This window comes from Netta rufina (genome assembly GCF_964035555.1).
Source record: "Netta rufina genome assembly, chromosome: 9".
NCBI classification, from domain to species: Eukaryota; Metazoa; Chordata; class Aves; order Anseriformes; family Anatidae; genus Netta; species Netta rufina.
In genome coordinates, this window is record NC_140132.1 from 5233559 (window position 1) to 5294506 (window position 60948).

A 60948-nucleotide genomic window follows, 5' to 3' on the forward strand; every position below is an offset into this window, starting at 1 on the left:
ATGATGTTAAGCAGTTGGGCGAGAGCTCTGACACAGTATTCTCTGTTCATCCATGAGCGAAAATGGATGCTATAAGGTCATCCCTGCTAAGAATATGATCATCACACAAATGTTGTTTTTTAAATTCGGCACTACTCAGCTCAGAAATGGACCCACATTTGCAGAAATTAAGTATTTTGGAAAGAAAAAAGGAGGACATTTTCAAATGAAAATAGCAAAAATTAGCTCGTTTGTAAATGGCAGCAACTGTTGTACTAAGAGCCTAAGAAACGTCCACCTCAGCTAGCACTGCCTGTGAAGAAAACGTTCCTAGACAGCCTCGCCTGCGGGTGCCAGGACGTTGTCTCAGTCAAGTTCCCCTCGCCGTGGCTGAGGCCAAGCTCCTCGCCACCTTCCTCATCTGCCTGCTGGCATTTTGCACAGGAGCAGGGGCTCTCCGCAGCCGTCCTGGTGGACACCAGGCCCCAGGAAACTCCACCTCAAGCACCAACAACTGCACAGCAGCGCTCAGGGGGCTGCCGCTGCTCAGGCTCATGCCAGGAGGTGTTTTTTTCATCCTGAAGAGTCCAAACTCCTGAGGGAAGAAATGTGGTTTACGACATACTTGTCCTGTTTCTTCAAGGCTGGACTCTGCTGTGCATGAAAAATTTTTTTTGGAAAACAGGCTCAGAAAGGATGACTTAACAAGTAAGTGTTGTACTCTGCCAGACCAATGGATTGCCTGCTTCTTCGGGATTGACGGTAGCGCCTTTTGGGTACTACTAGTGGAAATTCCCTCTTATGCTGTGTCGGCTGAGGAGCCTGGGGCTGTCAGTGTGGTAAGATTCACGTGTGTTTTTCCAGGACGAGACTTCTGTCTTGTCACGCTGTCACGCTCCACATGAGAAAAGCGAAACCCCAGCGATAGGTGTGGGGCCAACACCCCAGCCCCTCAGCACCCTCTGTGTTGGTGTTTGAGGGGGGGCTCGGGCACAGGGCACCAGCACAGCAGCGTGCGAGGGAAGGGTCTGAAACCCCCCCCCCCTCCTCGTGGCTGCCAGGAGGGGGCACGGCGGTGCCACGGGACCACCTTTGGGACCCCCTTCCCCTCGCTGGGCACCACAAGGGACAAGAGCCGCCTCCACAGCCCCTTCCCCTTCTCCCCCCAGCAAAAGGGGCTGCGGGGAGGGGCAGCAGAGGCGCCGCGGCCCAGCGGGGCGGAGCGGGGCCGGGGGCCGGGCGGGGCGGGCGGGCGGGGCGGGCCGCGGGCCCTATAAACGCCGGGCGCCGCCGCCGCCGCTCTGGCCGAGCGCTGCTGGGAGGGGGCGGCCGCGGGCTGGGAGCTGCGAGGGGAGGTGAGAGCCGGGGGGCGAGGAGGAGGAGGAAGGAGGGGGCTGCGCCGGGGGGGAGCGGGGCGCTGTGCGGGCTGCCCGGGGGCTGGCTGCTGTTTTTCCCGGTACCCGCTGCCCCGAGTTGCGCGGTGTGTGTGTGTGTGTGTGTTGGGGGGGGTTGTTGTTATTTTAATTCCTCTGGGAGCAAAGAGTTTTCGGGCTTTTTTTCCTTGCTGGGTGTGCAAGAAGCGAGCCGAGCCCGGCTTGGGGCGCCGGGAGCCGCTCCGAGCGCCTCCAGCAGCGGCTGCATCCCTGCTCCATCCTCCTCCTCCTCCTCCTCCTCCTCCTCCTCCTCCTCCTCCTCCCACCCAGGGCGCCCGGAGCCCGGCAGAGGAGCGTGGGACGAGGCTGTGCAGCCGCTGCGGTTTGGGGGCAGGGGGATGTAGGTTTTGTTTTTTTTTTTTTTGTCCGAGCAGGCTTTAGCCAGCGCCGGCGGCTCCCGATGGGTGCTGAGCCTGCCCGGGGCTGCCTTGGTGCTGCCCCAAATGTCCTCGCTTCTGGGGGGGGTTTGCGGGGACTTTTTGTGGCTTGTGTGAATGCTGTCGTGTGCCTCGGCTCGCTGTCCTCACGCAGAAAAGCAGCCCCTGGCGACACCAGCGCGCCGGGCAGCAATGTGCAAGGAAAGTGCCAGGTTTCCCTTCTGAAACTCGGCAGCACCTACCTGTGGAGCAGGGGCCTCAGACAATGGTTTCTTTTCCCCGTTCCCGTGCCTGCACGTCGGTCTGAAACGTGGCTTAGTTTTCGTGGTTTTAATTGCATTCTTGGGCAACTTCCTGAAAGAGAAACCTGGTAGGCTGACTCTTGTGCGCTGCACTGAAAAATGACTTCCTCCTCTGCCTTGACTTTCTCTTGTGCAAGCATTCAGTTACGTCTCACCCCCTGGTCTTCCCAGGGATTCATTAGCAACCAATTTGCACAGACTGTTCGTAAGCCGCATGTAGGTGTAGCAGCCGCCCCGCTGTGTGCTTCGGAGCAGGGGAGAAGCTGCAGAGACGCAGGAGCGATGTGAAAAGCACTGCCGAGCCATCAGTGAGTCCCCAAAACGTGTGAGGGGAGCACTGCTGTGAGCAGAGAGGCAGGATGAGTGAGCAGAGGAGTTCAAATATGTGCAAGATGTGCTAGCTTGGAGTCCTGGTGCGTTGTGGTGTGTAAACCCGTGAGAGCAGCAGCTGTTTGGCACAGGAGTAAACTTTGTGTAATGACTGCTGGTCCGCTGGGCCTTTAAAACTGTGGGCACGCTGTATGCCGGGTGATCTGGCCACACGTTTTGCCTGTGTGGTGAAGATGCTGAAAAGGTGCTTCTCTGGAAGCTGCTCTCGCTTGTGCTACCTGTGTCTGGGCGTTACAAAAACTCCTTCAGAGGGTGGGGATGTGACCATCGTTACAGAGCAGTCTGTGTGTAGCTCTGGGTACCTCATGTAGGAGGTGGTATAAATTCATGTTGGTACCCCAAAAAAAAAATCAGGAATCTGCGGTGAATTTTGTCTAAAGGTGCACACAGAAGTGCTGAAGCTTCTGTTTGGTGTTGTCAGTGACAACAGGGAAACTAGCACGTCTTTGAGGCATGCAGAGACTTTCAGTGTGGGTCTCCGTTGTCAGTTCCCTTCCTAAAGCTCAGCAAGCACGCTGTTAGGCAGAAAACAGGTCAAGTAGCGAAGCCAGTGTGTTGTACGAGGCACTTCTAGACTGTATCAGAGTGTGTGCATATAGATGCATCAAAATACCTACCTCTCCTTACTGCTAGGAATTAAAATGGAGATGTATGTAAATTGCATACCTCTGCAGTAAGGGAACAGTCCAGAGGGAGCTGAAGCTACATTTCTGCTGCTTCAGAGGTGGTGTGTGCGGTGTCTGCTCAGCTTGTGCAGCCGGTCACGGCTTTTGATCCTTGCTAGGCAACTGCAGCGCTCGTGATTGAAGAAGCTGAGGCTTGCTGGAAGCTCTTCCTTGGAACCTCAGGTCAGGGTTGCCTGGACAGCTTGAATTGCTTAATCGCAAGAAGCATGCCTTTATGCCATTAGTTAGGGGGAAATCCAGCCTAATCGACAAAAGACTTCCAGTTAGTTGGCCTGTTAACTGGCTTCTGTTACTCTTCAGTGCCAAAGATTTTATACGTGGGAAGACAGGAAAAAGATTCATTAATCATCACTAATCTGTAAAGTGTTACTGGATACAGTCATCCTTGTGTGCCTCTGGGCATCCTCCCTGTCACCCGTGGCACTCTTACAGATCATGCTTTACAGCAAAGGTTTGCCAGCCTGGAAATACAGTGTCATTCAGAGTACCTCTGTTAATCATAAGCAACTTGTGAGTAAGTGGAGTGATTTAAGAACTGCCTGTTCTTTTTAGCTTTGGAGAGCAGGTAGCATGGCATGGCCTGTCCCCTACAATGAACTGTAAGGTTAACACTCTAAATTAGAGAGTTATGAAAATAAAGTTAACTTAAAGTGAATGGCTGGTGGGTGGCATGAAAATAGGAGAAAGCTGAATGTGTGCAACCAGGTACGTGTTCAGGTGAGCCCCCTCTGTGATGGCTAAAATGATGGGGTGGGAGGAGGCAAAGATGAAAATAAAGGTGATCACATCCTGCAGCTACACGGGTGTTTAGGCTGGTGTGCTATGGAAAGAAGCTGTCCTGTGCTCTGCTTCTTCATGTCTTAGTACCATCATGGTTCACAGCTCAGCTGCATGGATCCTTGTGCCAGCACACAGGGGAGGTGCTGCTGAAGTAGGAGCCAGTGACCGTGGACAGGAAGAGGATGGGACAAATCTAGTGATAATTCTAGTTTCAACCATAGTTTCTTGAGTTGTTTATTAAGGCCTTAAGATACTTAGATGCTACGTGGAATACTTTATCCTTTAGCGCCTCTTCGTGAGCAGTGTCTGCAGAAACACAAGTCTTGGTCCTGTTTTACTGTAATTGTTGTGGTCCAGCGTTCACCTTTCATAGCCAGAAAGATGCTTTTGCTTATAGTTTTGGAATGAAACTGGGAGGTAACTCCTGGTGTCTGGTAACTATGCCACACAGTGGTTTAAATATGAAAAGATACTCATCTTGTGAGGTGATCTCCTGAAGGTGGAGATCTCAGTCCTGCTGACCGTGCTCCACAGTGTGATGTAAACCATGTGCGGCTTCCTGTTCTCTTCTTCCCGGGCTTTAGAAACAGCAGCCGAAGGTTTAACTTCTTACTATCTTGTGATCATGAGAGCATCTATGGAGGGCATCAAGATCCATCACCAGCAAGTGCTGAACTGAAGACCCCAGCGCAAGGCTGTGCGTGTGCAGTGGCCGCAGCACACAGGTACAAGCTGTCTGCCTGGGAGATACCTGGCAGTGGCAGACTGTCAGCTGGGCTTGTGAGTTATACAAGAGTCTACAGAAGCGTTCCTGGGATTTGTTGGTACATCTTAACCTCTTAGGTAGGCTGATGTGCAGGTAATAAGAACTTATGTTCATCAGCTATGTAGCTTTGACCAAGCTTTTTCTTCTTAAATGATTTTCTTATTTAACAGCTTGAACTTCTAGCACCTATTGCTGCAGAATGGCACCTTGTGCCATTTATTGATGGTTCTTGCTGGTCCTGAGACAGCCGTGTCATCTGATATGAACTGCAAGCTTCAGCTGGCCAAAGGTTGTGTTTTCGTATTTTTCCTCTGTTTTTTTTAGTAGGAGGGATTTTTTTCATTGGCTCTGACATGTTAAAGGTACAAAACCAGGAGCAGAACTAACTTTAGCTTTATATCTTCCATTCAGCTTCCTAAAGGATGTGAAGTAAGGAGCATCTATGTACAAGCTGGTGGCTTTGTCTTCTAGCTACATGTCTCCGTCTTACTGTAGACCTTCATGCTGGAGAAGTAGTTTGCATTGCTTTCTCAGCAGCGAAGCAAGCTCGAGGCCTCCAGCTGCTCTGGCAGCTCAGCTTAAGAGGCTGCTTGTCCTAGCTAATTGCCTACTTCCTCTGCTGAGGTTTGTCATCTGCGTTACAGAAATAGCGATGGGCTGCGTGGAGGCTTCTCAGCTAGCGCAGCTCACAGCCCAGCCTACGAGCTCCAATCTGAACTGAATCAGATGGCTTAATATACTAGGTCATGATCTCTTCTTGCAAGACTCTTGTACATAGTTCATATTCAGTTCTTTTTTTTTTTTCCTATGGAAATTCAGGTCTTGCCTTCCCAGAAACCTGTGGTAAGCCAGTGGGATTAATCAGGAATGAGGTCAGATTAATGAAAAGAGCATGTTTTCTCAAACATAAGTCTTCTGAATAGCTTTTAATTCTCTTATTAACTGGTTAACGTCAGTCTTCTCGCAGATGACTGCGGAGGGCACAGCCGGGGCTCCCAGCACAATGTCTCATTCCTGACTCCCTACTAGATGGGACTGCTGCCTCCCTGCAGCACCAGTGCTTTCTGGCATTTGTAGTTGGCTGGTTTCCCTTCTAAAGCTTGTGGGAGGGAGGGAAGATGAATATAAGTAAACCTATGTGCTGCAAAAAAAAAAAAAAGGTAAATATCCCTAAGGTAACTAAGGCTATGATAACTTTAAGCTAGCTTTGGAAGGTCTGAGAAATGGCGAATAGAAACTTGTATCTGATGCTTCCATGAGCTTAAGTCTGAGTCAGTGAAGCTGTCCTAGATTTAAGAAGTCGAGCTGGTTTTAATCTTGAATTTTAAGAGCTTTTATCCTTGGTTAAATTACATCTTTAGAATTATACTTATCTAGTATTTCAGTTTGGAACAGGGTATCTAAATTAACTTGGAAATAGGAAGTTCATGAACATTGTACAATATGATTAATAAATAAAAGGCTAGTCTCCTATCGCCGTGTTGCAACAGCAAGCACTGTAAATGGTTAGAACAGCGTTCCTGATCTCTCAGTGTTCTGCTGGAAGTCTCATGGCAGTGTTCCCTAGACACAAATGCCTCGCTTTTGAGGTCTTGGATATCGGCCTGTGTAAGTACAAGATCTTTTAAAAGTTCTCATGATGAATAGTGAACGCTGGAGTTGTTCCAATTTACTTTTATGGTGAAATAAGTCTATCAAATACAAATGTGTAAGTTCATAAAACTGCTAAGAGTTATTGCCATTCCTCCTCCTCTTGTAGGAGGAAAAAAATAGGTAGAAACTTTAATATTAATAAATACCTGTTTTTTTTTCTTTTTCTTTTAAAGACCAATTGAAAAGACAGGCTTTCAGTCTTCCACCATTTGGGCATCTTTATTGTGCTCATGCTTCATCTAGATGTCACGTGGCTGATAGATCCTGCCATATCTATTAATTTTTAATGTATTTTCTTAATAAGTTGTGTTGTAAAGCTAGACTGAACTGTAGGTTGTTGGGATGATAGGAACTGGGCTTGGTAGCATGCTTTTTTAATTGGAAAAATATTTCTTAGAATCATAGAATCATAGAATCATAGAATATCCTGAGTTGGAAGGGACCCTTAAGGATCATCAAGTCCAACTCTTGACACCGCACAGGTCTACCCAAAAGTTCAGACCATGTGACTAAGTGCACAGTCCAATCTCTTCTTAAATTCAGCCAGGCTCGGTGCAGTGACCACTTCCCTGGGGAGCCTGTTCCAGTGTGCAACCACCCTCTCTGTGAAGAACCCCCTCCTGACGTCCAGCCTAAATTTCCCCTGCCTCAGCTTAACCCCGTTCCCGCGGGTCCTGTCACTAGTGTTAATGGAGAAAAGGTCTCCTGCCTCTCCACACCCCCTTACGAGGAAGTTGTAGACTGTGATGAGGTCTCCCCTCAGTCTCCTCTTCTCCAGGCTGAACAGGCCCAGTGACCTCAGCCGTTCCTCGTACGTCTTCCCCTCCAGGCCTTTCACCATCTTCGTAGCCCTCCTCTGGACACTTTCCAACAGTTTCATGTCCTTTTTATACTGTGGTGCCCAGAACTGCACACAGTACTCGAGGTGAGGCCGCACCAGCGCAGAGTAGAGCGGGACAATCACCTCCCTTGACCTACTAGCGATGCCGTGCTTGATGCACCCCAGGACACGGTTGGCCCTCCTGGCTGCCAGGGCACACTGCTGGCTCATATTCAACTTGCTGTCTACCACGACCCCCAGATCCCTCTCTTCTAGGCTGCTCTCCAGCGTCTCATCGCCCAGTCTGTACATGCAGCCAGGGTTTCCCCGTTCCAGGTGCAGGACCCGGCACTTGCTCTTATTGAACTTCATGCGGTTGGTGATCGCCCAGCTCTCCAACCTGTCCAGATCCCTGTGTAAGGCCTTTACGCCCTCATTTGAGTCCACAACTCCTCCAAGTTTGGTGTCATCAGCAAACTTGCTCAAAATACCCTCTATTCCTACATCCAGATCGTTTATAAAAATATTGAAAAGTACCGGCCCTAAAATGGAGCCTTGAGGGACCCCACTGGTGACCGCCCGCCAGCCTGACGCAGCCCCATTTACCATAACCCTTTGGGCCCTGCCCGTTAGCCAATTGCTCACCCATCGTATGATGTTTTTATTTAGCTGTATGGTGGACATTTTGTCCAGTAGGATCCTATGGGAAACCGTGTCAAAAGCCTTGCTGAAGTCCAAAAAAATCACATCAGCTGGTTTCCCTTGGTCCACCATACGGGTGATCTTATCATAAAAGGAAATCAGGTTAGTTAGGCAGGACCTACCCTTCACAAACCCATGCTGGCTGGGACCAATGACTGCTCTGTCCCCTGACAGAAGAAAAAATATTTCTTCTGTAAACTAAACCTAAAACATGTAGAATCTGAAGGCAACTTCTTGTTTATTCTGGTATATAACAACTTTCGAGCCACGTCAAAGCTCTAATGAAATTTTAGTGCAGCACAGGGCTTGTCGCTGGCCAGCAGGAGAAAATTGTCCTGGGGGTGGGGGGAAGGAACAACTTTCCTTTTGCTCTGCAGGTGTGTGGAGGCGTGAGAGTCCTGATGTCAGAGGAGCCCTGTAGCAAGTGGAAATGAGTAAGGGTACTTGTTTCCCTTTCATGCTCTTCAAGGAGGAAAAGGAGGTCAAATACTCTAGCAGAGGTAGGGGTTAACATCAAGGTGGTGGTGAAGAAACAGAGTTGGTAACACCAGCCATTGTCAGTCCCACACCTTGAGGAGTTATTTCATAAATCTGTACTTACACAGCCCATTATCAAAAAGTTAATATCCTGTACCTCATTACTGGGAACTTACAGTCCCGTAGGCTTGTCTTTGGTTCTTAATGAGCTTGTGCTTGCATAGCAAGTCTTATTAATGCACAGTGGAAGTGGGGGCTGTGGTTCCACAAAGCTTTTTCTTCTACAGAAACTCAAAGGGGAACCTGGGTTTTGAACTTGTTGCTAAGTTTCAGGCAAATACTTCATCACTGAGCCATCAGTCCCCCTACAGGGGTAAATCCAGAGCAGTATGGTGCAGTCTCCTGGCCTTGTTGTGAAACAGTGTGTTGCATCTTCTTTGGAAAACGGGTTCTGCAGCATTAGTCGTGATGGGCTGGCTGTCCCATGCTGTTTCTTTATGGTAAAATAACCGTGTTGCATAAAGAACTGAAGATCAATAAAATAACTTCTTTAATAAAGGGATGCCAGTAAATTAAAAACATAATTCTCCTTAATCCTACTGATACTGTTAGAGGTCGTGGAGATGCTTCTTTAAGCACAGGAGTAAGTAACGCATACAAACCCTTAACAGGGGTGCTGAGTCTCCCATAATGAGTGCTGCTGAAGTCTGACACTGGTGGTAGCACTGCAAGTTCCCCCGATCACCTCTGTAAGCCGCCTGCTGCGTGGCACGAGCGAAGGGTTTGCTTCGTGAAGCGGAGTGTAAGCTGGCTCTTTCAGTTGTGCATGGGATGGAAGTAAAAGCAACTCCTCCGTGAATGCCTACTTGTGTGCTCGAAGTCGTGCAGTGTAGCTGTAGGCTGGTTCCAGCTGAACGGTGAAAACTAAAGCTATGTCTGTTCAGTTGTACTGCGCCACGCGAAGTGTGGGCTTTGTAAGCCTCTGTGATGGAAATGCTGTCAGAAAATGAGCCTGGCTTATGGACTGCTGGAGACATCAGCTCCGGGCCTGCAGAAAGCCTGAAGTAAAGTCTGTCCTCTGTGCTGAACTGAAACTCCCAACAAGTGGTGGTCAGGGTTCTTCGTAAAGAGCCATTAAAATCTTTCTGTGCATGTGGGAACTCTGCTTGGACAAAGAGATGGTTCCTATCTGGGGCCAGCCAGTTTTACAAGTTGGAGCTCCACTGGGAAATTCCCCCTTGGCAGGGGAGGCTGGTTGGATAAAGCTGGGAGGGAGCCATTCCAGATGGAGACAGGCCATCTTGAAACAAACACAAGCAGATGAATGAACTGGGAGAATTAGAAATCGCAGAGAAAGGATTAAGCTTGGAAGAGGAGAGCCTCAGATCCAGTGCTGCACTCTGTGCCTTTGTGCAAGGCTGACTGTGGTGCCGGGAGTCAGACCAGCATCTTAACGTGCAAAATGTCTGCTGAAACAAAAACCCTTCCAGCTTATCTGTGTGCAAAGCATGTTTGTCATGGTTTTGGCATTAATTTACTCCTCTTCAGAGCAATGCAAGTACTAAACTGTTGAAAAATGTTTAAAACTTGACCATCCTTTCAGTATAATGCTCTTCATGTATTAAACCTTTCAGGTATTGAGTAACAGAAATCTGTTTTGTTGTGTTACTCCTCCGTGTGACCTGGCATGCTGATACACTCTGTGTTTTCATACATTAAGTAGCACTGGAAAGAGCTCAGACAAAAGGAGAGAGCCAGCACTGAGGAATATCAGGAAACCTGGAGGAAGGCAACATCTCAGAGCTCTGGCTTGGCTCGTCTGTTGTGCTCCATGGAGCACACACCACCGCTCCTGAACCTGGGCTTGCCCACATTCAGGATGTGGGTCCTGCTGCTCGGAGTCCAAAAGCACGTAGGGAAGTAGCTGAAGGCTTTGGAATATAAGAGGCTTAGGCAGAGGAGTTGCAAACTTCTGTGAGGGGGAGAGGAAAAGCTCACCAGCAGGCTTGAGTTTCTTAGCATGTTGCCAAGAGTGCATCTTCTGAAAAAACAAGATCCAGCATGTGACCTTCCCACTGCAACCAGAGAGGTCTCATTGCTTTAGAGAAACAATTGCTGTGTGCTCAGCCAGCTCTTTAAAAGGCTGTTAACAAGTTTGGTTAAGTATTTATTCAGTCCTGCTGTAGAGAGTTGGTTAAATGCCTCAAGTGAAGCACTTTCTTTGAGCTTACATGTCAGCTGAAATAAGACTTTTTAAATTAGTAGCACAGATGGCACTGACAAGGAGACATCTCAGACTGAGATGCCCCCAAATCTTTGGCCCAGGCAGAATTTCTCTGGGCACCCAGGGGCTCGCTCTGAGCTATTTGGGACTTAATAAGTGAGACCTGCAATGTTGCAAGACTGCTGTTTGGGTTTACTTTACCTTTAGCTGTGCTTGCTGCTGAAGCCCAGTGTCTAAATGTCCTTGTGCCTGATGAGTCTTTAAAGAAATGGCAGAAAAGGGATCCTTGTGGGTGCTACCTTATTGCTGCTGAAGAGATGGTTCAAAGTGAATGCTTTGAGCTGTCTCGTAGGATTCTAACACACTGTTGTACTTAGTGCAGTAGGTATAGATATGTGGAAATCTGAGAAAGTGAATTAAGAAATAATGCACTTAAAATGTTCTTCAGGCTCTTTGGGGTAGGACTTCTCCAGCTCAGGACTTGAGCTAAAAAATTCCAGATTTAAAACTTATTTTTCCCCCTCTAACTTTGAACCAAACTAACTTCTCCTGTTCTTATTGGGAAAGAGTGCAACAGCCCAGTCTGGCTCTGAAGGTGAAGTCCTCCATAGCCTAATCCCTTTCCTGTGGGAGGATCTCCATGCTCGGTAGCCTTTCACGCCTGGGGCTGACGACAGCTCCTCCCAGCTCCATCAGATGTTTTCCTGTACCCAGCTCACACAGCCGGTGTTAATGTGCCTCTGCTTTTGTACCAAGCGTTCTGCAGGTGCAGGCTGGAGGCGCGGTGTCCTCTTTGACGTAAATGCTTCCATAATAACTTCAGCCAAAAACGTAAGCCATACAGTATGTGGGTGATCTGAGTCGTTGAGCATAGTGAGAGCCGAGTGCGCTGCCCGGTGTGTGTGAGGGTTGGTGTTGGTAACACCGGCTGGAGGCCGAGGTCATTTGGAGATTGGTAGCCTGGAGACACTTCATCTGTCATGAAATAATACAAAGCTACCAGTGCAAGTGGGACGCGTCGTGGTGTTCCTCTTCCTTCCTGAGAGCTGTCTACCTGACCGGGCCATTCGGCTAAAACCATGCAGCATCTTCAGCCAGGCTTTGCGGTCAGATGCAGGCAGCAATGCCCAGTTCAGCGTGGTGGGTGGGAGTCGGGGTGGTGCTGTGCTGCTCCGTAAGGCAGAAGGGATGATGAAGGTCTTGGTGAGCTTGCCACAGACTGAGGATCTCTCATACAGCTCGGTGCATGACGCAGTCATTTGCTTTGTTTGAAAACCTGAGCATCAGGGTTAAGAACCGGATCTGCATGAGGAATGAAATGTATTATTCTCTAGGATACGTTTTGTTGGGGCACTGTCAATATTTCTGTTGGCTTCCATTTACAAGCGTAACCAGTGGGATGCTTTCCTTCCTTTAAGTGCCCAATCTAAAAATTGGGTGGACTGCCTTGAAGAGGGATTTTTGTTGTAGTCCAGCATCTTTCACAAGCTCACATTCATGTCAGTGAACATGTCTGTACACTCTGCTAGTTTTGTTTAAAAGTAAAATATACATTTACAAGGCTCACAGACAAAGAAATGACTACCTTAAATTTCTGTTTGTCTTTCTGAAGCCTCAGGTTCAAATTTAACTATTGTTGAGTTTTTAGCTTCAGTTATGAAAGCTTGTTGAAAGCTTGTTGGTATTCTGTGTAGCAGGTCAACTGTTTTCCATCCTACACATCCTACATCCTTTTTAGATTATTTTTTTCCTCCTTGCACTGTGATTAAGCTGTTTCTTTCAGGATATGCAAATGCACTTCTTGTTACTGAACTGCATAAAAGTTGACTATACTGCAATCCACGCTAGGAGCATTAATATATGAATGCTGCTTCTGCTCCAAGATGAAATTATCTCCTCAGCTAGCTCTTTGGGTTACGCAGTGGGCATGGCAGGTCCAAACATGGACTGCTCAGTAACTGTCTCTGAAAAGTGGTTTTACTTTTTCCCTGTGCTCAGAATACTGCAGACCTTGCTTTCATTTATTTAGTAGGTGTCTGCTGGAGATTGTGCTCTGAAATAGAGACCAGCCCTTCCCAATGGCATAGCGGGAGGGAGAGGTTGGGCAAGCGTGGTGGTTTCTGGGGAAACCAGGCGCAGGAGGCCATCGCTTTCTCACTTGGAAGAATAAAAATCAGAATCCTGCAGCAGTGGCCTTGGGAGCAGAGTCATGTTACTCTGACAAGGCTCCCCACGTGTCACGGGGAAATGCACGGCTGCTGGGAGCTGTCACCAGAGAAATAAAAAAAATAGCTATGGGACTCAATACATTGTGGTAGCTTAAAGGGAAAGGAAAAATATCTGCCTTCAATTAGGCTTGTGCAGATACAGCACATAAGTGATGATAAATCACAGCTTTCTTAGTTTCATAGATGTGTCACCCTGCTCTCTCCCCCATAATACGCTCTGGGCATTGTAAGGTGCCACAGGTAGGTGTGCTCCCAAGGGCCAGCTCCCTCCTGGTTTGCCAGCTGGATCAGGTGGAGCTGCTGCTATCAAAGGCAAGCTCAAAAGCTTGGATTGTGTGCTCTGTGCAGTGCTGGGGCTCCATCGCTGCGAGGGACAGGCGGCATTGCACCAGCATTAACTGTTTGCTTGGTTGTGAGTACATCTACTAAGAAGCTCTAGTATCGTTGTCTTGTTTGCTTTTGCCAACGTCCTACATAAAGGTAGAAGTCTGACTAATACTGGAATCAATTTTTTTTTTTTTGTATTTACCACTTGGGCTTCCTGGTAGGTTTTGGTGGCTTGCTGGCCGTCTCTTTTCTGTCTTCTGAGTGGCAAGCTCAGAGGTGATGCTTCCTGCAAGGCAGCTCTGCCTGGGAGAGGGAGGCAGCCTCCTCTCTAAAAGCGAAACTGGAGATTTCACATGGTTTGTATATATTCGTATCCAAGAACTCTATGAAGAATATCTTTTACCATTAGAAAGGAAAGTACAGAGTCGTTTTCCTTGTCAAGCTGCCAGTGCTGCCCATGATGGGTTCCTACAGCAGCCAGCCGTGAGGCTCAGGACACACCTGGGAGGTGACCCATGGGCTTTCTTCCTGCACGTCTGATCCGTCACCTTTAGCTCAGTTGTTGCAATAGGGTCAAGGCCAGCTGAGTTTTCAGAGTAGGTTTGTGTGCTGCCAGGTGGTGCTGGTATGGAAGGAACCTTCCTTTGGAAGGAACTGCTCTTCAGGAACTCCAGAAGTGCTCGGGGGATAGAGGAGGATTAAAAAAGTCTGCTAGGGAAGGCTGTTTAATAGCAGGCAGGCTGTTGACCTGTACAGGACAGCCTTTTCACTTCTGACATAACCCGGATCAGTTGACAGGTGCCCTGCTAACAGTGATACATCCAATTTATTGCTAGTTGGGCTGGGGGAGAGATGTTGTGTCTCTGCTCCTTCGTGGTCAGCGTTCGGTTCAGTGCTGCAACAGCAAGCTGGAGGAGGCTCGTTGCACCTCCTGAAATGGCAAAGAAAGTGGAAATGCTGCGTTTGTTGCTTCCAAGTCTTAGCACAGTCAAAGTACGTGCTATTAAAAGATGATTAAACGAATCTATAGAAACACCAGCTGGCTTTCTGGTAACCAAGTGCTCCAGCGTGGTCTGAACTCGCAGCGTAGGTAGGCTGTGTGATGGCAGAGCTCCTCGGTGCCTCGTGCCCTTCCTTGCGAGTGGGAGGCAGGCTGCTGAGGCGCTGTCAGCTGAGATGCTCGCTGCTCAACACCGAGTCCCCACTGGCCTCCAGCTCCGGGGTGGTTTAAGCCAGAAGAGTGAGCGTGTACTGGTGATCAGAAGGCTCAAGTGGAGGAGAGGCCTATTTTTAGGTGTTGCCTGTGGTATGCAAATGGCTCGTTAATCAGCTGTGTGCTTTCTGCAGCCTGTTCAGCCCTCTGTGAGCTGGGCTGCTCGTTGACTCATCGGTGTGTCTGCAAGGCTAACACCAAAGTGCTCAGCTGAGGAACCGGCTCCCTTCTTGGGCTGAAAATGGAAGCCCGTACTGGAACGGTGAAACTTTAAAGTCTTTGAAATGTGGCTCAGCTCCTGAAGGATGAGTGGGAGGGCCTGACTTCATGGAAAAGGTTATTGCATGGCTATTCCTTTAAGTGCCTGCTTGCCCTAACAAAAAGGGGATTGAATACACGTCCACGAGGAGGAAATAGAGCCTAGTAGGTAAATATTACACAGTGTTCAGGATTTGGGCTTGGTTCTCTAATCAGCTGCTGAGAGGTCCTGAACAAATTGTTGCTGCTGCTTGTGCCCCAGTTTCTATGGTGTCGTGGGGGTAACAGTGCTGACCTGTGCTAAGCCTCGGGATCTGTGGGTGAAGAATGGCCCCACTCTGAATACAAACTTCCTTCTGCCCCCACGAGCTGCTTGATTTTCTTATGCAGATAAGTAAAGGCTAAAATCCAAACTGAACCCCGCGTTTTACAGTCTACGTCTTCCTCCTGTTACCCGTCATGAAAAATGCCAATTATGCAGCTAACTTTTGTTATTCTAGGCAGGTGTAAATTCCCACAACAGAAGGCCTGTTTGCATATGTACACGTGCCGCTTCTGTTAACTGCAGAAAATGATCTATGAAATGTTCTAGTGCGGTGTATCTCCACGGGCGAGGACCATACCACACTCCTCAGCACTAACTTATCCTCAGGCTCAGTTTATCTGCAATGCAGAGCTGACAGAGTTTGGTAGGGGGGCGGCAGCGGGTGTGAGAGGATGAAAAATGATGTACCCACAAAAGCTGACTTAACTTTTCCCCTCTTGTTTTCTTACAGGTTATTCCACACCAGAAATCATGAACTGGCACTTCCCACTTCTCTTTCTTCTCGGGACTTTAATATCCGTGTGTTCCCAGTTCAGCTTTTATCCTCTGGAGGAACTTAGCTCCGATGTTGGAATCCAGGTCTTCAATCAGATAGTGAAAGCCAAGCCTCAGGACAATGTGGTAGTTTCTCCTCATGGGATTGCATCTGTTCTGGGGGTGTTGCAGCTGGGTGCTGATGGCAAGACAAAGAAGCAGCTGACAACAATGATGAGATACAGTGTAAATGGTCAGTGATTCCTAAGGTTCTTTGGGTGTGGTTTGTGTTGTGGTGTTGGTTGTGTGTGTTGGAATCATGCTGTTTTGAGGCAGTTGTAAAAGTCTGGGAGATTGCATCATAAACATATTAACTTTGTTACTGAAGCAAGAAGTGGACATGTTTGAAGTTAATTGGCAACTCAAGTATGGACATCTACATATTCTTGAACTGGCTCATTAGCAGCTTTGTTAATGATTTCTTGGCCCTGGCCAGAACTGCCCTCGTACTTGCAAAGTGGTCTCCCAGAACCCTGTAAATGGAGGTCCAGCGCCAGCCCTGTGCAGGAAAGCTGCACTACCCTGTTCAGGCTGTATTAAACAACCCTGAATCTATGACTTCTGAGACAACAGGGCAATAGATGACTTCACTGTGGTGTTAAAACCAATGCAAATTCTAACCATACAATTGATACTTTGACTTTATTCTTCAGCTTTGTTCACTCATGTTTCTGCTGTCAGGATCCCTAAGTCTGTGGTTCTTGTAGTGCCTTCTTGAAACAGATGTTTCTGCTTGCCTGTTCCTGACACTGCATGCATGCGTGTTTATATTCCTCTGCCAATCTCTGCCCCTCTAGGGGGTGTAGGCTGAAGGTTCTTGCTGCTTTACTTTGCATGCTGAGTATTTTTGTGAGTATTTGCCAGCAAGACTTAACATCTTAGTGCCGGCACTCTGCCTTCCTTCCAGGCATAGGAAGTACTCCAAAAGGTAAGTGCGTTTTTAAATCTTGAGCAGCATTGTTATATAACATGTCTTGTCTTCATTTGCTTTGCTGTTTTGGTTTAAAGTACAGCAAATTGATTTGTCAGTTTAAGATCTAAATGTTTTAGAGTTCCAATCATGGGATAACCAACTTTAGGAACATTTGAATGCTCAAATTTTATGAGTACTTACAAAAATTTTGAAGCATTATATCAACTGGTTTTATTTGGCTTGCACACTTCCTAATTCTTTCTGAGACAGAGGTTCTCAAACTTCTCCGAAGGTAGCCAGTACCTTGCTACAGAGGCTTGTTATGGGATGCTACCTGTCTCTTTGCACAGACTTCCTCTGCTCTTGTTCAAGATTGCCTTGCAGTCTTACAGTCCTTGGGCAAATATGGCAACTGCTTTGGAAAGGTAATAGTTGGAAAGTATTTAATTTATCTTTAGCTGTCTTTTAATGCAATTTAGCAGCTGGAAGCAAGGAGGAGAGCCAGCATCATGAGACCAGCCAGCTCTCCCCGGACCACCACCAAGTGCTCCGTGGACCACCAGTGGTCCACAGAATACAGTTTGAGAACCTCTGTTATGGTATGTTCTCCAAAAGAATTTGCCCATAATATTGGAGAGTGAACATATACAACTTCACACAAACGGTACTGCTAAAGCATTCATGATATAAACAGCAAAGCCATCTGAGGCTTTTTCTTATACGCAGCTAAGAGAATAACCCGACTAATTCGCTCCCTTCGTAGCTCTTCTCTGAAGTTTGTCTACATAGGGAAGTAGTCTGGAATTGTTCCTGCCTAAATTCTATTGGGAAACACAAGGAGCCCGTTAATAACTGCCATAAAAACAGCCACCCAAGGATCCTATCCAACATGAAGGCTGATCGTTATGTTTCTTGGCTGGCAATAGCTTCCCTGCGTAGACAAGCGCTTACTCATAAGCTATAACATCAGGGAGAACTGGGTATGATGAACATGACAGTTCTTCCGTGCTGCCATATGCATCCTCTCACACGCAGTGATAGAGATAGCAAGCACTCCGTATGAGCTGCACTAAGATCCTAAAGGTCTTGACTGTAAGCACTGGAACCTACGCTGCTTTTCTTTTTTCTTTAAAGGCAAGCTCCTGTGTTGAGGGATTAACACTTGCTTGTAGCAAATTTAGTTTCCTTAAAGACTATGTCCTTTGAACCCCGTATAGAAATTTTGTCATCTTCCTTTATTCTCTAGTAAATGGAGAGGGAGAATGGTGAGAAAACAACGCTTTTTGCTCTGAGGTTTAAAACTACCTGCATAATTCTGTAATCATGTTGGCTCTGAATGATCAGACTGAGTTGTCAGCTTCTTCCGTCACTGTCACATAGCTGACAGGTTATATGGGTTTATATACCGTGCCTTACATTTTAGAGTAGTCTCTTCTGTGGAAGAGCAGGTGGTAATTCCACGCTGAGACTTGAATCCCAATATTTATCCTCAGCATCGTCAATAGCATTCTGTGCAGACCACTAGGTGGGGAGCAGACATCACAGTGAAAATAATGTATGTGCTGGAAAATGGTAGTCTCTTCCAGATGAGAGATCAGATACGGGTATTTTGGAAGCCCCCTCAGAATGTCTGCTTTGGTCTTTACACCAGCACTTAGTCTGAGATTTTGTGTCGTTAATAGTTGCATGTAAGGTAACTGTTTGTTTGTCATTTTATTCTAAATTAAACTTGCTGTTCTTTCCGACTAGGAGTTGGTAAAGCGTTAAAGAAGATAAACAGGCTCATAGTCTCAAAAAAGAATAAAGACATTGTTACAATTGCTAATGCAGTATTTGCAAAGAGTGGCTTTAAAATGGAAGTGCCTTTTGTTACAAGGAACAAAGAGGTGTTTCAGTGCAGCGTCAAGAGCGTGGACTTCGAGGACCCAAATGCAGCGTGTGATTCCATCAACCAGTGGGTGAAAAATGAAACAAGGGGTGAGTATCAGCGAGTGTGTTCAGTGCGTGAGCATGGCATCTCAGACCTCTCAGCTGTGGTTGGAAATACTGGAGAAAGATTAGGGAGGGAGAAAAAGCTTTGCCTTGTAGTTGAATACTGTCCTTAAGCTGTCGTGTGTAATGCTTTGAGCCTGTGGGCTGGTCATCTGCAGTCCCACTACTCTAGCAGATGTGTCTGCCTAGTGGCCTCTACAGGGGTGGGTGTCTATGTGTGCATGTGTGTATGTGAGCCCATCTGTTTATTATTTATCCATGCATTTAGGGAGCTTCTGCTGCTCCCTGCCTTCATTCAACCTGCAAGAAATCCAAACAGTGTTCTCTTGGAGTTAGGTGTTGCCAGACGTGCTTGCAAAGCAACTCAGAAGCAGGTAACTCAGAAAGTCAGACTTCTAAAAAGCTTTAGAGCAGTTCAGCCTTTGCAGTTAGTACCCTAAATCTTTGCAAGGTATGTGTCAGTGTTGTTTAGTAGAGTCATGTTTAGTAGAAGACTTTTAGTTAACATTGCCTTGATGGAATTCCTTGTGGTTCAAGCTTGTTGCCATCTAGTTGTCAAGCTTAGATATGTTGAGATGTCATATTTTGCAACATAGTCTGGAACTACAGAACTAGAACCATGTTTAGTATCTCAGAGTTAAATCCATTGCCTCCTGGATGTGAGGAGTGTTGCTAATGATGTTGGATGTGACATCTGTGGAGCAAGGCTGTCAAATTCTTTCTCTACTGTGCCACCAGCTTTGCGTAGCAGTGTTATAAGCAGGGTGTGAATGGGAGAAGTGCTTTAGCTGAAACTCTTACCAAGTTTACCTGCTTAGTTTAAATCTTAGATCTGATCACATGCTGAAAAGTGTAATGCTGTTAGCTATAACATCGGTCTATTGACTACCTACATATGTTTGCTTTCTAAGTATCCCTTGCTTTTTGACAAAGAAAAGAATGCAGTCATTGCTTGCATGAATCTCAAATGAATGGTTGGTGCGTTCACAGATCAAAAGGCTTAAAGGAGTAAGTGCTTCAGTTTCTTTGTGAACAACTGACTAGTGCTAACACAGCGCGTACTCAGTCTTTCTTTGTTTCTTTAGGTATGATCGATCAAGTTGTAGCTCCAGATGATGTTGATGGGTTGACCAGACTGGTTCTAGTAAATGCCGTGTATTTCAAGGGCTTATGGAAATCCCGGTTTCGACCTGAAAATACAAAGAAACGTCCATTTTATGGAGCTGATGGGAAGACCTACCAAGTTCCCATGCTGTCCCAATTATCTATCTTCCGTTGTGGTAAGCTCAGTAACCCTCACTACCACTAAATACCCAAGAAGGGTTGTAAAACTTTGCTTCTTTCCTTCAAACCAAAGAGTTTGCTGTATATGTGGTGTTCAATAGTATTGTTTACTGTGGCTGATTCTGGAGGCTTTGAGTTACGAAAGCATCTTGTACTGGTGAGGTATAGGGGAAGTTGCTGTTAAAGGTATTTAACAGTTGCTTAAGGTCGAACAGTCTAACAAAGTACTTGTCTTATCCTGTTGTCTTCAGAAAGAAAAATGTGAAGTACTGAAGTTGAAAACTTTGCATGTTGCCTAAACCTTGCAGTAGGGAGATTTTTATTTTTTTTTTAAGGGATGAGAATGAAGGAGACCTGCCAACAGAAATAGAAGCTTGAGGTTTATCTGGTGATGAGCTGTATGTAAAAGACTAGGGTAGAATTAGTCTGTGTTTCACTGGGTAGTAAAGAAATGGGGCTTGTACAATCAACGGTTCGGGGGGGAGCCAGCAGAGTACAGGGTTAGTATGTTGGCTGTATTGCTCAAGGTGCGAAGCTGCTTTTCAAATTCAAATTGAGTCACAAGAGAGAAGTAGCTCAGCAGGTTTGGCCTGACTTCTGAGATGCTCAGAGCTGACATGCAGCTTGATACAGCTAACAGTGTACTTCAGAGTTTCAGCTCTGTAAATGTGTGGGGATTTTTAATGATCAGAAATTAAGGCTGTGATGAAAGAACATCTTCCGTCGTGTCCTTCTCAGAAGAGAGCAGTGCTGTCTGGAACTTGCTTCCTTATGTGCTACTGATAGTATGAGGAATAGGTCTGGAAATATAACTGTCGATAAATCCAAAAGAGCAGACAAAAAGGACCCACTGATAATACTTTTGAATACCTAATTTTACTGTCAGTAGTGCTCTGCTAATACTAGCTGATTTGTGTTAAAGTAAACAGCTGTAACTTCATCTTAAAACCACACACGTGTTAGAGAATGTCTAACTTCAGATAGCTGCTTCAAGTGTGATTTGGGGGAAATGGGGAAGCTTACTGTGTTGTATGCTCTATCTGTGGACTTTGAAGGAAGTTCATAACTAAAGACGGGCTTTAGCAAGCCTATCTTCAAAGTTTTTCATTATTCTCTTGATGCTGGTTTAAAAAAAAAGCTTCATTACGTTGGTATAAATTCAGATTAGAAACATCACTAGGTTAGAAAAGAGCAGGAGAAGTACTCCTTCTTTAAAACTTGATTTAGGATATCCAAAGATGCCCAACCTAACAAAGAACTTCTATCCTTTGGGTCTTTAAGAGTTTTAAGATCCATTTTCAAATTTCATGAACAACTTAAGCATTGTTTGTAACCAAGTGATGGGATCTAAGATGTCTCAGTGGTAAGGATTGCAGTATACAGCAGAGTAGGAAACTGGTATTCCTCTGGAGAGGTTACCATTTGTCACTTCCTCGTAGTGACTTCTGCAACCATTATTTTGATCCGGAGGTCACAGTCTGAGTACCATAATAAAAGGAAATAAACTACAAAACTTGACACAATTCTTGCCTAATAAGTGCAAAGCTCCTGGTTTTCTAGCAATACAAATTCAGCCAAGGCATTGTCCTGGCAACAAGATTCAATTTCTGATGAAGACTTCAATTTTCAGTTTGGGCTGACAAGTGCAGACTCAAATGAAGAAAGGGGAAAGATGATAAAATCCTATTGCTATCCAAAAACTTTGCCAGAAACCCTGTCTGTAGTTCAAGTTTTCACTTGAAACTCCTGTAGAAAGCCACATGCCAAAAATCCCACAGCAACCAACGGGAACTTGGAAAAGAGGGTTGCCTAAACAGTCTTCCCAGCACTTGCTCTAACTCAGAGGTGTTGCTATCTCATTCCTTCTTACCTACTTGGCCTTCTCTGTTACCTCAAAGTGGCTGTTCTCCACTACCTTGAAGGATCTTGTTATGAAGCAGTCTTATTAAGCAAGTAAATGCAACTGACTACTTCAAACAGGAGCTATTTTAATCATTCTTGGAAGAAAGAGCTTTTCAAAAGATCACATCAATTTAGAAAGATAATGTGCTGCTTTTTTTTTTTTTTTTTTGCTTCTCAGTGCTCAGTCAAATCTGTTTGATCTTGGTTGCAGTAAATCTGAGCTGATTCATGGACCTGGTGACTTCTAGCATAGCTGGCTTTCCAGTCTGGGCTGATGAGGCTTGTCTGGGGAAAAAATAATAAAGCCTGAATAGGTATCATATGCTTCACAGTATTGTCCCAGTTGTGCTTTTTGTCAAACCAGCATCCATAGAGATGCCATGCCACTTCCTTGAAGAGATGCCTAGCTGGGAGCTAGGCAGTCTGTGACTCTAGAATCAGCTTTAAGGTGTGGGGACAAGCTTTCTTAGACTCTTATAGCAGTAGGTATCTGAAGATAAAATAGAGATTTAAGGCTGTAGGAATTAGATCTCATTATCTGTGCTCTTTTTTAGGCACTACAAGTACTCCAAATGAGCTGTGGTATAATATAATTGAATTGCCATACCATGGAGAAATGATAAGTATGTTAATTGCTCTGCCTACGGAAAGCACAACACCACTCTCTGCTATCATTCCCCACATCAGCACAAAGACAATAGGAAGCTGGATGACAACCATGGTAGCAAAAAGAGTGCAGGTTATTTTACCCAAGTAAGTACTCATATCAGTCATTGCTCCTTCAAGGAATGTTTGGGAGGAAGTATATGTATAACTCCTGATACAGGAGAGACATAGCACTTAACGGTAACTTTTCTGCATAATTCTGATATATTCTTTTTTGCTTATTCCAATTAGATTTACAGCAGTAGCGGAAACGGACTTAAAGGACCCTCTGAAAGCACTTGGTATTACAGATATGTTTGACGAGTCAAAGGCAAATTTTGCAAAAATAACGAGTAAGTTATTTTTCTGAATCCATTGTTGTCTTTATTCATGGTTTCTGGCACCGAATGAAGTGCTGTTTTACCAATGCAGTTGTCTGTTCTGTCTTGGGTAAGTGTTACCATGACACTGAAGCAAAGTTCTGTCTTGTACCCAGCCGAGCATGGCTTCTTGCTTCTATTGAGTACTGCATGTCTTTTCTTTTGCCTTGTATCACAGCAGTAAATCATGTTGATGAGCTTTTCAAATTAAGATTTGATCTTACAAACCAAGGCTCTTAAGCACTGCCTAAAATCATGGAAAGACTTACAACAGTACTTTAGACCATAATTGAAGATGCAACTGCATTAGTATTTAGCTTTCCCCAAAGTATGTATTTAATATTAAATTTAAAACTTAATTTTTCATAAACTGTAGGAAAGGAATGGACTAAATGTCTAGCTTAAGCAACTGGACCAAATAAGAGCTCCAAATATCAGTATCTGAAAATGGTGTGTAGACACTTTTAAAGCCATGAGCTTGAAATGTCATCTTATCTCTGTTTTCTGCTTCCATCAAACTTCTAAGCTTCTACAGAGATGTAACAAAGAAGTTTGTCTTGTGCTTGCTTACCTTAACTGGAAAAACAAATTCCTGTTTTAATGAAAGCGAGGTGTCTTGCTAAGTGCTTTCTGCCTCTCAACAATGAGATAAGTGTGAATGTAACTTAAATTCAGATAAAGAAATGACTGCAGGGAAAAAACACTTTCTAACAGACCATAAAACAATAGAGGCTAGTAGTTGGGGAGGAGTGAGGAGTAAGATAGCTTATTCTCTATTTTTTGTAATTATAGACTTAGTGACTGCATTCAGTAGTGTTCTTAACAGCATTGAGATTTCAGCAGGGTTATAGCAACTCTTGTTATTAGCTATGCTAGTGTAGCTGCTAGGTACAAGATACTTCAGGATTTTACTGCTAGTTTTATTGGAAATACTGTTCTTGTTGTTTTTTTTTTTTTTTCAGGAACAGAAGGTCTTCACGTATCTCATGTTCTGCAGAAAACAAAAATTGAAGTTAGTGAAGATGGAACCAAAGCTTCTGCAGCAACAAGTAAGCATCTCTACTGATAACTAGCAGACTGGAAAACTGCATTAAAAGGCTATGCCACTAAGCAAAGACAGAGCACTTCCTGCAATGGTCTCCAAGTAGACTTACTTAAATATAAACTGATTTGATTTTGTATTATGTAGTTTCTTTTGAATATCAACTTGCTGATATTGATCAGAGCATTGATGTCCTCTAGGAAGTAAAAACAGGTTTACCTTATTCTGGAAAACTTCTTTCTAATAGTTAACACTTTGGTCACTGGTATAAGGTTCCTGGCTATCCAGGTGGCGAAGAGTAAGCTGCTATATCCTTTGTAGATCCTTTGTGTATGATAACCCAAGACTTCCTTCCAGCCTTTTGTGGGCCTTGTGTTTTTTTTTTTTTTCCCCTATGCTTCCTGTAGGCATAAAATGTGACTTATGCTTCTTTAAATGTCTAAACTGGAAGACTTCAGCTGTTTATCTCTGCCTGTATAAACTCCTAGTATACACAAGGAAACTGCACTTTATTAGAATATATGCTGTTTTATGTTACATGCTTTGTCTAACTTCAAATCTTATCTCTCTTTGCAAGCTGCAATTTTAATAGCCAGGTCATCTCCTCCTTGGTTCATAGTAGACAGGCCATTTGTATTCTTCATCCGGCACAATCCTACAGGTAAGCAGTACTTGCATGTATTTTTCCTTGGAAGTTAAATATGAGCTATGCAACAGACAAAAGAATTCCCAGCTGGGAAAAGTCTGGAGCTGCTCAATAGCTGTTGCTTGGGGGTGGGGTTGTGGGGGTTGAGTGGTAATAAAGAACAATTGGAAGTATAACTACAAGTATATTTTTGCCTTTAACAATAGATTATCTTTAGAATACAGCTCAGCACAGGGAAGAGTATTGGCTGCGAAGCTAGAAAACTGACATGGCAAGTTCATGGGTACAAAAGAATACCATCTTTAATGGTCCTAGTTCCCTGGTGTGGAGAGAAAATATCTCTACTGCTGACAGTGAATTAGTGAATTGGCCCAGCTTTCTGATGGACTGTAAAATTAGTGCAAGGACCAAGGATAGAAACAGGGACTTCAGGGACCTGGGTTGCTTGCCTGGCCTGCCATCAACAGCTGTGAGTGTCCAAATAGAAGTGGTCACGGTGTTTTGCAGCGTGAGTTGACTCTTAGAGCAGAGCCGAGCTGGTTACTTTCAGTAGCATGTGAACTTCTTGCAGTGCCATGTGGATGATAGATATGCTAGCTACTGGGCAACGAGATACAGCTGCCAGCACTGGCAGCAGTCCTCAGCCCAAGGCTCCGCAGGGCATCAGAACCGTGTGTCTGGAAATGAGAGCCAGCCACCTATCCAAACATACGCTTCTCTGCTGTCTACTCAGAGATAACAAACTGGGGGGAGGATAGACAAGACTGTGATGAGGTGGCTCAACCATGTTCTGTGGACTCTTATGCTTTCATGGAAAAGTTTAACTCTGTGTGCAGGCTGTGGTAATCCTAGTTTTCGTTTCATTCCCTCAGGTACAATCTTGTTTATGGGACAAATAAACAAACCTTGAATGTGGAAAAGACTTTCTTCGAGAAGTAAACAGACTCATATGACACACCCATGTTCTGTTAAATATTTTGTACACTACTCTTTGACTTCACTCAAGAACTAGTTTTAACCACTGACTAGGTTTTGAAACAGGAGTCGATGTAGTTCTGGCTTTGTGGGGAAAAATACGGATTGAAAACTACAGTATTTCTTCAAAATGTCTAAAAGATTCTCTAAACTACTGAATGGTTACCTATGCTAACAAACTTTTGAGCTTTTTCTGTATCTACTAAGAATTTTATGTACGGCTTTCATGAGAGGATTTTAACAAAGAATGACAAGCGTTTCTATTAATGTTGGTTTCTTCTTGTGTGTGGAAAAGGTTTAATTTTGTAGATACCCCCATCAAGATTACTTTTGGTTGTTGACTATCTTGATACCTGGGTATTCTTGGTAGAAATAGATTAAAAGTTCTAGCAGTTTTTATTTTATATAGTGCATGTATCACTGAGAGTTTTAAAACTAATGTGGTGTTAGATACACATCGCATTGTCCTGTCTTATTGTAATGTAAACTTGTCATTGCTAGTATACACTTTCTATTGGATTTAAATTTTATATTTGTTTTTGTACAAAGGAAAAAAAATAAAAATGCATTATGAACAGTCACTGTTGTGGATTGTGGATGTACTGTAAGGCATTTGGGTCCGGATCCCTCTGAAGAGCTTATTTGAAACTTCCTTCTGAACTGAAAGAAATAGAAATAGAAAGAAATCCTTTTTTTTTTTTTTTTTTGTACCACTTTTTTTTTTATGGCCTGCTATTGATTACTCTTTCTGCCTAAGTCATTCTTTTGTGGTTGAATTATCCATGGGTTCAGCATCTGAAGAGCTAACTCCTTGTATTTACCAAGTCCAAGTTACTACTAAAACTGCCACGTGAGGACACCACTGCTCTTCTGGGGCCTTTTCTCCTGCTTCCTATGAGGTAGGTTTTATGTACACTTGCATACCTTCAGTGCTGTGCAAGATTTGCACGAGTGCGAAACTCTTCACAAGAAGCAGTAAATTACTTTGGCTTGTCACAGATGGTTCTTTGTGTGAAAGCATGTTGTACTGCTGCTGTGGCAACCTGGGGATTTGGATGGAAAGGCAAATTATTGATATTAGCTGTTTCTCTTAAGGGCTCTTTCACAGTAAAAAGAGGCTGGCTGATGGTAGTCTGTGGGGAGAAATTCCTGCAGTGTTTCACAGGCTCGGCACTGGTTTAAGCAGATGACTTCTGTATATTTCCACAAGCTGGACAGCCAATGAGTTGATTGACCTTGACAGGTAAGGACATACCAGGTGAAATGAACAAGCTTCTAGCAGAAGATACCTGACTATGTTATGGTGGCCAGGGATAACCTGACACAAAAAGCAGGATGAGATCTCATAATATACTGCCATAGGAAAAGCATGCATACCTACTTAAGAACAAGGGAGAAAGGACTGAAAAAGCAGCTCTATAAGGAGAGTATCTGCTATCTTTTTTTGATTATGGCAAACATAAAAAATCTTACTTGCTAGCTGTTTTTTTTATGGGTTGTATTAGGTGACTATCAGATAATCCCCATAAGATAGGAGAAAAGTGTTCTTGTTGCATGCTTTCTTGTGGTGGCAGTGCATGCTCACAACTGTCTCCTGCACTCAGCTCCAAAGAGGTAACAGAAAAAGCTAATATGATCTAGTTGTCTTCCCATCTTGTTGAAGAGAAGGTGAACCATGCTAAAGATTTTGATGCTGAGTAGGACAATTCTCCCAGCTAGCTTGCTTTCAATTCCTTATAGTCCCATAGAGGTAAGAAGCAGAAGTAATAACAAAACTTTAGTACTACGTAAAAAGCTTTAGTACTGCATAATAGTGCCATTCTCATTGGTTTGTTTTATGTCTAGCTCAGTATTGTTTCTCCTGCAAAAATTGAGAAAAATTGCCTTGAACTACATAGCTAAGACCTGCGATTCAAAAAGCATGGTGTGTCTTCCCAGAGTGAGAAAAGGCTGCTGGTGTGCAATGTACCTTTTTAGCATTGTGGAGCAGTGGGATTGTACTTCAGAAGAGCAGAACTGCTGTTCTGGTATTGAAGTAAAATTCTGAGAGAATTTTCCAGTTGCTTCTATTTGATATTTCTGGTGAGAATTCAACTACTAAGGGGTTGGCACTCAAACTGAACTCCCATAGTGCTTACACACATAAGCAGTATGTGTGTTCTGTGCAGCAGGCAGGCTTGGGATATAGATTTGGGCAAGAAGCAAATGCAATGACTTCAGTCTTCAGATCTGCCTTAACACAGATTCTCTGTAAGCAACTTCTGGTCCCTTCTATTAGTCTAGAAATATCTTGTAAAAGGAGATGATTGTTTACAACACTGAACAGAGAATAACTCACTATTTTCCTTTTTCTCACAATCAGGCCAAAACTGAACACTGAAGAATATGTCCAAATGTGAGCAGGATTGCTCAGCTTGATGGGACCAGGACTGCCTGTCTCAGCTGAGCAAACAAACTGTCCCATGCACCAGCTACTCTGGAGCTTTAAGGTTCTGTAGTACATGAGTGAAGTACATCACAACTCTAAAAAAGGCTTTTTAGCTTTACTGTTACTGAAACTAGAGGATTTTATTATATATATATTTTTCAGTGCTTTGAGGAAAAGCGTACCAAAAGCAAGTTTGAACTAATACTGGTCTTTGCCTCTAAACTGGGCAAAGGAGATTAGGATGAGGGGAACTGAAGAAGAGTCTGGGAAGGACAGTGTTAGGTTAGCTGCTAAAACCTTGCTTGTTAATGCTGTAAAAACTCCATGCTCTTCAGTGCTGGGAGTTGATTCATATCAAATTTCTAGCCCTGCTTGACAGAGTAACTAGAGCCAAGCTTGATGTTTTAGTGTTGGGCATGTGCTTGACTGTAGCTTTATTAACCCTTTCTGTAGCAATTAGCTTCTCCTGGAAGGTTTTTAGGAATATGCCTTCAGTCTTAAGTGGTTAACTTTTTTTTTCCCCTTTGTCTCCAGAAGTACTAAGCCTAATATGAATGCTCATGCTGCTTGGGCCTACTTCTGCCTATTCCTGCATTATTTCCAACAGTTTCACAGCTGAACTTTGTCTTCACTGAAAGCCTGGACACTTATGTCCCTGAGCCCCAGCAACCCTGCACCCTGACTAAGAACAGGATCCAGCTGCGAAACACAGGCAGAGGGATGGGGTCAGCACTGCCTCTGGCCCCATGATGGGCAGTGTTCAAGAGGAATCCTCAAGGGGGACTGGAGATCTCGAGGCTGAATGTGTAAAGCTCTTAACTTAATGATGTGCCTGTAGTCCAGGTAGGAATGTAACTTAATGGGAAGAACTTCAGTCTCATTCTGTATCTGTTACTGGCTGCTCTCTTTAGGTATGCTTCCACTTCTCCACCTTTAAAAGTACAGATGATGCATCCTTTGGAAACTTCTCTGAGACAGAAAGCCCAGAGAGACTTAGCATCTGACTCTTCAGTAATATGAGAATGAAGCAGGGGGCAGGGAAAGGTGATAGAACATGCTTGTGGTTACAGTTGTCTTAGCCTAGAGACAAAAAAGGGAGGAAGAGTTTGCTGAAATTCAACTTGTGTTTCCTAAGCCACGTCTGTAATGAAGAAATTTTTTTTTTTTTTATAAAGTAATTAAGACCCCCATGACACTCTGGCTAGTAATCTGCTAAATGTTCTGACATTGTTTTCATAACTTCAGAGAGCTCTAAAAAGGCTAATTTTCTTTTGCACCTTCTGAATTTCATTTATACTTTGTAGCTCTCAAATCTTGGATCCTCGACAGAGTGGGGAGGGTATTATAAAGGGATAACTGCTGCTCATCCCCTGGCATCACACTGAATTCCCTGCTGGAAGCACTTCTCTGACACCAACCTCTCCCTCATAACCATGTCTGCCTTGCCTCCCAGCTGGAGAGCAGGTTAATAAAGATGAGAAAAAAAAAACTCAAATACCTCTTTGTAAGTGAAGTTCTAAATACTCTCCCTTATGCTTCAAAGGAAAGGAATGCCCTTCAGCTTTAAGTCTAGTCCAATCAAGTTAAACTATGTATTTATTAGTAATGCTACCAGAAAGTACTACCTGTACTAGTTAAAAACCTGTCTGGCAATACTAATTTATATTATTACTGGGGTGCCAGGAGGCTGTGATAGTATTGTCTCTTCCTTAGCGTTATATCCAGTATAAGCTATACTAAAAGTAGTAAGGCAGTAAGTAAAGAACCTCTTCAGGAGGCTGGCACCAAAGATGACAGAACGCAGATCTCTTTGCTTTGTTTGCTAGGCCTACTCCTGTGGCTAAATGGACACTAGTCACTTAAGAGATGACAATTTTCTGTGGGCTTGTGACTAATGGTGCTTTTTGAGTGCTGCAGAGATGTGGAGTCAGATGATAGTGGATGCTGTTAGCAGTGCTGCCATGAGCTATCTCAGTGCTACGCTGCTTTCAGTCCTCTGTGCCCTTCAGATCATGCTGAAGCTTCTATGGATGCTATTTTTACTTTCAAGGCCACAATGGGGATAATTGGGACTCTAAGATTGGACCCCATCTGGGATGTGTGTAACATGCACAGATATTAACCTGCTAAGATGTCCATTCGCATGCACCTTCAATACATGGTTAGCCCTGAGCCAGGGATTACCTGCCCTGGGCTTTTCCTGACTACTAAGATTATGGCATCTCTTGAATATTCAAGCTGGGCTCCTCATGCACTAAGATCTCTATAATTAAGTGCAGCAGCTCTTGAAAAGTGCCTGTGCAATAGGGTGGGTGAGTCAGATGGCTTTCCTTTGGGGGTACTGTGAGCATCAGTTAATTACAATGGCTGTGAGCCACGTTGCCCGAGACCAAAGGGCTGGGTATGTCCCCGTGGCTCGGGGCGAGCACTTGTTTCACTGCCAGAACAACTTGGGCTGGCTGGTTCTGGCTATGGGCAGGTGCTGGCGAGTGGGGAAAGGCAGCACTGCCCTACAAGCTGAGGAGGAGGGAGGAGGCTGCCAGAGCCCAACAGTGCCCTTGGGTCTTTGCCGGGTGCCTCAGTGCCAGGCCACGCAGCCTGGGCAGGCCGTACTGCACCCGGGGCAGCTGCTCCACAGGGCAGCGTGGTCGCAGTACCCTCTCGTGGTCAGACTCAAGCACGATTGCATTTCTCACATCTTATTAAAGGCCTTGTACCTCACAACAGTCGTCAAACCCTGCAGGGCGCTGGGAAATGTATCCCTGCCTGAAGGCGTGTGGCTGGTGCCCAGCAGGGCTGTGGTGCCTTGGGGCATCCCTTTGCCTCCCTGCCACCTTCCCACTGACAGCTAGCTGACCATGAGATAATTGTGTCTGACTGAACTTGGAAAGCTGAGGTGTGCTGGTAACCAGAATGACGGCTCCTTGCCTCATAAATGGGCAGGGAGGTAAGGTCTCTTCCCCACAACGCAGGCCACTATGGAGAGTATGCTGGTGAAGAATGGCATTGGGTAACTTGTGAGCCTGCTCAAGGTAAAGGAGCTGAAATGTGCTGTACTGTGCTCCTCTGGGGAGAGAGAGGCATGAGGAGGAGTGAGGGGCAGCACAGGTAAGGAGCAGTACAAACATGCTCTGCTCAGGGAACGTTTTTATTGACAAGAAAAAAAAAAAAAACAGCTTTTGCTTGATTTCTGTTGTGGGAGAAGAGTTGATATATGATCTAGCCTAAAAGACAGATCTTCACACCACATTTCAAAGTGTTGTGGGTGCACAGATGGGAACTGTTGCTCCAGTGCAAGGTGCCGTGTGGCTTGTGGCACTGTTTACCTGGAACAATATGCCTTAACTAGACTCACCATTGTGGCACGTTAGGGCATGAGAGATTTGTGGAGCACAGCAGGGTGGTGAGGGAGGGGAGAAAATGGCAGTGCTGTGTTTTGTGCCTGTATCGGAAGCAGCAGGAGGCAAGCTGGAGGAAGGAAGAAGAAGAAATGGTTCAGCCAGAAGAGCCACTGGGGTGTGATTCTGGAGATGAACAATGTAAGGCACTTTCATATCCCTGCTCTCATGAAGGAGTTCAGAAGGAGATAGAAGGGCTGGTAGAAGGAAAATCTCGCAACAATCTCACCCCTTTTAATGAAGACTGATCAGGAGGGAAATAGTAGCCACATAGGCCAGAGGGGATCTCTTTTCTGATAAGTAAGGAAGATTTAAAAAGGGAAGATAAAGCTCGTAACCACTAGTCATCATAAGAAGTCTTAGGATAGTTGTTTTTGGAAATGTGGCCCTGGGCATGTGCCATACTGCACAGCTGCAAGTTCATACAGGTCCTGCCTATGGAAGTCTGTATGAGGAAAGTGCAGCTTCCCATCTCTTTGGGGAAAGAACCAACATTCTGTTTTCTGATGTTTGGCATGTGCCGAAGAGATCAGGCTTAAAAAGCAAGGTAAGGAGGTTGTATTTAAAGAGAAGAGTAACAGGTATGTATGAGTCTGGGGCAAAAAGAGCAGTGGGCACCAAGCTGCTTTCTGGTGGTTGCTTTTATAGTGAGAGAAGTTGTGATTTGTATATGTTCACTGGGCTGAACACTATACTACTCTTTGCAAGCACAGGGAGACCATGCACAGTAAAGATGTCCAAGGCCTGAAATACTGTGAAGGGTTGAATCAAGTGAACAACTGCAGCTGTTCTTGCACAAAATGCATTTGTGGGCATCTAGCATCCCCAAGGGCTGCTCTAGTGTCTGATGGATCTTAGCTTCTGGGACAGGTGTCGAGTGGTAGAGCATGGTGAGAAAACCCAAAGTTCCCTGAAGGTGCAGCAAGCATCAGGTCTCTGGACATGGAGGCTGGGGTCCTCAAAAGATGTGGATGTTTTAACTCCCCATGGTACAAAGGGGATTCAGGCACCCACATCCCTTTGAGGCTCTCAGCTGGGCTCTATGGGTTGCTTTACTCCAAGGGTCATCTCTTCCTAAAAAAAAAAAAAAAAAAAAATCTCCTTCTTCCACATGTCCTCCTGTGACCTCTCCTTCCGAAGCCTCATAAAAGACTGAGCATTGCCAGCCCCTTGGTGAAGGACCTTATCTCACTGCTGCTGTCTCTTGTAGCTGAGCCTCTCCAGAGCCTTGTTGTGGCAGACCAGAGGTAGTGCAGGACCCAGCCACAGGCACGCTGCCTTGCTGCTTGCTTTGATTGCAGTGGAGAGAGAGGCACAAACAGGAAAATGGAAAAATAAATTGGGGAACCTGCCTCCCTGTCTGCAGGCAGCTGGTGGGAGCGGGAGGGCCTGAGCTCGCCTGGTCTTACAGCTTATTGCTTTGGGCACAATTAGTTCTGTTGGGGGGGAATTCCTGGGCTGAAATAGGTTAGCTGAAATAATAAGGATTTTCATGTGAGCTTGGAGTTTGTGCTGGTTTTATCCAGACACTGTTGTTCAAATATTTGATTCCTGGGCCTGGCATCTGTCTTGGGGTAAGTATGGGTGGGCAGCCCCGGCCAGTCCCCAGGAGGAAGAGCTTTGGTTCCTGACTGGGCTCAAGTGTTTGGACATCAGGGGGTTAATTGTCACAGCAATTAGCGTAATAATAAATAAAATAAAATAAAAAAAAAAAGAGAGAGAGAGAGGGAAGGATTACTGCTGCTGCTTAACCAAATATGTGGAGAATGCCTTCATGGCTAATGCACCTGGTAAAACCAGCACCCTGTGGCTGCTTAAGGCCGTGAAGGGTACAGATATAAATGTGGGCACGGGTTATAAAGCTCTGACCCCCTTCCCCCGTCCCTTCCCCTGTCCCGGCCTCGGCCGCCTGAGGGGCGCCATCGCGGCAGCCCCGCTTTTCGGCGAAATACGGCCCCGCGGCGGGGCTGCCCGCGGCCGCTCTCCTCGAGGCAATACGGCCGGGCGGGGCGGGCCGGGCCGGGGCGGCGCCGCTCCTCGCAGCGCTCCGGCGGCGGGGCCGGGCCGGGCCGCGGCAAGATGGCGGCCGAGATCCACTCGCGGCCGCAGAGCAGCCGGCCCGTGCTGCTCAGCAAGGTGGAGGGGCACCAGGACGCCGTCAGCGCCGCGCTCCTCATCCCCAAGGAGGACGGGGTCATCACGGCCAGCGAGGACAGGTCCGGGGCTGGGGCTGGGGCTGGGGCCGGGGCTTCAGGCCCAGCAGGAGCCGGGGGGGAGGGTGAGCTGTGGGGAGCGAGCTCCTGGAAAACCCGTCCCGAGGGCAGAGATCAGCCCCTCAGCGCCGGGCACGGAGCTGCTGCGGTGCTCGGGGCGCTGGCGGTGTCCCACAGGGGCTGTGGGGCGGGGGGCAGCCGGAGTGTCCCGCAGGCGGCTGGTGGCGGCACGGGGAGGGGGAGCTGCGGGAGAGCTCCTGTCCCACAGCTGAGGCACTGGCTGAAAGGAGCAGCGCGGGAAGGGTCACTCCTTGACAAGGAGCTTAGTGCTTGGATCCTTTCACTATTTTAATCTCTCAATTTGCATTGTTTTTGCATGAGGGCTCGTTTGAAAAGCCTGGCCCTATGAGAAGCAGGGCTGAAGATCAGCAGAGTTGTGGTTGCACCCGAACTGGTAAAATATAGCGTTTATCGCTGGGTCAGAAAGAGCAGCCAGGCCAGCCAGCAGCAGCACACGCTGGCTTTGTAACCTTGCTGCTAGCCAGGGCATCCGGGCTTCGTGTGGGAGGGGGCAGGTTAAGTGTGTGCTTGCCCTGGTGTAAACGAAGCTCGCCAGATATTGTTAGTCTATCAGCAGCTGGTATTAAAGCAACCCAGTCTGTATAGGGTATGGTGTGATGCTCCTCTATCAATAAGGTAGAAACAGTCAAGTTTATAATGCTTCTCAGTGACCTGACAACACGTATCTGCTATTAAAAATACAAAGGTACAGCTGTGTGATTCAAGCTGATTATCAGCACTTCGGAGAAATCAGGAAGTTCTGGTCCATCTCCTCTTCAGTGCAGAGCTGGTGAGGACTTATTTTTCATTGGCATGCTAGGAATTGCTTGCTTTCAAGTGCCAGTTGAACTTTCTAGAAACCAAGCGGTAGAAGTAGTTGAATTTGGCAGAAGGAAGTCTTAAGTAGTTTCTGCTATTTAGTGTGTGTGTGGTAAATAAAATGTAAACACTGTTCTTAAAGTGGCTAATTGGATTTCTTCCCCAGACTTTTTTTTTTCTTTTTTTTTTTTTTTTTCTGGAAGATTAGTGTACTTAATTCTTGAATGAGTTATCAGTTATTGGGAGTAAAGTTCATCACTGAATTCCAAAAGCCTGGAGTACAAATGCCGTAAGTTTGGGGTAAATCACGATATTGTTTAAAGGCTATTTGAAAATATTTCTCTGAAGTACTTGGAGTCAGGCTTCTCTTCCAGCCTCTGGTACGTGGGAGGTATCTGGGTTGTCTTTCCCAAGTTTCCAGGGTGCTGGAAGCATTTGGCACAGCAGTAACAGCATCTGAGTACTAAAGGCATAGGTGCTTATCAGACTATACAATTGAGTGTTGAGGTACTAAATATTGTCATGGCCTGAAACTGCAGCACATCACCCTGTGTGATGCGCACACAAAAGGTGGGTATTTAAGGGAAACTTTCTGAATTCTGTGATTCCAGAGGCCACAGGGAGCAGCACCTGCCTGCTCGGTTTGATTCTGCAACTTAGTAGGACTTCTTAGGGTTCAAAATGCACTGCCTTGTAAAGAGGTAAACAGCTTTCTGCACTGCACTAATCCCTGTGTAAAATCAGCGGGATTTAAATGTTGACCCTTTGAACCAACAGTACACATGGCTCCCTGTTGAGCCGTGGCTGTAAGATGGTCTTGGTCTCTTCCCTCTCCCTTGAAGTAACTTTCTGTAGCACGTGTTGGATGGCAGGTTTGGGCTGAGGCTCGGCAACTTCATTATTCATCCTGTGGGTGCAGTTGTCCTGTTACCTTGTCCTGCGTGTGGTGAAGTTGGCTTTTTGGGTGGCAGTATGTGTGGTTGCGTGGAGTTCGTGATGTGCTTCCTGAGGGAGAAATAGCAGTTGCTGAAGAGTTCCTGTATGAGTTGGACCCGAACAGAAATCGTGGTGCAGACTTGCAGAGCCCGGTCACAGACAGTGCCAGTATTTAACCTTCAAGGCCTCGCGTTGAAGGTTAGCAGTCTGCGTGCTGAGATTGTGTCGGTGGGAGCTGAGAACACAGCTGCATCTTTATCTGGGCACGTTTTGGTGTCAGAGCTGTGCGAGGGGAGCAGGGGCTGTTGTCTGCTTTAGTGCATGTGAATTTCCAAGAGCAGCTTTGGACTCTGGAGGCTGAATGCTTGCAGCACGCCGTAGTATGGGAGTTTCCTGGGATCTTTAGGCTTCCAGACACTGTTGCAGTGTATTGCCTCTAATCTGAGGTACTCCCACAGCACATCAAAGCCTACTCGCTCACATATCCTTCACCTACAGATGAACATATTATCAAACTTTCTGCTCTCTTGTGTGTTCCATAAAAACGAGGCGTAGGTGTTAATACTGCATAACAGATCGTGCTGCTAGCAGCAAGCAAATAGGGAGTTCAGGAAGCAAAAGAGTTGCTATGTGCAACCCCTCTGAGCAGTGTGCTCAAGAGTGGGGCCAAAGTATGTTTGATTAAATCTTAATAAGCTGAGGCTGGCAAGTATTTCATAATAACCAGTGAGAAGAATGTGTTTACAAGTGAGTAGCGAGGAAAACATTGGTGTGCAAACACCCTCTGGGAACGTTGTGGGCTATCGTGTTGGTAGAAGAGCTGGAGTTCTTTCTACTTTGAGGGATATTTTCTGCAGTAAGAAGTATTGGATCCTCAAAAAAAAAACAGTAATAGAACCATAAGATACTATGGCAGATCTGTGAATACTAATAAAAATCTGGCTTTTCAAAAAGGATTTGAAGCTGAAAGGAAGGCAGGAGTGTCTAATTTTGCAGTAGGAAACTTGCTCTTCGTGAACTTTTCTCAGAAGGTGCCTGGTGAGGATGGTGATCTCTGTGCCCGTGCAGGCCCTGTGTCCTCCCCAGCTCCCTGGCAGCATTTGGAGCAGCGTGCGGTGTCCCTGGGCCAGCTCTGGGCTGGGGCTGGCTGCTCACACCCCCGGGAAGGCTGCCGGGGGCTGCACGGGTCCGTGGCACAGTCGAGTCTCTGGGCTTAGCCTCGAGAGCCTTGTTCTCAGCAAATAGCTACAGCAAGGTGCGTGCTTCCCAGCCGTAGCTGGGGATGCTGAAGGGTGATAACGCTGGTGTGGCAGACTAAGAGTGGCGAGCTGGAGGTAGGGCATTTGCAGCAGCCTGACAGCATCTCCAGTCGCTAGCATGCCTGCAGCTGGGTGCTCTGTGGCTGTCAGCAGCTGCTCTTGCATTGAACCTCTGCTTGAATCGCAGCAGTGTTCCTTCTGGTTAAGGAAGTTCAATGTTGGTCAAAACTAATGCTTTAGTGAGCAGAAAGGGACAGAAAGCACGATTTGCAAGCAGTGTCCTTGAATTTGCATTGTGCTGTGGTTAAATCAGCTTCCTAATGCTGTTTTGGGAACAGAGGCAATAGCGTTGTACACACTTCTACTTTGTTTTGACTGCCAGGAAAATGCAGTCTGCTGCTCCTGCCGGGAGAACAACTGGGAGTGCCTGATTTCAGGTGGGAAAGCAGTTGAGAGGTATGAAGGTGTTGGGAAGATAGGGCCAGCGTAGCTGCGTAGTACCTGTGTGTCTGTACTGGAACAAGTTTGGATTTGCCTGCTACTGTTTCCTCACTTCTCCCTCCCTGACATATGCATTTGGCTTTTAGAGGGCAGCTCGTGCTGCCTGACCCTCAAATGCTGTTGGTTTGCTGAAGGATTTTTTCCCCTCTCAGCCCCGCAATTTTTTCCTCTATTACTGTCAGGTGCTCATTTGTTCTGCCCATGAGACACCAGTTGGGAAACAACAAAAATCATTAGAAGTTGGCAAGGCCACATGCAGTATTGCTTCAAGATGTTTCGGGGTGTGTTTTATATTCCCTTAAAACAAACAAACAATCCGAATTACTCCTCTATGAACGTGCATGCTCTCCAGCTGCCATCAACTTCTGCTTCAATGATCACTGTTAGGGGAGTTTGCAGGCCTTATTTTTTTTATTTTTTTTTCTTCCTGCCACTCTCAAACATTTGAGCCTTTTGTAATTTAAAAGGTACGTTTCTGTCTCTGAGTAATCCTTATTGGCTTTTGACACTTTCACATCCATGCCCAGACTGTTTTCAAACAAACCCATGTCTTTCTAGGCCCTTCATAGGGAATGTGTAAGGAAAGGTGCGAGGTAGCCAGTGCTTTCCTGGTATTGAGCCAATTCATGAAAGAAAAACCGAGTTCTGAGAAATGCTAAAGACTTGGTTTGCTTTTCATTTGGTGGTTCTCACAATAAAATACCTTCATGGTAGAAGGGGTCTGTGGAAGTAGCATTACTGGAGGACCTTTTGTTCTTAAAGCTGGAACTGCTACTTCACAAATGAATTTTCCAAGCAAAAGGAGATGCGCCACAGCTTACAGATATGGAGGAGAAAAAACTGAGGAGGAGAAGTGGGGTCTTGACACAGGCCGATAGCCAACTGCTATGAAGCAATCTCCTCCAAGTTTGCTCAGAGCTTTATATAACGAGATATAAAGCTGTCTAACGGCTTATCTTTGTGATCATGAGGTTAGGAAGGTGTAAATCTTATTTAACCCCAAATAAGAAGCTTTTGGAAGTTAATTTTGCAAGCTTTTGCAGCTCTTTGCTTAGACTGTCAACTCTAGTGACTATTGGTAATGATGACTGCACAAATTATACTTTCCAGAAGTGATTTGTTTAGAAAAGCACATTGTTTCCTTCATATTAATTCCTAGCCCAGTGTAATCAACCGAAATGCTGGGAGGAAACAAAGCTTACTTTGGGAAAATCAGCAATGCATTATGTCGCTTGCTATGGCAACTCTTAGTCTGTTTACAGCAAAAATAATTACATGATTGGGGCTAGAAGTGGAAGAGTTGAATTAGTAGGGGTGGAAGCTACTGTCTGGGATGTTCAGGACAGCCCGAGCGTAATGAAACTGCTTTAAAAACAGATTAAAAAGCAGTTAAAAATCAACGGGTGCTAACCCCTACTGCCACTGCCGTTTGCATCACGAGGATGGCTTGGAAGCACTGTCCTTACCTTTTCTCATCTCGGTAAGAAATGGCAGCTGAAGTGTTAGCTTTTTGACCATGAGGCAGGGTGCGGGTTACAGTAAGGAGGAAGTAATGGGTCTGAAGAGGCAGCCTTAATGCAAAATGTTGGATGGGCTGGAGCAATGCGCGTACTGATCTGGGGGAAAAGTGACTCGATTCAGCAGCTGAAAATCTCAGTGATTTTGGGGCAGTGTGCACGCAGCTGCATTGACTTCAACTTTCAGAAGAAAGTAGTACGTTAAAGGTGGGTATTGTCTGCTTTATTTTTTTAATGGTACTTTAAAGGAAAGATGAATGACAAAATTGGAGTGTTACCTTTGGATCTTCAGCCTGTTCTGAAAAGTTCTGGTCCTGATAGCAGATACCTGTTGTATCTGTGCTCTTTTTGTTAAGCACTTAATAATGATCTGGTGTGGTTTAGCAAATCCATCCCCGAGCTTGATGTTGTTAATTTTAAATTCTAGCTTTTTTATTAGTTTAAAAGTAAATAGAGCAACTCACCTCCACGAAGTCTCTTGAAAGCGTTTCCAGGTACACGCATTTACAGATCACTTAGTTTTCCATTTAGGAACGAGGAAGTTGAATTTAAACAGTAATAAAGAAAGCAAACAATGGTTTGGAGAGGAAGTTTCGGGTTGACTTAACCTTAACGCTGTCTACATGTGTGTTCTTGATGTAAATTCCCTTCAAACGTGTCTGTTGTAGGAACGTGTTTAATCGATGTCACCTTTCTGCAAGAGGCTCTTGTATCCTTCCTCTCAGTCTGACAGTGGTATAACACGAACTGTTCTCACAATAGCTTTTCCTCTCTATCTGTGGCCTGATACAGGAAGGATACAAACTAAAAACAGTTTACAGGGAGCCTTCTCGTGCTGTTCGAGTCTACACTGAGTTCTTTCAATTCCCACTTGACCGACTAATCAAGCCTGCTCATGCTTTGGCTAGAGGAGCAGTGCAACAGAGCTGTGCTGATAAGGATGCTTGTCCCTAGCATTCATACATGAGGAAGTAGAGGCAAGGCTTAGAAGAAATGATACGAAACCAGATCTGCTGTTCTCTTTACGTCACTATTTGGAACTGAAGATGACAGTCAAGTGCTGGAGTAATGAGCTGGCCTAGAGGATGAGGTGCTTCTGTTACTGATCTTTGGTATTTGGCGTGCTGAAGGAGGACTTGCAAAGAGAAGCTATAAAACTTTGGAAGTTCAGACTTCTGTAATGGACTGTTTTGAGATTGATTTTAAAATGATATCAAATACTTACCAACTGTAAAGCAAGCTGTGGTTTGCTCTGCCAAAGCATGGAAGTATCTGCAACTTGAGTTCAACTTAAATCAGCAAGAAGGAATTAAAAGGGTGCAATGCATAGCAATTTCTGAGGCAAACTGAAATTGTATTTCTATTTCATACTTAGTGAGAGTCAAGGTGTAAGTAGTTCTGAAGGAAGCTCTTCAGAATCCGAGGATGGCTGTTCTCTGCTGTTCGTCTGGTTGTGCTGGGGTACTGTCACTCCTCTTATGTTGCCACTGTAGCTATTCTGGTGGAGTAGCACAAAAGCTAAGAGGAGCAAAGCTGATATTTAAGTAACAAACTGGTTCAGATGCAAGGAGGGATGTGCTTACAACTGTCTTCTCCCCACTCTTCTCACAATGCAGAACAATCCGGGTATGGCTGAAGAGAGACAGTGGACAATACTGGCCCAGCATCTATCACACCATGTCATGTAAGTAAAGTGCTGGAGATGGCAGGTGATGGCCAAGTGTAGCATGGGTCTTGTACCAATGCTGTGTGAGAATACCTCATTCCTCTTTCCTCAACCACTGCATTCACCTGGTAACTTTTAATTTTGGGAACTTTGTAGCAGCACTAGCTTAGACTTCAGTTTGAAACTGGGTGTGTAGTGGATAAGATCTAAGGAAGCATTCTGTTAAGAGCCAGATCCTTCAGGTAAACAGCTGTGTGGGTCTGCTGCTGAAGATGTCTCCAATGCTGGTATGTAACTCATCAACTGGCTAGGTAAACTTTTCAAACCATTAGCTGAAAGTCCAGATTTTCTCTGCTCCCTGAAGTATGTTTGTATTTATTTTTTTTTAATCATCTAGATTATTGAGAAAGCAGTACTGAGTAGCAGCTTCAGTTCTGCATAGATCTTGTGTCAGTATTAAGCATCACCTAGCATGGGTGCTTTGCTACAATTTGTGTTATTAGAGTAGCTGCCTTGATGCTTACCATCTATATAAAAAGAGGGCACACAAAGTAAAGCAGCAGCAAAACAAAGGATGCTCTTTGGAATGGCAGTTTCTGAAGTAATTTGTCTTTTCAACTTCAGACTGGTCTGAGTAGCCTAGGATCTAGATTAAAAATGCTAATTGTATTCTTTTTTTTGGTATCCTAATAGTTGGTCTGAATTGCAGCAGTTTTCCATTTGTCAGTTTTCAAAACAGATTGTGCTATTCAGATTGTGCTCTAAAAAGGCTTTTACAAGATCAAGTATGCCTGTAGTAGTTCAAAGGGATGGGCTCGTCCTTATGCAGCATGATCACTGTAATATCTAGGCTGTCCTTCCTGTGGCTTTAAATCTCTGAAAACACTTAAGGCCACGTTTTCTGAGGGTGTTGGAAAGGAAGGTATTGGTTTAAAACATCATATTATTTTAATCCTTGTAATTTGCAAGTTAAGCAACTTCAATGGGCTTGTTTTTTGTTTTTGTTTTCCAACAGCTCCATGTTCAGCCATGGCTTATCATCATGACAGCCGGCGAATCTTTGTAGGCCAGGATAATGGAGCTATCATGGTAAGGTGCTGTGACTTTTCGTCAGCATGCGGTATAGAATTGCTCATGTTGCCCGCAACCACCAAGCGTTGCTGGCAGCTGCTAACTTGTTCTCTTTCCCCCTTTTTTTTTTTTTTTGGAATGCAGTTACTACTAAGTTGTTGAACTCCTTGGCAGTTCACCTGAGATGCATATTGGAGGACTGCGAAGAAGGATTCTTCTGGCCAGATGTGAGCCAGCTAGCCTCAACAAAACATTGAGGCAATAGTGTAGCAGTGGGCCCAAATTATGATGCTCTGTAGGGAATTATATTGATGAGTGCATTAAGTTGAGCGGAGTGCTGTGCTGCTGCACTAACAGGGTTTGTGAACTGCAGCTAGCTTGCATCTGGCCAGAAGTATAGATCTGTCTGTACCTAGCCATGCATGTGTCTGGGTTTTTTTGCTGCAGACCTTTTTATGATGTGGAAATTTCAACACTAGCTCTAAAATTACAAGAGGCAAAGTTGTTTTTAGACTTCTCTTGCATGCCTAGAGAAATGTATTCCCATCTCTTCTTTCAGGGAAGTCTTCTTTCTGTTTCGCTATACTCTTGTTGTAGTTTCTCTTCTGGGGAATGGATACGTACGGAACAGAAAGAGTGTTTGTATTCTTCCCTTCTTGGCAAAGGAGAGGAATCCTGTGACTATCAGATGTTTTAATTGATTCATTTCTCTATGAAAATAAGGTCAAAATAACTTTTCTGTAAGGAGCCAGGATACTAAATGAACATCAGGAATACAAGTAGTTAACTATGAGTAAGCTGAGACTTTTACGGTTTCAGGAAGTCTAATGGATCAAATAGAGAATGCTCTTGCATAAATCTGTCTCTTCGTTATGAAATCTCAGATCCTTATATCCAAAATGCTGCAAGATGGAGTTCTGTTTGTTCCTGCTGGGGACAAATAAGGTCTTATCTTTTATAATATCAGTTCAGAAAACTCCGTCCTGGTAGCATATTCCACACTGAAGATGCAATTCCATACAATAACCATAATTTGCAGTTGTGATATCAGTGTGCTGTGCCTCCAGCCTGACAAACTGTTAAATTTTAATGAGGGTATGAGGATATATTGCTGCTATGTAAACTCTGTTCTGTGAGGTTATTACTCTTTTTTTGTGTGTCACTCTTGCTTATGTCACTGCAGTATCGTTTCTAACAGTTCCACTTTGGTTTTAGGAGTTTCATGTTTCAGAGGACTTCAATAAGATGAACTTTGTGAAGACCTATCCAGGTGAACTGTTAACCAGTGTCTGCACTAATATATGAGTGAAGGAGAGGGTTCTGAAATGCTTGGGGAACTGGGCAGTGTCACAGATTAACCAAGTCCAAATGTGCTTTAAATCTGACTAACCTTCCAGTTGTCACTTAGTTGGGAATTACTGCCGTCAGATAAATGTTCTGTTATTGAGTAATCATCAGTCAGCTGAGTCTGAGTTGCAGTCATTATCATTACATGCGCAGGCTAATGATGCATTGAATTTAATGAGCCAGAACTAGTGAGTTCAGATTTTGCTCTTCAAATAGCGTAGCTATACTGCGGTCATGTATAGGGAAAGAGCTTTCTAAAGGTGTGTCTCGATAGGTGCAAGTTCCATTCATACTTTCTGTAATCCATGGGCTAGATGACTTCTAGGTTAGGATGAGAGTCCCTGCCTTCTCTGTCATTTGGGAGAGCAGTAGGGATGAAAAAGACCATATTTCTCTGGTACATGGGGAACAGGATTATTCTAATATTTATGGAGATATTAATTTCAGCATTTGTGCGTCCTTAGAAGAAATACAAAGCAAGATTGCTGGTTAAAAATGGAAGAATAATGCAGGAGGCCTGAAGGAGACTCTTAAGGGCTACAGATTATGTAGGAGAACAAAGTGCAGTTTGTCCTGGGACTCCCTAGCACTGATAGAAGCAATGTTCTTGCTTACAAGAAAAAGCCTTGTTCTTAAAAACAAGCCTCTGTTTATCCTAAGGTAGATGACAGCTTGTTCAAGAGAAATAATTGCATCTTGTGGGGCAGGGGAAAGTTCTTTCTAAAACTCTTCTAACTTCTTGCTTAGTGGCAGCTTTCTGGAAAAATCTGGTGAGATTTAGTGGTTGTCATGGGTACCGGTTTGAATGTTACAGACCAGATAGGCTTTCAGGTGCTTAAAAGAATGAATCTCAGTATAGACCCCCTGGGATCAGGAAAGAGGCACTTAAAGAAATTAAGCTTTTTAGATTTGTTAAGTTCCCCCAAAGTCCTGGCTTCCTAACTAAAGGAAGCTGAGAGATTACATGTTGCTTTATCAGAGAGTCTTTGGTATTGGGGCTGAACTCAACTTCTCTCTCTGTGGGAGAAAGGCTTAAGTCAGCTGACTGATGTGTTTGGTTCACTATTCAGCAGGCATATACCGAACAGAACAATGTTAGCCTTTTCATTTAGAGAACAATGATAGCCTTTTAATTTACTTGCCTAGAGGCAAGTACAACATGATGGTAAAAACAACTTCCTTAGATAGCATCTTCGACCTATGTCTCTCTGAACTAGAACACAAGAACACATCACTTCAATTTCTGGAAAAAACTACCCAGAATCTTTTTTTCTTCCCACAGCTCATCAGAATCGAGTATCTGCTATTATTTTCTGCCTGACATCAGAGTGGGTTATCAGCACTGGTCATGACAAGTGTGTCAGCTGGATGTGTACCAGGAGTGGGAGTATGCTGGGGAGACATTATTTCACCTCTTGGGCTTCATGTCTACAGTATCCTTTGAAAATGATTGCTGCCTAGAAACTGGAAAAGTTTGGTTCATTTAGCTCAGCTTGTTCCTTCCTTTTAATCTAAAAAGCTAGAGTTAAAATCTCTTGCAAGCCTGCAAACTTAATTTTGATGAGACGTTAAATACTTCTGTTTCTGTTAGCTTTTGTTAGATTGTAGAGAGGAAATTGTGACCTTGAGTTAGAGGTCTTAGGTGTTGCTAGTTCCTAATTTTGAGATGTGAGTCTGCATCTTGTCAAATCACTTCATTCAACAGATGCCAGTGTACATCGGAGTCCTCCCTTTAAGCTACAGGGTACATCAAAACTTAATTTGTTACTAGTACTGATCTGTCTGTGTGCTTTGCTTTCCTGTAAATTGCTTCTAACTGCAGCGTTTGTGGCTTAAGAACTCCTCTTGTCTCTTCAGCTGTAAGCATTCACGGCATTCTTTACCCCGGCAGAAGATGAACCCAGTAGCTAAAACTGTAGTTCTTATGTCAAAGCTTCTGAACATGACTTAAATCCCGTAAATCATAATAACTGTTTTTTTATCAGCTGCTAAGTAGCAGTTTAGATGTGACCCTGCGGTGATTGGAGGTGCTGGCTCAGTGTACGAGGATTAATGGCGGTAACATTGTAGAACTGGCGTGGTTCAAAATCTGAAAGACCAACTACATCTCTTTAAGAAAGAAAGACCTCTCTAGAGTTACTATATGCCTATGGAGTGCTGAGGAACTAGGAGGAAAGCGAACCGGTTGTTTGCCAGCAGCCTCTCCAGGATTCTGAGGTCTCATCTGTGCGGACCCTGCCTAATTGTAGTCAATTACAATTGCATTGTAAGAGGTGATGGGGCTGTGTTGTGGTACTGTTGCCCATTGCTGCTGTCCTCCTTCTAGAGTTAAGGGGTTTTGTGTCCTGTGAATGTTACACACACACAGCTCACCGTGCTGAGTGTAGTGCAGAACTGTTTAATATTGGCGTGTGTGTTATGAGACTAACTCACAGAGCAGTCTGAGAGAATTTGGTCTCTCAGAACTTCTGAGAGTCACTGAATGCCACGGGTATTCCACAAGTTACAATAGTGTTAGCTAGAACAGTTTATTATGAAAATGGAGAAAAGAATCAAGATCAAAGTAAATTTCCACTGAAGACCATGGCATTTGGAAATACATTGTAATTGGTCATGCCTTTGTGTTTGGAAGAAGTAGCGTTCTGGTGCGTGGGTACTAGATGCTTGGTGTCTCTGATCAGGAGGTTCCTTAGGACTTATTTGTTAATGATCCTGTGTGTAAGCTTCTGAAAAACACAGCAGAGTATGTCGTCTTTACTGGATTAGCAGGCGTAATGCTAGCATGAACTTTCAAGATGAAGAAAGGATCACGTGTTCAGGGACTTAATGGATTTGTTGAAAGTGAATTGTTTATCTCAAAATTCTGAATGCTTAAGAGATTTCAGAATGTCATCAGATGGCAAAACGTCTGCTTTTTCACTTATGGTGGGATTCTTGGCACCCTGACTTCTTAAAATTAGTCTTTCCTGTTACGGAGAATAGGCTAGCAGCTGCTTGTGGTTTTTGTGTAGCTCCAGAAAGACAGGTGAGTTAATATGCAACTCTTGGGATATGTGCTGTCAGTTGTGTGTTTTTTTTTTTTTCTCCTTAGTTCTTGCTTACTTCCTGAATAACATAGGTCATCTAGAAGTAGCAAATGATCTGGTTTCATCTGGCTTGCTATCCTTTGGTTTTTGGAGACAGTAGTCACGTAGTAACAAGAATGGAATATCAGAAAACCATTGTGGTGTAAGGTGACATCTTAACAGATCCTGTGTTAGGGTGCATTGTGGCTTTTATGACAGTGTTCCGTGGAAGAACTCTTTCTGAAATACGTGATATCTCCAAATGCTTTGACAGTCTTTGATAGTGTGCGCAAGGACCTCCTTCAGGAAACCTGAAAGTGGAGAGGAGAGAAGGTTAATGAAAAGGAGAGACCATTTCATTTGCTAGAACGGTGGGAGTATACTTCTACTTGTAAGGTAAACTGGCCGTGGAGGGTCGACATCCTTGTAGTGGGTTTACGTGGCAAGGTTTTGGTAGCAGGGAGCCATAGGGGTGGTTTCTGTGAGAAAGATCTAGAAGCTGCCCCATGTTTGGGAAGGGCCCCATTGTTTTCCAGATCCGAGCCAATAAGCGATGTTGTTTTTCGCCTCTGTGAGAGCATATTTAAGACAGGGAAAAAACGCTGCGCCACACAGCAGCCGGGAGAGTGAGAGGAGCGAGGAACAGCCTTGCGCCAAGGTCAGTGTAGAAGGAGGGGGAGAGGTGCTCCAGGCGCCGGAGCAGAAGTCCCCTGCGGCCTGTGGTGAGGACCATGGTGAAGCAGGATGTCCCCCTGCAGCCCATGGAGTACCACGGTGGAGCAGGGTTCCACGCTGCAGCCCGTGGAGGAGACCCCGGTGGAGCAGGTGGCCCTGCACCGATGGAGGCTGCCGCCTGTGGAAGACCCCTGCCGGAGCAGATTCTGGGCCGGACCTGTAGCCCGTGGAGAGGAGCCCACGCAGGAGCAGGTGATCTGGCAGGAGCTGCTGCCCGTAGGGGAGCCAGGTTGGAGCAGTTTTCTCCTGAGGGATGGACCCCGTGGTACGGACCCATATCTGGAGCAGTTCTGGAAGAGCTGCTGCCTGTGGGAAGCCCACGCCGGATCAGTTCATCAAGGACTGCATCCCGTGGGTGGGACCCCACAGCACAGGGGACGAGAGTGACCGAGAAGGAGCGGCAGAGAAGAAGTGCTGTAGACTGACCATAACCCCCATTCCCCGTTCCCCTGCGCCGCTCGGGGGGAGGAGGTGGAAGAGGGTGGATGGGGGGAAGGTGCTTTTGTTTTTTTTCCTTTGTTTTCTCACTTCTCTTGCTTGTTAGTTGTAGGCAATAAATCTTACTATCTCCTTATGCCGAGTCTGTTTTGCCCGTTACAATAATTATTGCGTGATTTTCTCGTCCTTATCTCAATCCTTGAGCCCTTTTCACATATTTTCTCCCCATTCCTCTTTGAGGAGGGGGAGTGAGAGAGCGGCTGTGGTGGAGCTCGGCTGCCCACTCGAGCGGAACCACGACAATCCTTGAGTTTAGTTTTCCTATCCTGGGGGTGCCAACCATTGTAACACGCTAGGAAACAGTTTATGGGAGCAGGTATTTGGTCGAAGTCTGAACAGCACCAACGTCCAGTGAGGTGTTACTGATGGTAGGTCTGCATTACAAGTAGCCTAAGGAGTTCTGGCATCTCTTGTAGAAGATCTTGTGTTCTGTAAGTATCTGCCAGAAATGATCTAAATCTACTTAGCCTGCCTTAAACTAAGGAATGGATTATGTCATGGCTTCTCCAGTGGCTTTAGTCTCTTGTTTTCTGTACTGTCGTAAATCCACATGTAGGGTGAGGAGAAGAGAGGAATGAAAAAGATTGAACAGTGTCTAACCGGGTTAGACGTAGTCATATAAAAATGTATCTGGCATACTAACATGTTCTTTTCTGATTTATTTCGGCTTTGCAGCTGACATCTATACTCTGTTTCAATCCCTTAAAACATTTTTAAGAACAAACGAAAGTTCTCTTGACTGATGATCAGATATGACTATGAAACTCGTTATGCGTTTGTTGGTGATTATTCTGGACAGATCACTCTCCTGAAGCTTGAGCAGAACACGTGCTCAATTATCACAACACTCAAAGGCCACGAAGGTAAAGTAACTCTTAATTCCACTTGACCCAGGTTATAATACCTCCCTGTATATCAGAATGGGACATCCACATCTTAAGGCTAGATACTGAATAAGCAACTAGTGCGACATACTAGTTACAAAAGCTTTTCAAAGCTACAAATACTGGCTGTTTCTGAACAGATGCATCCCTCCTGTGTGGAAATCTCGGTCCTATATACACTGACAAGTATTTTTATTGTAGATGAGAAATAAAGGTAGACACAGGCATTCAGTTAGGCACAAGTCATCCACTAGATGGCCACCTTTAAAAACTTTAGTTTCCTTAACACTGAAAAGAAAGGACGAGAACGTGTTGCTTTCTCTTCCCTTCCTCCCTCCCCACTCCCCTGGAGATCCTCTAGTATTAAAATAGCTTGAGCAAGACCAAATCTAGATTCTAAAAAGCAGCTTAATTCCTCCCAATGAGGACTCTCCTGTCGTGATCAGTCTATCATGAGACCCTAGTTCATGTTTTCCTGTGTTAGCAGAAGCTAAGCTATACGCAAGAAATCTAGAGAGCCTACTAGAATCAAACGTCTATTTGAAAACAAATGTCTCATGCTGCGTATCATAGCTGAAGCCCTTATGTCAGATGAAGATCCAAGTAGTCTGTAACGTGTTAGAGCTACTGTCTTCAGTAATGACTAAGGAAGAATGCAAATTACAGAAGAATGTATAATTTAATAATATGCTGAGAGAAATAAGACTTAATTCTTCTCATGCCATCCTAGCAACTTTCAATTCAGCTAACTAGTTTGCATCTGGGTAGGGCTGAGTTACTGGGTCATGAGACTCTGGCCCGTTGGAAAAGGCTGCCTTTTGTAACAGCTGTAAGCATAGAGCAAACTTTGTAAGCTGGGTAGGTTCCTGCTTTGCAGATGACTGTAAAATGACAAAGCTCACTGTGGATAGGAAAGGCAAACTGAAATTTTCCAATGATAAATGCATCATCTGCTTTCAAGCAGAATTCCAGATTGCTTCAGTTAAGTGCAAAATAATTATCCTGGCCCTGCTTTACCTCTACGTTTTGCAACAGTCTGTATTAACATGCAAAGCCTTGGTAGATGGTATTGTTAGTCTGAAAGCAGCACGTCTGGACGTGGCATTACATACAGTATGTATTTTATCTGCTGAGTCGCAGTGAGCTTCCAAGCGCCTACTTCAGCAGCACTGTCTGCAGAGCAGACAGCTTTGGCTTTTTTTCCTTGAAGCAAAACAGATTGTGTAGCCTTCTTCCCTCTAAGCATCTGCATGATATTCCCAAGGCCTGGTAACTCTAAACCTAATCAGTAGCTAGTTCTGAGTGTGGCTGTGTGTGCTAGACTAAAAGCCTGACTTCAGCTTGTTTTCCTTTCTAGTTCTAGCCTTAACTGTGGCTTCATAAGCAAGCACTGGTTACTCTGCAGTTTAAATGGCTTTAGAGCTTGTCGCTCAGTATCATCTTCCAGAATTCTCCACACTTAATAGCCTGCTCTGTGTAATGCTGAAATAATATTTAAACTGCTTTTTATGGAGCAGATGGCCACTGTTCTCTGAGACAACTGTTCCCAAATGGGTCAGTCTGAAAACAATATAGTCCTAAAGGAGGCAAGTCGACTCTTGCTGGAGAGAGCTGGAAGGGACTGATTTGGGCTGTAATTACCACTCATCTTGCTTTCAGACTAACAAGGCTCTTGATGACAATTGTGCAATGGATATCTGTAAGGGGAAAATATGTTCCTGCAACCACGGAACTATAGGTGGCATGAGTGACAGAGTTACTTCTGTCTCCTGTCTGTGTTACCATGCATATGGGGTTTAGTTTAAGACTCCTACTGTGAGATGGCTAAATTCTTTGACTATTGAGTGGCACGGCCAGGCCAGGCCTTCTGAAATCTCATCTCATAATTTAGTATGTAGTATCCAAATTTGCGAACAGACTCCCAGTGAAAGTCACTTTGCTTCTTTTTCCAATTATTTTAATGTTAAAAATAGTTGTGTAAGGGGCTTGGTTTACCTGGGAATACTGTGCTCTGTCCAGTAGGCACTGACCGAGCAACTTACTGTATTGTGTATGCTAGTCTCTGCTCGGCAAGCCTTAATGCTTTTTACCTTCCGAAGGTCACACAGCAGCCTGCTAGCTCTTAAAACCAAGCGCAGAAATACAAGGGACAGAAAACTCCTAAATCAAACTTTCTGAATTATGCTTGATTTCTTTCTTCATGGGGGTGTTTTTGTTCTGTTATCAGTGCTTTTTGCCTCTGTAGCAGGGCTAGCGTTTGTTACTGTGGTAAGGAAGTATGTCAGGTTTCACTTCAGTAGCCTGGGGAGTGACCTCTTAGACCTAACCGTAGAATGTTCTTTCCTAGGAAGCATTACTTCCCTCTGGTGGGATCCTGTTCAACGACTGCTCTTCTCGGGTGCCTCTGATCACAGCATCATCATGTGGGATATTGGTGGAAGGAAGGGGCGAACGTTGCTGCTCCAGGGCCATCAGTATGTAATGGTGTCTTGTCTTTCCTGCATATTCTGTAATGAACACAGAGTCCTAGGAAGACCAAATAGCATGGCGAGATATGTGAATCTTTGTGAATAATGAAGAAGAAAGCTTTTTTCAGAGCTGAAGACTTCTGAGGGGGAAGAAGGGTAATTAGTAATTGGAAAGCATTACTGATAAAGCTTTTTTGGTTGTGTTTGTTGGATAATGAGAATATAACATAAAAGTAGATTATAGAAAGAGGTGGGTAAAAGACCTAAATCATCTTACTTGAGCTTTTACATAAAAGTTGCATGCTTCTGTATTGCGTAAACACTTCACTGAGTTGCTTGTGAGGACCTGTGAGGTGATAAACTGATTGGCTAAATTACTGAGATGGGTCACTGGACTTGAGAAAAGCATGTCACATCTCTGCTGTTCTGTAGATTATGTAGTTAGTTGTCTGTATTTAATCAATTTTGTATTTTTAGAGAGATGCTACCTAGCTGCCTCTCGTAAATCTAGGGCCTGAATTCAGTCTGACAGGCAGTTCACCACTGAAGCTGTATTCTCCTTAGAAATGCAGTGGTGGTAGAGATCTTGTTTATGTTCAAAGATGTTTTTGTATAGTACATTCTCCTCTTGTCTAATTTGTAGATGCCTCCATCCACCTTTGATCAAGACTCATAGCCATAGTTCTAGAACTCTTGTTAAATCTTGAGGATTTAGTTTTATGGCTAAAGAACTAAAAATAGAGTATCGGTTACAAAAGAGTAACTGACGTCAGCAACTGGAGGACTTTATACTGCTGTTACTGCTCTATCATGTGTCCTGCTGAAGACTTAAAACACTGTTAGTTTCTCTTCAAACATCACATTTAGCATCAAACTTCATACTGAATGGGAAAGTAAGTTCTTCTGAGAAGCAGAATGGCTTTTCTAATTCAATTTAGATGTTGCAAAGCAGTTTAATGTTGAGATCCTTTGTTTAGTTTCTTAGAGTTGACTTTCACTTTGCCATGACTCTTTGTTTAGAATTAAACTTACTGGTAAAAGCATGCTTTCATTTGCAGCTACAGACTTACTATGATTTATTATCAAGACTGGAAACTCCATCTGCTTTCTATATGTATCTTGAGATAAATATTTCTTTTTATTTTTCCAGTTGTCTCTGTTCTGATAAGTGGCTCTCCTTGCCAACAGAGAAGAGTATTTGCATTCACACTCTGGGCCAGATTACACTCAGCTCACTGCCAGTGCTTTTCACCAGCAAGTGTTAACCCGGAGCTGTACCTCTGGTATTCTGGTCAAGCCTTAGAGCATGACAAGTTCTAGTCAACCTTCTGGTGCGAGGGTAGGGCTTACATGGCAGCATCTCTTCACTCGTCTTCGTAGCTTTATGTAGACTTACCAGAATGTTTGGAAATCAGTTTTAGCATTCTAGATAGCTTTACAAGGAAAAATCAGGGTTTTCTGGGAAACTAAGCTTTGTTTAAATGACTGTGGGTAAATAGCATATCCTTTGTTTGCAGTGACAAGGTGCAGGCTATCTGCTACATCCAGCTGACACGGCAGCTAGTATCTTGTTCAGCTGATGGAGGAATTGCTGTTTGGAACATGGATATCAGCAGGGAAGAGGTAAGATCATGTTCTAGGTCAAAGATAGATTTTTATTTTTCCTCTTTGGAGGCTGACATGGCTTTGCTTGGTCTGTTCCACAGGCTGTTTTTCCTCACGTTGCCTGAGACTTTAAGGCTGAATGATACCTTTAAAATCTGCTCTGTTCTGTTAGCTGCCCATTGTAGTAGGTAGATCTGGGGGACACGAGAGGTGTAGGACGGGCTTGGCATAACTTTGCTGCTTATCTCAGTGAGACAACGTGTTCAGTCTGGAATGGCCACAGCCTTTGCTGCTGGAACACCCTGATGCAGGCAAGCCTCTGCAGTAAAGAGATTAATGGGCAGTGCTTCAAAAGTGTTGAAATAATTTCTCAACTCATGTCAAAGCATATAAAGAAGTGATGCTGTTTTCAAGATGCATTTCAGAATGTAGAGATTCAGTCCTCAGACAGCTTTTTTTTTTTTTTTTTTTTAAAGACCCCAAGACACACCAACTGAGCCTGCCATGCATGTTCTCTCTGCATCGATTCGTATCCACCACAGGAACTAAAAAAATGTGTGTTAGCACAGTGGTTAAATCATAATTATAAGGGTTAATGTTGGTTGCCCCCGTAAAGCTGTATTTAAAATTCAACCTTCCCTTAAATGCTTTGCCTTCAATGCAGCTATTTAGATGGAGAACTGTTTTGACCTATATTGAAGTGTCACTTTGAACACGCTGAATGCTGTATGTGATGCTCCTGTTGTTTTTAGGATGAAGATCTATCTCTTTAAAACTTCCAGAATTAGTGACTTCAGGAATCTTCGTGCCTGCGAGCCATTGGCTTATAGTACAATTGGGAAAACAAGATGTGGCCATTTCTATCTCTTCGGGATCTGCATGCAAGAATTAGTAGATGTTTTAATGTGATTAAAATAATTCAGTTAACTTGGTGCAGCTGTGGTGTCTCAGAACTTGGAAAAACATAACTGAATGTACCGCCTTTGAGGGACTATCTAATGAGTCATGTTAGGGGTATCTTCAAATATGCACTAAGGCACATAAGATTATAAAATAGATTTTTTGGGTAGAAGGAACTATAACTCCACTGACAGATGTACTATTGATTTTGGACAACTCTAACTGTACATTAGGAATAGTGCTGGCAGTGTTGTGGTGGGTTTTATTTCCCGTTTAATACCTGGAAAAAAAAAGCAGGGAAGAATAGCTTCTGTTAGAGAGAGCCAGAAAGTCAAATCGGTGTCTTCTCAAAAATGCTATTAAGGGGAAACAGCTATTGTAAGTAACAGAAGCAATATGGAACATCTCACTTGCTGGAGAGTCAATTTATTTCCTCTGTTCTCCTCCATCGTCTCTGCCTCCTGCGCTGGACTTTGCTGTCACCATTTACATTTTTTTCCCCACTAGCATGGGGGAAGGAAGGGTGTGAAATCAAGGCTGAAGGTCTATGAATTGGTCATCTGGCGTTAATAAGTGTTCCTAATGAGATGGTACAACTGACAATACTAGTGTGCTAGCACTGTCAACAGTGGATGTAAGTGAAATGAGGAGAAACGCTCCTTTGTTCCAGCTTCCTTGTGTCAGGTTGTAGGGAGATTCCCCCGTCAGATGAGTAGTTGCATGAAATACACATTCTAATTCAAGCCTATGTACTAAAAAGTACTTGGCTCTTTCCATCCCTTAAAAGGATGCTACTTAAAGTATCCCAAGTGTGTTGAAATGTGTGAAAGCTTTAACTGTTTCCATTTGGCATAGGCTATTTATGGTAAGAAAAATAGTGGCTGGGAGAAGGGACGCTTAATGAAGATGTGGACAGGATGGAAATTATGGATGATTTCTTAATTATTTAAATTGTAATCCTAGGGAAACAGAAAAGATCATTACTTCCAGAATTTACTTCTGGACTCTCCCTTAGAGGGGCGTGACTGCCTTGTAGCTTCTCCACCTTGTATTACACTAGCCCTTAGAAATCATTGAGGAAGCCAGAGCTGCAATCTTCCAACGCTTGCAGCAAGTTTAATACCTTAGATGTTTTAATTAGTTTACTTATTAAGGCAGTAATATAACGTCCTGCCATAGGCTTTAAAAGTATAGGAGGTGTGTAGTTCTTGGTAACAAGTCACTGTAGTTTTGGTGGTGGTGTCTGTTGTTGTTTTTTGTTGTTGTTCTTGTTTTGTTTGGTTTTGTATTAAACTTCCTACGTACTGTACCCTAGGCAATCTATCTCTTTTTTAATATCCAGAGCTGAGACAGGGCCCTTCTCCAAGCAAAACTTTGCTCTGGGTTCCTGAAACAAACTTTCTTGGCTGGCTTATGAGGGAAAAAATGTAATCTAATTACTTGCATCTCTTGCTGTTTCGTAGGCTCCTCAGTGGCTAGAAAGTGATTCCTGTCAGAAGTGTGAACAGCCTTTCTTCTGGAACATAAAGCAAATGTGGGACACCAAGACATTAGGCTTGAGACAGGTGAGCTTCCTGGTTTGAGTGCATAGCTGTATTTCATCACTTAAGCAAAAAGCAAACAGAAAACTGCTAATGTTGTTAGATCTTGTATTTTTGCTGCTTTGAAGCAAGAGCTTATAGAGAGGTCACAGCTTCTAGGCAGGGCTAAGAAGTTTCCTGATTCTATGGAAAGTGTTGCATCAAACTTGTAATGCTGGGTAAAGAAGGCTGTGCTAGGAGTGATCTGTTGGATTTCTGAGCGTTTCTATGCACTGGAAGTGTGGACAGCTCATCCTTAAGTTTTGTGTGGAGTGGCACACAGTGCCCTGTAACTGAGCAAACTGTAGTTCAGTGGACCAGTGGTGGCCCTTCTCGTACCAGGTTACAGCGTGAAAGCTTTCCAAATAGATTTCTATTTAGGTGGACTAGACAGGCGTGAAGGCTGTGGTTGTGGCTCTCTTGGGCTCCTTTCCTTGGTTGGTTGTCCAACTCTTTTTTCCCCTGCTCCAAGAAGGAGCTTGTGAAAGGAGAAGGGAATGAGCAGGGAGGATACAGAAGTAAACCCATCAGTGGCAAGGCTGTTCAGAACTCCAGAATCCTTGGTCTTCACTTGAAGCAACTGGAGACTTCCTTACATGTTGCTGTTGTTCAACGAACACTTGGTAAAATAGTCAAGTGGTACAACGTAGTGATTTTTGTGGCTTACTGATTTTTTTTTCCTCTTCCCTGAAGCATCACTGCAGAAAATGTGGGCAAGCAGTGTGTGGCAAGTGCAGTACCAAACGGTCAAGTTACCCAATCATGGGATTTGAGTTCCAGGTCCGTGTCTGTGATTCCTGTTTTGAGTCAATCAAGGATGAAGAGTGAGTATTAAGGAGTAATAAATAAAGTAATGCTGCTGGGATGCAGAAACACCTGTGCTTACTGCACATCTACACTTAATGCTGTGCAAATGTGCCAAGCTGACTCTATTAATAGGCCACTTCTGCTTTGGGCACTCAGAGCAGGATAATGATAGAAATACCTCAACTGGCTCTGCAAGTGAATTTGGATCAGATGCAGGTTTCCAACTCTTTTATCTAGTTTTTCTTCTTCTCCATGAGCCCAGATCTAGGGTTGTAATAAATTAATCTCAAGATTTTTGTTTAGGTAAAGGCTGTTGGTTGCACTTAAAATTGCTAAACAGGTGGCTGGTAATGCATCACAGCTACCAGGCTGTGTATATGTTAATGTATGGATCCTTATTGTAAACTGTTCCTACAGCAGTGTTTATCAACAGCCCAACGTTATTTTCCCATGCAAGCAAATTGGGTTAGATTTAATTTGCTGTCTTAAACTCTTCTTGGCTATGAAGGAGCACCCTTTTTATCTTTATACCAACAGCACTTCACTGCTCAGTGTTTTGTCACCTTGGAAATGTGGAGTGCTAAAGGCCAGAGTAATTGGAGATGTGGTGTGCTTTTTTTTTTTTTTTTTTTTTTTTTTGTGGTTTTGTTGTTTGCTTTTGTTTTTGAAAGGGAAGTGCTGTGCCCTACTTGACTCACCATAGCCAGCAGGTAAAAATGTAGCTGAACTTGACTTTGTAACAAGAAATACAATTTACTTATACTATGTCCCACTTCTGCTGTAACATTTTTAACATGCAGGGGAAAACCAGGAATTGTCACACCTGTGGAAGTACACAAGCAGTGCCTTAGCATGATTTGCTGGTTTAATTCTGTCCCCTTTATTATGGCACTGCAGTTCTCAGGACTGATTTATTAGTGTTTGAGCAGCTTAATTTTCTTGCAAGTTCATTCTACACTGCTGTAATGGTGCCATCAAGCTTCATCTAATGGCTGGCCTTCATTTGACCTACCCTCTTGCAGCCGTACTTCCTTGGCAACCTTTCATGAAGGAAAACACAACATTTCACACATGTCCATGGACATCTCCAGAGGGCTGATGGTCACCTGTGGAAGCGATCGGATTGTGAAGGTATTCATGTACCTCTTTTCTCTATTTGTTAGAGATACGTAATAGAGAACTGGTGTTTGTGTATACTTTTTTTCTGACAACTGTTGCTATAAATCTAACTGTTGTGGGCAGCAAGAATCATATTTGTTGCAGATTGTACTTTCTGCAGCTGAGTGAGGAAATGACCTCTAAGTCCACAGTATGGAGTCTAGCTGTCAGGAATGGTTACTGTTGGGGTCTCCTGGACAAACAAAGCAGACATCAGAACTGGCAGATTCTGCTAGTGGCCTTAAAGATGCGGACATGATGAAATGTGCAGCATCTGAGCTTCTTGGAGCATTTGCACTAAAAGCCCTGGGTATGAGGCAATGACATGGAAATCAGTCTTACTTCCAATCTTGCTGAGTTTAAGCCATGCATCCTCCATGCGTGCCAGTACTGAGACTGCTCTGGGCTGTTCCTGTTGTTCCCTAAGCGTGTTTATAACAAACTGCATAGTGCTTTTTAGACCAGCCCTGTGAAAACTGCTAGAAGATGCTCCTGAGTCCTGAGTTTGGCTGTTGGTTTGTAAGGCTGGTATACCTATTTGTTGTAATCAAGTCTAGTTTAAAAAGGGTTTGTTACCTAATGTAGAGGGAGATTTTTGTTTACTTCTATGCCTCTTACAGAAATAGCTCTTAGGTCTTATATTGTTACTATATAACTCTCCACAATACTTTCTTCCAGATCTGGGACATGACGCCAGTAGTTGGTTGCAGCCTTGCAACTGGCTTCTCTTCACGTTGATCTCATACCTGACAGGTTTATGCACCTTATGTACAGCAATATGCACCGAATGAATGGAATCCTTCTTAAGAATATTACCGCAAACACTGGTTGCTTGATTCTTCTCCTGATGCTGTTCCAGGATGGACAGTCACCTTTGTAGAGCAAACCTTTTCTGTTGGGCTCACCAGGAGTTTCCTTGGTGCGGAAGTGCAGCCTCTCGGACTAACGTAAAATGGCTTTCCTGCAATATGACGCCTTGATGAAAGGACCTGTTGTTCCTCGGTTTACATGTAGTGTTAACAATGTGCTATCTCTGCTGATATATCCTGTACAGATACCGTGTAGCTTAAACATTATCAGAGTAAAATGAGCATAGTACATTCGATTTGTGCAAGTAGTAAAGTAACTTATTCTCTCTTCCAAAAAGCAGTTCTGTAGAAATACTTTTGAGCAGTCACCGTCTAAACTGCCTCCAAAAGGTATGTTGGTTATTCCTATGGAAGGAGGAAATACTTCAGAGTGGCAGGTAGCTTCTTTCAGATGAGATAGCAGGAGAACCTTTAATCATACAAGATTTCCTTTATTGGCTTTCTTGTAGTGTTTGTCTTCAAATTCAGTCACTAGTGAAGTCACTTTTGTGGGACAACTGTTCAGGTAGTTGGGGAGTCTTCAAACACTTCAAGGCTCTTAAGTAGAGTTTTAGCATAGCTAACAAACTCCTGTAGGTCTTACTAAAATACGCAGCCCCGCTACTCTACTTTAAAGACAGGCCGTCGGTGTGAGCTGTATGCTTTGACAACTCTGTAATGCTGTTAGAATGGGAAGCTAAGCAAATCTGCCTTGTTAAATGGTATGGCTAAGAAAAAATGGCCAGCTAAAACTTAGAGACTTTTTTTCCTGTGGAAAGGCCGATGTTTGTTTAATGGTAGGGAGCCTGTCTCTGCTAAAATGCAGCATAAATTTAAATACTGCCTTGTTGCTTAAAAACGGATAAACACTGAGAGTTTCTGAAGCAATAATTACCAAGGTACAGAACAGCTGCTGTTTTGTTGTTTTTTTTTTTTTCCCCCCCTGCACCTAGGTCTGTTAATCTTGAGACTTATATTGATCCTTCCCTATTTCAAAGCTGGGAAGTATGAAGAAGAGCTGGGAGGCTTTTACAACTGCAATTGGCACATACTGGAAATAACTGAGATTGGCAATAAATTGGTCTATCCTTCATATGAGTATCCTGCATTTGAATCCTGTAAAGAGAGCTTTCAAAGCTAAGGTAATATGTCAGAGCTTAAGCTTGGAGCTATTTAGATTCCTCTGAAAACAGGTGCATACATATATGTGTGAGGACAAACACTGTGGGTAGGTCAGCTGGCCCAGAGTTAGGTGCTGTTTTGCAACTGTCAGAGGTAGTAGGTTCTTTCTGGCAGAGGACTAAAGGGTTAGAGTGTCTTTAAAGCAGCAGTGATCAAGTGGTGCTATGAGTGTTAGTGAATTCAAGTCCTAGTTGTCTAACTTGACACTAATAACCTGCATTGGACCATGCTGTAGGCGAAAATATATGAAGATCGTAGTATATTTAATAAACTGTTATTCACTTCTATTTTAAGCCAAAAAGCTGATAGTCTCCAAAAGGGCATTAGAATCCAGAATATGTTAGTTACTGTTATTTTGGATGTGACGTTGTCTGCCTTTTTGTGGCCCTTTTCCAGAAGTTTTCCTAGGGGTCTTTTGACCTGCTAGCCATGTTGGGCCAGTGAAAAATAATCAAATCCCTCTTTTGTGGGAATCCCAAAACTTGTCTTGCCTTCAGTTCAGGATTTAGCGCTTGTCAAACTGATTTAATTCATCCTTTGATACGTGCTGTATAGCTACTTCTGTGTGTGTGTAAAGGTTGACTTCTAAGTTATTGAGAGAAAAACAGCTTGTACTAGAAAAAATTCACAGCTTTCTGCTCTGAAGACTTTCAGCCTTGTAAATCAAGAAAGAAACTGAGTGTTTGAAGGGGGTAAACAAGCCCTGATAATGCTCTGCATTTGCCTTCAGAGTTAGTTATGTGGTTTCGGAAGAGAACAGAAGTCTTCCACCCAACAGCACATGAGGCAGAACAGGAGTTCCGTAGCTAGAGCCGTTTAAGATGCTGCTGTGCTGTAAGGAGGATCTAGGGTTGTGTCTTAAGCTGTGAGATTAATGTCAATGTGGGATGAATAGCATTTTTTTCCAAACCAGGCGTTCTGAAACTCTTACACCAATGATACTGAGGTGTAATTCGTTTGCAGCTGATACTCCTGAACTTCAGCTTTTTTAGTTCTGATTAGCCCACGTGCCCCTGATCAGCATGCAGCTCCCCCCCTCCTTGTGAATACTTCCTCTGCTTCTTGACAACCACTTATTTTACATTAAGGTTTTGACACTAGAAAATATATTCTCTACTGCATATTGTTAAACCTAAGGAATCTATTTTCTATAATTGATATAGATAGTGTCAGTTCAGATTATAGCAAGACAATTATGGCTGCAAAGTCATTAGTCATGTAAGTATACTCCTGGTGATGAATGAGTAATGCTTACAAACCACTGAAGAGATGGTGTTTTTGTTTATGAACAACTATCTCAAAGGCACATACTCCCATGAAACTGAACATATTTCAGCTATGTCAGCTTAAGTGTGCAATTACTGAGAAGGCTTGATTTGAAGCATTACTAATCTTGCTTGTATAACCTCTTTCATTGGGGCAGGGAAGGGGAGCAAAGGGTACTAGTATGTGCTACGTCTTTACTAGTTGTATTTCTGTACCCTGCATAATTAAGCGATGCTAGATAAATTTGTCCCTTGCTCCTTCTTGTCTGTTTTTTAAAACTTTGATTACATGTACAATAAAATATTTCTTGATATTCAATTAGTCTATTTGGATGATCCATCTTTTCTTAAATTCTGTGAACGAACAGCTCCCTTTCTGTGCTCTGGCTCCTTCTTTAGACAGCCCATGTCCAAATTCTAGGTTGGAGGGATGTCTTGTCAGATGTGTTGTGGTGGAGCTGAATGAGAAACAGCACTGTGCTTACAGGCCTGTGATGAAACGTGAGCAGAGACAAACAACTGCTGCATGGTCCCGACTAGGGATGTACAGCTCTGCTCCCTGTCCTGTGTCCTGCTTGCCAGCTCATACAGACTTCTTCTCTGGTTCATCTAGTTCTTCAGAGGTATGCAAAGCTTCTTGCCACATAGAGTATCAGAGGATCAACCCCCCTTCCCCGAGGTGCCTTGGGTCTGCCTGAGGTATTATGGAAATTCCAGCCTCTGTTGGATGGGATGAGTGAAGTCCACAGTAAGATATACACAGAGGAGACAAACTGCAGCCACAGGAGGTGGTTGCACTTGTTTTGTGATACTTTCTCATGGAGGAGGGATGAGGACAAGCAGGGAATATATGCTTCACAGCTGCTCCCAGCCTTCGCAGGCTGGGATGGAGCACTGGTGGCTTTGTAACACTTGGAATACCTGAATGCTGACCTGCTCAAATGTAACAGCTCAATGCTCCCTAGGGTATTTAGGAACTATAGAAGGAATCTGAAAGGGTTTCACAAACTCTTTCCACTGCTGAAAGGTAGTTGAGTAGCTTATGCAGTATAATACTGTCTTTTTTTTTAATGAGACATCTCATTTTGATCAGCTTCAAGCAACAAAAACTTTACCAGAAACAATCAAGCTCTTACTGATCTGTAGTCGGGAAAGCTTGCTCAGAGGTCTCTGCAGACCATCATACAGTGTCTTGTAAATAAGCTATCTGAACTCTGGATCGAGCATGAAAATGTTGGAGAACTGCAAAAGGGGTCCTTGTGGTGAAAATGCTAAAATACATGCATTGTTCTCAGAAATGAGAATGTGTAGCTGACCGCTCTGCACGTGGCTTACGGAGTTTACAACAATATAAGCTTCAGATAAACTGTGTGCAAGTCTTTAGCAACGAGGTTTGTGGTGTGACTCTGTGCAATGGGCAGATTTAGTACAAGCTGGATTCAGGAAAGACGCATTTTATTTTTTTTTAATGGTTATCAGGTTTAC

The 60948-nt window shown here is 44.2% G+C and overlaps 2 protein-coding genes across 3 annotated transcripts; both read left to right on the top strand.

The window, feature by feature from the left end:
• The first annotated feature begins 1292 nt into the window (after window positions 1-1292).
• Window positions 1293-25834, top strand: SERPINE2 (serpin family E member 2). Of its 2 annotated transcripts, XM_084291660.1 has the most exons (10): window positions 1293-1334; window positions 15392-15667; window positions 16867-16986; window positions 18137-18364; window positions 19465-19659; window positions 22120-22318; window positions 22463-22563; window positions 23553-23639; window positions 24210-24293; window positions 25151-25834. In XM_084291660.1, the coding sequence occupies exons 2-10, from the start codon at window positions 15412-15414 to the stop codon at window positions 25186-25188; spliced, it is 1308 nt and encodes a 435-aa protein (XP_084147786.1). In that variant the 5' UTR covers window positions 1293-1334; window positions 15392-15411; the 3' UTR covers window positions 25189-25834. The 2 variants fall into 2 exon arrangements, with proteins under 2 accessions (XP_084147786.1, XP_084147787.1); XM_084291661.1 differs by lacking the exon at window positions 16867-16986.
• A 7311-nt stretch (window positions 25835-33145) lies between these two features.
• On the top strand, window positions 33146-59762 carry WDFY1 (WD repeat and FYVE domain containing 1). The gene is made up of 12 exons (XM_084291654.1): window positions 33146-33295; window positions 40001-40068; window positions 41066-41139; window positions 42337-42391; window positions 43751-43901; window positions 47517-47629; window positions 49998-50124; window positions 51636-51741; window positions 54087-54188; window positions 54897-55027; window positions 56033-56141; window positions 56847-59762. The coding sequence occupies exons 1-12, from the start codon at window positions 33159-33161 to the stop codon at window positions 56904-56906; spliced, it is 1233 nt and encodes a 410-aa protein (XP_084147780.1). The 5' UTR covers window positions 33146-33158; the 3' UTR covers window positions 56907-59762.
• The last annotated feature ends 1186 nt before the right edge of the window (window positions 59763-60948 follow it).

Excerpts from the sequence above, each read along its gene's own strand:
- SERPINE2 (XM_084291660.1), top strand. The coding sequence starts at position 15,412 with ATGAACTGGCACTTCCCACTTCTCTTTCTTCTCGGGACTTTAATATCC. Across the intron at positions 23,640-24,209 it reads CAAAGCTTCTGCAGCAACAA|CTGCAATTTTAATAGCCAGG; the intron begins GTAAGCATCTCT and ends TCTCTTTGCAAG. Across the intron at positions 24,294-25,150 it reads CATCCGGCACAATCCTACAG|GTACAATCTTGTTTATGGGA; the intron begins GTAAGCAGTACT and ends TCATTCCCTCAG.
- WDFY1 (XM_084291654.1), top strand. The coding sequence starts at position 33,159 with ATGGCGGCCGAGATCCACTCGCGGCCGCAGAGCAGCCGGCCCGTGCTG. Across the intron at positions 47,630-49,997 it reads AACACTCAAAGGCCACGAAG|GAAGCATTACTTCCCTCTGG; the intron begins GTAAAGTAACTC and ends GTTCTTTCCTAG. Across the intron at positions 56,142-56,846 it reads GAAGCGATCGGATTGTGAAG|ATCTGGGACATGACGCCAGT; the intron begins GTATTCATGTAC and ends ACTTTCTTCCAG.